Source organism: Callorhinus ursinus, unplaced genomic scaffold, assembly GCF_003265705.2.
Source record: "Callorhinus ursinus isolate GAN/ISIS: 27379988/994484 unplaced genomic scaffold, GSC_fseal_2.0 scaffold26, whole genome shotgun sequence".
Classification (NCBI taxonomy): Eukaryota; Metazoa; Chordata; class Mammalia; order Carnivora; family Otariidae; genus Callorhinus; species Callorhinus ursinus.
The window spans coordinates 11,779,000-11,839,947 of record NW_027397088.1 but is presented as its reverse complement, the minus strand read 5'-3'; the positions used below and the strand labels follow the sequence as shown (position 1 = coordinate 11,839,947).

The window sequence follows — 60,948 nt, the reverse complement described above, 5'->3', positions numbered from 1 at the left end:
CCACATATATCCTAGAATGAGTCCCCAGTTCTGATTCCTTTTCTATGGCTGTATTTAGTGACACCACTCAGAACTGCTTCACCTCTAAAATTCTAATCTCCACCCCAAACTTCCTTCTATCCATTACACAATGTCACCTCATTTTATCTTCAAGCTCTACCCCTTCCTATTCACCCAATTTATCAGTGTCTTACTGATCAGACTTCTCTTATAGCCCAGCCCAAATCCCACAGCCAATCTCCAGCAATCTCTAATGGCCTTGTCCTTTAGCCTTTAGACACTCCTACCATCCGAAGCCTGATCCTGGCACGATCCACTCTTCCCCACTCTACATTCTTGGCAGCTGAGCACTGCCGGAGAAAAATGAAAAACTTGGGCTCCTAGCCACTGCAATTAATGATTTCCCATCTCAAACTGGTTTTCAAAGGCATTCCTCAATCTTTTCACTTGGCTTTGGTCAGTGTCATCACTTAGTCTTCCGGATGGTTACTACTAACAAAAATGTGAGACATGACTATGGTAAACAGAGTATCAGAACAATCTCAAGGGTGTTGGATAAAGTATGAGAAGAAAACCAAAGGCCACACATGGTCAAAGCAATTTAGCTCCAATGCTGTATGTCCTTTGGGTTCTAAGTCAATTATTTTTATGGCACTGGGAATACTATTGCTGTCTTCTTATAGATCCTTAGAGTTTGAAAAGTGTGGTGAAGGGTGGACCACTGGTAAAAATGACTGCTTTCAACTCCCCTCTTGCCCCAGGTACCTGTCATACTTACTATACGTCATCAATGACACAAACCAAAGTTTTGTTTTCATTTTAATTTATTCTTTGCAGTTTAAAGTGAAAGTTAAAACATCACACAAACCACAGAAGCTTTAGGTATAGTATTGACCAGTTTTAAAACAAAAACAGTGAATGATCATTTACACACATTCCTTAAGTCTAAATTTACATTTTGTTATATAAAGGTACTATTACCGCACACAAGTCTAATTCCTTATAAACCTATTTGTCAAGCAGCAGGATGACAATGCATCATAGCACAGCACAGAATGTTTCCATTAAGAAACCACAGCAGCAGTATTTGGTGAATGGTTATGCACAGAACTAACCTGGAGGGTAATGTTAAACTCTGGTCATAAGATAGCACACATTAACAAATGGAAAATGTAACTTTTATTAATTTAAGATAAATGTTATTCTTTATGCTTTAAAAGCTACAGGATACTTTAAAAGCAGACCATACAAGTTGCTTTAATTCTAGACTCAGTAACAAAATACTATTCCATTAGTTGCTTGAAAGTCTATAACCTTTGAGTACTGCTCATTGGCTTTTTAAAGTCAACTTCAAATATAAAAGCACTTGAAGTTTACCAGTCAAAAACCTAAAGTTACACTGGCTACATGTTACATTAAAACACACCTTGTAAGAAAGACAGACTTTAAAAAATACTGCATTGTTGACTTAAAATAATTTCAAAATAGGTTGCTCCTAAAAATAAAAATGCACCACTTTAAAATCTTTCAACACATTTTGGTTTAAAATAACATTTTGTGAAATCATTAATATGGTTCACCCACCTCCCGGCAAATATATTCCCACCTTTCAGCAAAGTAACAACTGGAAGTGGTTTTTAAACCTAGTATCATCTAAAGAAATGGGTCAGCACATATGTGAATTAGCTATTCACCAGAAACAATGTATTTAAGGTTTCCACCATGAAAACAACACTACAAAATCCATTGGATGAATTCTACTTTTAGCTTAACGAATATATTAAAAACCTCACTTAACAGTGCCACACTAATATTTAGCGGGTTTTTTTGGCGTTTAAATCAGAGCAATGCAAACCAGTACGTTTGATACAGGCAATTTTCACAAAAGTTTCAGAGGCAAAGAGATGCGGGAATGGTAAATTAGTAAGGAAATCAACAACCCTGCTAGAGTCCTCGATTTTAGAATTTATCCTCAAAAGATGGCATAGTTAATCGCCATCACTGTGAGCATTCAGACAAGACAAATAACTTGTATGTGCTCTTAAATGTTCAGCACCTTCTAAACTTCAAAATTAACCACAGGCGAGTCAGTCTCTGAGAAACTGAAAAGGTACTTGGGAAATTCTGAGTGCAGCTACAAAAGCACTAAAATAGGCAAAGTTACAGAAACATATACCACACAAATAATTCTGTGTTAATATTCTTCTTGCCTTTCTTAGTGGCCTTCGAAATATGTACTATGTTGAGTGTTAACTAGGGGCGGGGGGGGTGCCCAAGAGAAAAATACAAGTTTTAAACAAAGGAATTAGTTTGTAGAATTTTTATATTGGCACCAGTGATTTCTTTTTACTCTCCGAGGAGTTAAAACATGGTAGGGTGTAAGCGATTAACATGCTTTTGGATATATTTCCCAAATAAATAGAACATTTCCTTAAATTCTACTAAAAAAGACATTCTTGAAGCATAAATGTTAGTAAATAATACCAACACATACACCTTTCCATGGATTCTTTGTTGTATTGTGGATGTCCGCTGCAGGCTGTGTGGGGTTACAGAAGCCATCACTCCTTAATACTCAAACAGTATAGAAGCTCACTGGTTATTTAAGGTTTTTCAACAACTATTATTACCCAAACCTAAGGTATTCCCTAAAAAGCAGAATCCACAGCTCAAAGTTTTAGACTATGAAAGATCTAATTAAATATCCTCCCAGTACCAAGAAGGTTTTAGGCATTAATTTTTCTGACGACCGTTTTAATTTGATATCCAGCGAGTATGAAGCACTAAAATGAATGCTTGAAACTTCTGTCACTGTTCTGTTAATCCCTATAGGCACAGAATCACAGAAAAATGCATCCAGTATGGAAATGAAAGATTCTGCCCCACTCTCAGCTGCTGGTTAAAACTAAGCGCATGCTCTGTAAATTCCCTTTCGGTATATCCAAAGGACTAGGCATACCTCAGGAATGCAAGTGGACTGTTGACAAAACCATCAGCACGGAGTATGAGGTATCATAGTTACACACCGTCATAACACAGAGGTGATATCCTGGGATAACTAGTTTTTGAGAAAAAAGGGTAAACACAAAAAAAAAGGAACTTGGGATTCATAAAAGAAATTGGCTTTGCAATTCACTCTTGTACAGAGTGGGTAACACCAAAAAGGAAGGGTCTTTGAATCCATATCTCTTCCCTGGTGAACACTCAGTCCAAAGTTCAGTGAAGACAAACATGGGTACCTGGCAAGTTATTTTCCAGTGAAGCGGGCATTTTCACCCACTCTGTTTTATCCTCGGTACCCAGGACCTCTGAGGTCTTGTCACTGAATTGTCTGGGAAGAAGTACTTTCTGCACAGCACATGCCTTGAGTGTGAAGCCCCCCCATACAAAGGGAGAGACTAATCCTGCTCTTCTGAAGTAGAACTTCTTAGGCTAAGTCACTACTCTAAAATCTTGAATATGTTGCCAAAAAAAAAAAAAAGTATCTCATAGAGGATAACTATTTTATTTTTTTTTTTAAGATTTTATTTATTTGTCAGAGAGAGAGACAGAGCACAAGCAGGGAGAGAGGCAGGCAGAGGGAGAAGCAGGCTCCCCGCTGAGCAGGGAGCCCAATGTGGGACTCGATCCCAGGACCCTGGGATCATGACCTGAGCCGAAGGCAGCCGCTTAACCGACTGAGCCACCCAGGCATCCCGAAGATAACTATTTTAACAGCATTATAAGAGACAGGATTAAGTACCCCAATAAATAATTGCTACCTTACAAGGGAAAATAAATTTACAAACTACTTTTTATCTAAGATACTATCAATTGTAAGATGCACCATATATATAACTAAGAAAAAACACGGGCATTAAACTGACACAATGCTTTCATACTGCGTAGGATGTTTATATTTATTGAAACGGTTTTTTAGAGTGAAGCAGATGTTTAACACATCAATCTTGTGCATACCCAAAAGAAAGTGTATGAAGTTAACTGGTTAGGTTATAACTATCACCTCATATTCTGAGTCCAGCTCTTCTGAATCACTTCTCAAATCACAGCCATGGATGTCTGCTTTCATCCATGTAAGAGCACCCGTGGGGTCATCAAGCGCACTGGGGATACGGTGTTTCTTGAAAGAGTGCTCCACCACCATCTTCCGCTTAATGTCAGCCGAAATTCTGAGCAAAATGAGGTCTGCCACCTTAGAGATAACCCTGCTCGGTGCATGAACCGGTCACACCAGCCTCTGGTTGCTTTGAATTTTGTTTCTTCTATTCCCAGGGTTTTGACGATTTCTCCTGCCTTTGACCGCATTGCTTGGCGCATGACGGGCAACGCTTTCGCATGCATCTCGCTAACAAAACGTAGTACAGCTTCATCCACCTGTGGGTATCTTCCTTTCTTAGGCCCCGTAAAGCACTTTGTTGTTGCTTTACAAGAAAATATGGAATGGCGGTCACTCCTCCAGCGCCAGATATTTGCTTCACTAATTCCCGAACGTTCGCCCTGCTGCCCTGTTTCCATGCTTTTCTGCATACACAATCACTTTTCGTTTCAATGCTGAATCATAGTGCAATCTTTTTGAAGACATCTTTAAATGCCAATTACACCTGACACATTTGGTACCAACAATACAGTGACGAAGCTGTGACAAGCCATTAATAAGTTCCCACCGGCACAGGCTGGGGATAATTACATCACGACCCTCTCCTGGTTCATCACAGTAATCATGAGACACATCCCAATTCTGGACAAGGTAAAATGTGAAAACAAAAACAAAAATACAACATACATTACAGAATTAACAAAATATGGTTTTCTCAAGCCTGTCATGTTTACCAGATTCACACCAGTGCAAGAAAATAAGCCTGGGAGCCAGAGAGTTAAGTATGTAAGTAGAAAGCTAGTGAAGCAAAAGATTATCTTTAAGATGAAATCTGCAATGGTCTGATTTGGTTTTAATTCCCTTTATTTTCATATGGCTTACATATAAATCTTTTTCTTTTAATTGGACTTAACATCCAAGTAAAAATGTTCTTCGATTTTTTAGCAAACTGCAAAGCCAGGTCATTAAAGACAGAGGCTCCCCACTGCCTTTCGTCATTCACTAGTATGGGACTAGGGCTAGGGTCAGTGGCCTTCATCAGTAGGTGCCCTCCTTTGCCGAGCAGATCTGATCCTGTATGAAGATGATGAAGTGTCTTCTTCGGTTTCAGAGCCTGACGGCTCATGATCTCCCTCCTGAGATCCTGTGTCTCCCACCAGTTCCCGCAGAAACTTGAATTTCGATAAAAAAAGGTGCCATACAAAATACCAACCTAAAAAGGGAGAAACATGAGGAAAAACTATTACACACAATATTATCAATGGAGGACATGCTAGTTAATTGTGTATGTGTCGGGGGTATATTACAAAACAGTATGTATAGTATCAATATATATGTGATTATAAATATATATTTATGTAACAAACACTTATTAATCATTTACTACGGACAGGCACAAGAATAAACTCTGGCATTATATAAGGAAGGCAGAAAGTTTCTGCCTTCATGGAATTTAGAATCCAAGCGTGGTTTATCTACATTAAAATTATGATGACATTATGATATGTAAGTCAAAGTGTTTATTATATTAAAATCAAATTTCTGAGAGCACTTCACTGGGGAAAAAAGAAGATACTTTGCATGTCCTTGGGACAGTCATGTCTCAATGCTAATACTTACTAAAAGCAAGTCTCCTCTGATTGCAATGTGAAACCATTAAATGGCAGGGGTCAACTGCACTTCACTGAGAACTTTTGTCAGAGTGAAGCTATTCATAGTTTCCAGAAATAATACATTTTTAAAGAAAATTAATACATTCTCTTTAATTACATGATGAAAGAACAAAGCCAGACCACTACTATCTGAAGTTCAAGATTTTTAAAAATTGGTATATTTTCATGTCAAAGTCATTACAAAGTCTGAACTCTCAAGAATAAAAATGACTAACCATGTTTTGTTTTTTGCAAGGAGTTTGAAGTTCACTACATTTTAGACGCCCACGAATAAGGATCAATAAAATGAGTACACAGGATAAAACCTCTGAACCCATGACTAGTTGCTCTGAAATGTTAAGCACGTGTTAAAACAAACAAAAGTAACCACTATAACAAAGTTTTCCAGGCTAGTGTGCTTTACTGATGCCTTCTGCTCTAAACTCTCTAGTTTAGTAGAAAAGCAATGGACCATAGCATGTTCTGATGAGTAGCAGTTTATGAAGACAAAATCGAAGCAGCTTTTCTACCCCAGCATTACAGGATCAACATGAATGACCACTTAAGGAAGTTTCTAATTCTACTTGTTTCTTTCTTGCAGTCTCTGAAGCAAAAAGAGAAAAAAGATCAACATAAGCTCCTTGGTATTAAAAGACTAACTTCAGGGGTTTAACCCTATTTCTCAAGGGTTTGCTTTCCCTGAAGCCTGAGCGCTGAATGCTAACTGAACCAAGCCACAAATGTACTTTGGTCAACCAAAAGTGTGAGTAATGCACTTAACTTCATAAAATAGTATTTTCATAATATTCCAAATTAGCACACTCCCGTCTTCACCCACAATTCTCTGTAAAAGTGGGCACAGCGAATTAGCAGAAAGAACTCTGGGGGAGTCAGGAGCCCCAGTTCTGAGAGAAGAATCAGAAAGCTACTGTGGGAACTAAATGAGAAGGGCTCTACAGGGCTGGGGTGCCTGGCACTGAGTAAGCATTTGTAAGGTGTGGGGGTCCCTGGGCAGTGGGATCTGAGGTGCTTCTATTTTGTTAATTTTCTTTTAATTGAGATACAATTCACATTGCAGAAACTTTGCTTTTAAAGTATACAATTCAGTGTTTTTTAGTGTATTCACAAGGCCAGGAAACCATCAACATGATCAAAGCCCAGAACACTTGCATCAACCCCAAAAGAAACCCCATATCCATCCCCATTTCCTCCCCCCCGCCCCTGGCAACCAGTAATCAACCTTTCTGTCTCTACGGATTTGTCCATTCTGAGCATTTTATATCAATGAAATCACTATATGTAGTCTTGGGTCTGGCTTCTTCCACTGACCTATACTTTCAAGGTTCATCGTCCATGTTGTTACAGGTATCACTTCATTCCCTTTTTATCACGGAATAATATTCCGTTGCACCAATACACCACATCTGGTTTAACCATTCAACAGTGAATGGCCATTCGGGTAGCTTCTACTTTGGGGTTGGTATAAAACAGTTTCTGCTTTTTGGCTGCAATGACCATCTGTGTGTAAGTTTTTGTAGACATATTTTCATTTCTCCTGGGTCTATATCTAGGAGTACAACTGTTGGATGAGGTGGAAACTTTATGCTTAACCATTTATGAAACTGCTAAACTGTTTTCCAAAGCAGCTGCGCCACTTCACATCCCCACATTTGGAGCTGTATGAGGCTCCAAATTCTCTACATCCTCACCAAGACTTTTCATTGTCCACCTTTCCCATGACAGTCATCCTAGTGGGTGTAGCACTGTGGCTTTTATTTGCATCTCCCTCGTGATTAAAGATGTTGAGCATCTTTTCACATGTTTATTGGCCAACTTATATATCTTCTTTGGAGAAATTCCTTTGTCCATTTTTTAAATCACATCGTCTTTTTATTGAGTTGTAAGAATTCTTTATTATTCTTGATACTAGACTTTTATTAGATATATGATTTCCAAATATTTCCTTCTACTCTGGGTTGTTTTTTCATTGTCTTGATAATGTTATTTGAAGTACAAATGTTTTTAATTATGGTGAAGCCAAATTTATCATTTTTTTTCTGTAATGAAATCCAACTTACCGATTTTTTTCTTTGGTTGCTTGTACTTTGGGTGTCATATCGTATCTAGGGAACCACTGACTAATCCAAGGTCATGAAGATTTACGATTATGTATTCCTCTAAGGGTTTTAGTTGTAGCTCTTACATTTACATCTGATCTATTTTAGCTAATTTTGGTATGAGAGAGAGATTCAAATTCATTCTGCATGTGGATATCAAGTTGTTCCAAAACCATTTGTTGAAAAGGCTTCTCTTTCCCCATTAAATTGTCTTGATACCTTTGTCAAAAATCAAATGACCTGGGCACCTGGGTGGCTCAGTCAGTTAAGCATCTGCCTTTGGCTCAGGTCATGATCCTGAAGTCCCAGGATCAAGTCCCACATCGGTCTCCCTGCTCAGTGGGAAGTCTGCTTCTCCCTCTGCCCTTCACCCTGCTCATGCTCTTCCTCGTTTGTTTGCTCTCTTTAAACCTTTAAAAATCTTTAAGAAAAATAAAAATAAAAACAAAAACAGTTTTAAAAAAATAATAAAAGGACCATAAATTGATCTATAGTATCTCTATGCCAGTACCACACCATTTTGGTTACAGTAGCTTTGTATTAAGTTTTGAAATTGAGGGGCACCTGAGTGGGTCAGTTGGTTAACTGCCTCCCGCACAGGTCATGATCTCAGGGTCCTGGGATGGATTCCCAAGTCAGGATCCCTGCTCAGCAGGGAGTCTGCTTCTCCCTCTCCCTCTGCCCACCCCCCACTCCTGGTCTCTCTTGCACTCTCTCTCAAATCAATAAAATCTTTTAAAAAGTTTTAAAATTGAGAGTTAAAAGTCTACCATCTTTGTTCTTTTCAAGATCATTTTGACTGTTCTGAGTCCCTTGCATTTCCATGTAAATTTTAGAATTACACTGTTGATTTCTGCAAAAAAGGCAGTGAGAATTTTGATAGGGATTATGCTGAATCTGTCGATTAATGTGGGGACCCTACACAGTTTTTTTTTAATACTTCCCTGTACTTACAAGATTTTTCCACAATACACAAACATGACTCTGATAAATAAAAAAACCAGGAAAAACAAGTCAGAAACTAATAAGTAAATCATGAATATTCTATAAACTTACGTTTTAAATATGCCAATGCCACTAATTGGCCTAAATTATTAAAGCCAGTTGATTTCAACAAATACTAAAGAAAACCGTTAACTCTCAGGTTAGTTTTGATTATCAAAGTCTTGACCTCATAAAGAACAAAGACTCCAACAGTGGCTACAAGTGTAAAGTGACCATAAAGAAAAGTAGGGGAGTGCTCTTTTGACTAAAAAGAGACTATGGTGAAGGGCTGGCATGCTGGAGTCCCACCATAATTAGAGTGCCCCTGCGGTGATGGTTAAGAGAAAGCAAAGTCATCACAGATCGGTATTTCTGAAACAAATAATGCAATATATGTTAAGAAAAAAAAAAAGAAGAAGAAGATAGCAGGAGGGAAAGAATGAAGGGGAGTAAGTCGGAGGGGGAGACGAACCATGAGAGACGATGGACTCTGAAAAACAAACTGAGGGTTCTAGAGGGGAGGGGGTGGGGGGATGGGTTAGCCTGGTGATGGGTATTGAGGAGGGCACGTTCTGCGTGGAGCGCTGGGTGTTGTGCACAAACAATGAATCATGGAACACTACATCAAGAACTAATGATGTACTGTATGGTGATTAACATAACAATAAACAATTAAAAAAAAAGAGAGAGAGAGAAAGCAAAGTCTCCTAGCACAGAAATCTACACAGTAAGGAACTAAGGACAGCTGTGGCAGTCAGTTTGGGAAGGCACAAAAGCATTCAGCTAGATCACAAACTCTTTCTCAACTTTAATGAAACGAAGCCCCCTCTAAATTTTTTTAATCACTGCCAATAACCTATGCAAGGGATTCAATCTCAAATCAAAATTCAGAATGTGGTTGCCAATGCGGTGCTTGAGGTCAGAGCAGTAAGTTATGGCGACTACTACCTCCGTACACACAGCTGAACCACTCCATTTCCCACCTCTCCTTTGTATCCCCCAATCTGGGATAAGAAAACTTGAGAAGCGCGCTCATTTTCCCGATTTGGTCGGGGTGTTCAGATATGCAAGGGTCGGGAGTGGAAGGGGAGCATGTGGTCAGTGACACTGCTTCCCACGAAACATCGTAGACAAGTCCCCTGATGGAGATACAGAATTTGTCTGCTGGGCAGCCAAAAAGGAAAGGACATTCACCGTGCTGGTGTTTTATGGACTAGTGTAAGGACAGGGTGGGAACGCAAAGCTAAAAGATAAATAGTGTTGATAAGAACTGCAGTGGTATTTACTAAACTGAGGGAAGTTCAACAAGCTGTTCTCCAAGTAAAATGACTCAAGTTCTAACAGCTATATTTTTCAGAGACAGATGGCAGAAGGAAGTGGGGAAGGGAGTTTCCATATCACAGTACCTATGATTAGTAAGATCTCATGCTTCTACAGAGAGTATTATTAGTCTGAACAAAGGAGGATCCTAAAAACTTCGGGCAGTTTGATTTAAAAAAAAAATTATACACATGATCATTTATTTTCGAAAAAAAACCATTATTAAAACCCCAATGGGCATATACCAAGGAAAGCACGACATAGCAAAGAAGAAACTGAGAGAGGTACTACGACAGTGCCAGATAAAGCTGCTAAAGGACAGTTACTGTGTTAATTACACATGTTTTAAGTTTGGGACAGGTACTACAAGGAAATGCTTTGCCCATATCATTTAATGGCCGAACTGTCACTCAATTTAACTAAACTGTCCATTCACATACTTCTGGTAGCTGATTAATGGGGGCCCTGCTCTATTCATCTATAGTATTTTAGTTATACTGGTCTTATGATTAAAAACAAAGTAGAAAGTCATATACATAGTTCATCTCCTCTTCTTTTAATAAAGCAACTTTTAGGTCAAGTAACAGAAATCTTGACTTATCTTCACCAAAAAGTGGGAATTTATTGTTAGCTTATAGGAGAGTAAGCTTACAGAATGCAAGGGAAGAAGCAGGTTGCTGGAACAGAACTAGAAGGCTCTTGTGAATGGATGTCATTCTCACAGCATTATTTGTTTCTCTCTACACACTTGGCTTCACTTTCTTCTCAGCTTCCCTTGCACATAGCTGCTTCTTCCCTCTTCTATGGAAGACTTCTCGGTTCATAACCTCAAAACAAAACAAAACAAAACAAAACAAAACAAAAAACCCATCCTGGATTTCCATTCCCAACTTGGGTCTAGTGTCAGCCCCAGGACCAGGGTCAGTGTGCATGACCTGCGTCAGGTATGGCGAGCACGGCTGTCGGGCGACCCTGGAGAGCCAGAGTGTGGTCTGAGAGATTGCAGGGGGGTGGACAGGATAGCCTAGCGGGAATCCAGGAAAGCTGTCTCCTCCACTCTTTTTAGCAACAGAGTCCTGGAGGATGGTCTCCGCTAAGGAGTCACTCAGAAACAAAACATCCCTGAGCTAGGCAGGCAATTCTTTTGTTCGATAAAGTCTAACCAAAATCTCCAATCTTCTTGCCTTGATTCCTTCAAAACCAAAACACAGTGTAAACTTTAACTCTGGTGGGGGTGAGGTGAGATTAGATGAGGCTGGAGTCATATTCTCCCTTTTAAGGGAAAAGAACACAAGTCAGTGTAAGGCCAGTTCAAAAGCATTTATTATCCAATGGAATGACCCTAAAGATATATGATTACCACATTACAGCCATTCACAACAAAATCACTCCAACTGGCTACTCATCATACTCGGCTAGGAAGCTTTGAGAAATACAACCCTTGACTTCCCATATGACTAGACCAGCTCAGTTTGGACTCTGGGCCCTACTGACTAACTTCTACCAGGTATGTGTATGCATCTTTGTGGGGCAGTGGGATGAGAGGAAGAATAATCACTAAAAAAGCTACCTTTTACTGAAAAGGACTTATCCTGTACCCTGCATGCCTACAGCCAACAAGAACTCTCATGGAAGTAGAGCTCATACAATTCCTCCCACTGACAACAGATGTTAAGACACCAGAAACTGCTTACCTAACCTTGCTCTATGGGATGTGTGTCTCCCACCTTGTTCTGGGATTTAGTAAGAGAGAAATGGGAAAGAGGAAAGGAGAGAAGTGGGGGGAGAACTGTCCACACTGTATGTATACAGAATCAGAAATTTACACCGATTGCTGAAACCAGTACTGTAGTTTTTCATAGTTTAAAAGGCAAGTGTGTGCCTTGCTCCAGTCTCACGCTGGTAATTACACACTGTATGTCAGAAAAACTGGTGGGCAACAGCGGGTGTGTATTCTGGGATAAGTAAAGGAGCACTCACCTGTGTGTGCCAATAACTAAGCATTAGTTCAAAGGATGAATTTCATGAAACACACTGTACATTGTTTTTCTGTGCAAGATAAAGGTGCTGGCAGCAGAAGGGTGGTGATAGCAGATGAACCCGAGAGATGAACCAACACCATCAACACACCACAAACCCAAGGGACAGTTGTAATTATAGAGCTCTCAGTTTACAAAGTGCTTTTCTATTCAACAGCTCCTGTAATCCTCCCCATTGTCCTCTGAATTAATGAGACTAGGAATCATTATCCCCAATTTTTAGATAACAAAATAAAGGCTCAAAGTGACTCAACCATTGAAGAAGGCCAGCTAGGCAAGAGAGCAACAATTTTTAAAAGTGTATCAGATTTCTCAGATTTTCATCGTGAAAGTATGGCTAAAACCCAAAACACTGATTAGAGAATGAGAATTTGACTTCACTACCCAAGATCTCAGGTCAAAAGCCCAGCTACCGTATAATCACAAATGTTTGTCTCTGTGGAATCATTCCAACGGAGTTACATAATCCCACCTTCATGATGGCATCTAAGTGGTTAACTAATTGGCTCAATACCAATCTCAAGCTTTATAAAGCTCTTTTCCATTTTCAGTCCTCTTACTGATTTTTATTTTTCTCTGAAGGTAGCTAAGGCTCATTTCTAAGATAATATATCCAAGGCCACAGACAAGACTAAGTAAAAATAGAGCCATGCTCTTCCACTTCTTGCCACAATATTCCCTCTACGGCACACCCCTTTCGTAATGACACACTGGGCAACACTAGATGATAAGCCCCTGGAGATATCATTACTGAATCAACACCATCTTGAACCGTAATAGCTCCACATCCAAAACTTTTATCCAACAAACAGGACATTTTTTAAGTTGCCTTTTTAAAACCTCTCCTCTTATCTTTTCTATTTTCTTCTCTCTTTGGTGACAACACGCCCATAGATCCAAATATTACCTCTATGACAAATGATAAGCACATTTCCCCCCCATACTTCCCACCTTTCTTGAATCTCTGCTTAGTTAGCTTGAAGGCACCTTTAAAAAGTATATACATTCCACAGCTCCTCCTTCTGATTTTCATATTTCTGTAATGGGTATTATAACCTCTCCCCATGTCTCTGGTGAGAAATAGTTCCTTTTCAGCACATGGCCCCTCCTCTACTTTACCTCAGTGCTATATAGATTCTACCTCAGTAAGCCCTCTCCCATCTGTTTGCTTCTCTCCATTCCCAGTGTCATTCCCTAGCCTACATCAAATCCTTATTATCTGCCAACTGGATTATCAGCATAATGGCTGACAGCTCACATGCATGTTGGAGCCACACTGCTTGGCCATGAATCCTAACTCAACAACTTACTTGCAACTTGAGCCAGCTAACCTCTATGTGCCTCAGTTTCCTCTTGCATTAAATGGAGATAACAGTACCCACTCTCAAAGGGTGACACTGGTAATAAAAGGAATATACACAACATGCTAAAGAGAATAAGTGGCACATAATAAACACATAACAAACGTTACCCATTGTCACTGTCTCCTAGGTTCCAGTCCCTTCCTCTTGCGGGCAAATGCTACAGACACGAGGCTACTACCACTGTTACTAAGAATTTTAAGCATCACCAATACATAATTTTTACACCTTTCTACTACACTATCTCTTGAGTATAATGCTGTCTTGGGTGACTGCTTTAGCACTTCATGCTCACTTCCATTGCATTAATAACTAATTGTCTCTCATTCCCTCTAAGACACAAGTTTCTGAAGACAAGGAAATGTATGGTTTATCAATGTCTTCGACTTTGTTCCCTGTCTTGAACAGTACCTGGCACAGAGCAGACACTCAAATCAACCAATCCCCATGCTCAGCCCCTCAACACGCAGACAAAACTACCCATGAATTTAAGAGTATAATGACTTTCACCAATTAACCCATTTCAGAGCCCTGAAGATGCCTGCTACATAATGTAGTTATAAATGGAGAGAACTGCTTTAAGACACTGAACAACCTTATCAACCAAGGTGAGCTGACACATACAGTATGCTCTATTCAATAACTATAGAAGAATCATTCTTCTCAAGTGTAAACAGAACATTCACCAAAATACACCATTCATCAGTCTTATTAACTTCAAGGGTAAACCCTCTTAAATTCTACTATACAAAATATATTTTCTGACCATAACAAAATTAAACTAGAAACTGATGACAAAATGGTAACTGGGGGAAAAATTCAAATATTCAAAGTTTAAACAACATACTCCTAAATAATCCATTCCAAAGAGAAATCACAAGTGAAACTAAAAAATAGTTTGAACTGAATTACTTTTTTTTTTATTTGAATTCAAGTTAGTCAAGATATAGTGTAGTAGTATTGATTTCAGGAATAGAATTTAGCGATTCATTGCTTACATATACATATAATACCAAGTGCTCATCACAAGTGTCCTCATTAATGCCCATCACCTACTTATCCCGTTCCCCCCCCATCCACATCTCCCCCCGAATAATTTTTATAAATCAAAAGCAATACCCGGGACTTCTGGTGTAGCCACGGCACCTAACACTACAACCAACCCCTCGCAGCTGCTGCCGCTAGAGCTTATGGACAAATGTACAGGATCAAGAATTCACATTGTGATGAAGAGTGATAAAGAAATTGTTGGCACACTTTTGGGATTTGATGACTTTGTCCGTATGGTACTGGAGGATGTCACTGAGTTTGAAATCATACCAGAAGGAAGAAGGATCACTAAATTTGATCAAATTTTGCTAAATGGAAATAATATAACAATGCTGGTTCCTGGAGAAGGTCCTGAAGTATGAATGGATTTCCTTGACTTACTCTGTTTTGTCCTACAATAACAAAATAGGAAAAAATTTTTAACCTTTTAATGTTTGGATTCTGTAAAGCTAAGTTTCCCATTAAAGGGGAAATAGTTTGAAGATGCACTGTAAATGCTCATTTTTTTTAACTTAATCATTATTATCTTGGAAAAAGAACAGTTTGTTCTTCGAAGACTAAAATAAAAATGTTTTCAGTTAAAAAACAAAAAAGAAAAGCAATACCCACAAAGAAATTTATTAACTATTTTTTAAAAAAAAGGAAGGCCCAAAATCAACAGTCTAAGTTTCCACCATGAGAAACTAGAAAAGAAGTACAAATTAAACTCAAAATAAGTAGAAGAAAATAAAGATAAAAGCATAAAGCAATGAAATAGAATATGGATGAATAATAAAGGGGAAAAAAAAACAATGAAACCAAAGTTGATTCTTCAAAATGATCAATATAATGTATAAACCTCCTGCCAAACTGATCATGTGAAAAAAAAAGATACAAATAAGGAATGAAAGAGAAGACATCACCATAAATCCTACAGATATTAAAAGGATAATGAGAATATTATAAACTTTATTCTGGTAAATTACACAATTCAGATTAGAGTGCTTAAAAAGCACAAAATATGAAAGCTCACAAAAGAAATAGATAACTAAAACAGCCCAACATGTAGTAAAGAAACTGAATTTGTAGTTAAAACCTTCTCCACAAGAAAAGTCCTGGACCAGATTAATTCTAACACACATTTAAGAAAAAGTATATGAACTGTGACAGACACAGTTTGGTAACCTCAATGAGTCAAACCGTGTGTAAGTAACTCTTGTGTGACCCGTCCCCCTGAGAGTGTATGGAACCTGTGATCCACTTCCAACCAATAGAATTCAGCAAGGGTGATGGGACAGGTTATATGATAAAGGTAAAAGGATTTTGCAGATACAATTAAGGAATCCATCAGGTGATTCCGAGTTACTGAAAAGGGAAACTACCATAGGTGGACCCAACTCAAGTAAGTGTAAATCATTAAAAGAGAGACTGAGACGTCCTTGGTATCACAGAGATTCTCCTGCTGACTTAAAGCAGCAAGCCACTGTAAGTCCTACAGTCACAAGGAACTGAATTCCGCCCGCCGTCCTAAGAGGCGGGCTAAGACCCTGAATGCGCTGTGAGATGGAGAATAGAGGACCCAGCTAAAGCCATACCCAGACTCCTAACCTGCAGAAACTGTGAGCTAATAATTATATGTTGTCAGAAGTTGTTAAGTTTGTGGTAATTTGTTATGCAGCAATAGAAAACTAATACCCTAATTCTAAGCAAACTCTTCAAAGAAATAAAAAAGGAACACGTCCCAACTCACTTTTGATGAGGTCTTGCATGACCCTTATGACAAAACCAGATAAAAGCAATTAAGAAAGCTACTAATATTCCTCAAGAATGTAAATGGGAAAACCTCAAATATTTAGTAAATCAAATCCTGCGATATATAAAAACAATAACCCATCAATATATAAAAAGGGAATATCTGAGGTATGTGGGGTTGTTGTAACATTCAAAACTCAATGTAATACACCATATAAACAGACTTAAAAACGCCATGACTATCTCAATGCAGAAAAAGCATTTGAAAAGAAATCCAACATCCATTGCCAATTTTTTTAAATATTTCGTAGTAGGAATAGAAGGAACTTTTATTTTCTAGCCTGATACAGAATATCTACAAACTCAGCTAATATTAAACTGAACAGTGAAAGACAAGTGTTTCTCAAAAATCAAGGAGAAAGATCTGCTCTCATCCCTTTCTTTCAATGCTACACTGGAGGTACAATGAGGCAAAAACTTAAAAGACACATCCTGGAAGGAATAGGTAAAACAATCATTGGCAGTTAGTATGAACCTCTGGGTAGAAAATTCTATGGAATTTACAAAAAAATAAAGGTAGTAAGTGAATTTTGCAGTTCTGTAGAATACGCTGCCAATATACAAAAATCATCTGAATTTCTATATATCTGCAGCAAACATTAAATGAGTACCACGCACAATAGCATCAAAACTATGAAACCTTTACAGTTAAATTTGACAAAATTAGTGCAAGAACTGCATTATATACTGAAATACATAAAATGTTGTTGAGAGAAATTAAAGCCCCCCCCCAAAAGAATAAAGAGATACAATATGGTCCTGGATTGTTAACATTAAGATGTCTATTCTCTCCAAATCCAACAGATCTATTTTAACAAGCTGATTCTGAAGCTTATAAAGAAATGCAAAGGATCTAAAATAGTAAACATTTTTTGAAAAGAGTAACACTGCATAACCTACACAATTGGTGTCAATGGAACAGAATAGTCCAGAAATAAACCCATATATATATATTATATATATATATATGAGATCAATTGATTTTCAATGCCTTCAATAAATGATGCTAAAACTACCTTTATGTAAAAAAGAACCCCGGATCCTTAACTTAAACCAAACAAAAAATTACTTCAAAGAAAGTATTTATAAAACATGTATCTGATAAGAGACTGTACCGAAAATACATTAGAATTGTTACAACTTGATCATAAAAAGACAATGGAATTTCTTTTTTTTTTTTTTTAAAGATTTTATTTATTTATTTGAGAGAGAGAATGAGAGAGAAAGAAAGGTCAGAGGGAGAAGCGCAGGGAGCCCGATGTGGGACTCGATCCCGGGACTCCAGGATCATGACCTGAGCCGAAGGCAGTCGCTTAACCAACTGAGCCACCCAGGCGCCCAAGACAATGGAATTTCTTAAGTGGACAAAAAATTTAAACAGACACTTGACAACATGGCTGTTGGCATTGGAAAACATGTTTGGCAATTTCTTATAAAGTTACCCAAGAGAAATGAGAACATATATCCCCACCAAGACTTGTAAATGAATGCTAATAATAGTAGTAACACTTGTAATAGCCCAGGCTCCCTGCTCAGCCAGGAGACTGCTTCTCCCTCTCCCACTTTCCCTGCTTGTGTTCCCTCTCTCGCTGTGTTTCTGTCAAATAAATAAAATCTTAGAAAGGGGGGGCAGGGTGCCTGGGTGGCTCAGTTGTTAAGCATCTGCCTTCGGCTCAGGTCATGGTCCCAGGGTCCTGGGATCAAGTCCCTCATCGGGCTCCCTGCTCCGCGGGAAACCTGCTTCTCCCTCTTCCACTCCCCCTGCTTGTGTTCCCTCTCTCCCTGTGTCTCTCTGTCAAATAAATAAAAGCTTAAAAAAAAAAATACTTGTAAAAGCCGAAAACTGGAAACTCTAACAGTCATCAATAAGCAACTGGATTAACAAACTGTGGTATATCCATCCAGTGGAATATTATCCATCAATTAAAAAAATGAATCACTGATATATGCAACACAGATGGATTTCAAAAGCATTATGCTAAGTGAAAGAAGTCAAACACAAAAGATTTGCTGCATGATTCCATTTACATTAAATTCTAGAAAAGGTAAAATTATGGTTATGGGAAGCAGTGCAATTGTTGCAAGGGCTTGAGGACTTACTACAAAAGGCCATGAGAGAATCTTCTGGAGTGATCAAAATGTTCTGTATCTTGGTTGTGGTGGTGGTCACACCACTGCATACATTTGCTAAAACTCATCAAATTTTGTACTTTCCCTTCACACTTTTCTGTGATCATTTGGATATGTATATTATCCATGTTAAACTAAGGACAGTTTATAAACTATTTCTAAGACCAGATTTAATCTTTGAAAAACTATTTTCCACACATCAGTTAATTCCTATTTCTTCATTTGTACCTCAATGTGAACTAGATAAGCAGAAATGTATCGATCTTCAGTATTCCCAGATTCTGTTACTTGCATTTGTCTGGTGGCAAAAATTAAGAGATTGCACATACTGTTTAAGTCATACAGCTAGTAAGCGGCAGTGCTGTCGTCTTTAAAGCTAGATCCACCAGAGTCCTTGTGTGGCACAGCAGGAACCCAGGACTGGGCACCAGACAAGGCCTGCAAATTTCAGTCTGTCCATGGTCTGTTAAGCCAGGTTGAACTAGGGAGCACAACCAAGCCAACCACCAGAGAAGGGAGAATCTGCACACCAAGACAACTATTTCTCTCTCATGTAGGCCCACACTAATACTCTCCTATGACCTAAAAACTTCAATCTCAAATGCTCTTTAGATACAGGGGCAGGCAGAGCCAACAGAAGTGGCATCACCGTTGTTGGGTCAGGCTACAATAAGACCAATACCACTCCCAGCACCTACACACCAACCCTTAACACTAACCTACCTGGTTTCCTTTCTTCTAGCCTCCCACTCCTCACACTGTATCTAGGACAGCCTACAAAATTCTAAGTTCCTGCTAAAAACTCTTAGACAGCTCCTCTACTGCCTATCAGAAAGCATAAATTCTGCAGGAGATGCGTATAGAATGCCACAATCTGGGTGCTTCCTGCCTCCATCCATAACCTCATCTTAGTCAATTCTTCAAGGACTGAAAATTCATTCATTTGAATATTCATGGAGCACCTACTATGTTCCAAATACCATCCTCAGTGGGACATATCTGCCCTCCAAGGAAGAACTCTAGGCAAAAATAAAGCATTATAAGGGAAAAGGGAGCAGGTGTGTGGGAGACTCGTGTCTTACAGAGAGGTCTGTGAATCCTCAATGACAACTGGAATGACAGTGACTAAGTTGCCATTTACTGAGATGGAGAAGGCTCCAAGATCAAGAATGTGGCTTTACGTATGCTTATTATACTCATTCTTCAAGAGTGTTTATGACCCCATCTCCAGGCCCTCTTCCTCCCTGGAGGTCAGGGGGTGGAGCTGAAACTTCCCATTCTCTAATCCCGGTTAGTCTTTTTAGTGACTAGCCTTTGCCCTCAAATCACCTAGGGGCCCCACCCTGAGCAGAAATTCAGGAATGGTCCAAAAAGGCTTGCTATGAATAACAGAAGATGCTACTATCACTCTAATTGTACGGGTTTGGAAAACTTTTTGCCAGAAACCAGGGACAAAGATCAAATATAGTATTATGCTACTGAGATGAACTCAGTACTTGATGATTGCTCCTGGAGCCATGGGCAAAGAAAGTTTGTTTCTGTTTGAAAGAAAGGTAATTATATCATAAAGGCCATATACAAAAAGTCCACAGCAAGTATCATTCTCAATGGGGAAAAACAGCTTCTCCCCTAAGGTCAGCAACACGACAAGGACGTCCACTCTCACCACTGCTGTTCAACATAGTACTAGAAGTCGTAGCCTAAGCAATCAGACAACAAAAAGAAATAAAAGGCATCCGAATCAGCAAAGAAGTCAAACTCACTCTTCACAGATAACACGATACTCTATGTGGAAAACCCAAATTGCTAGAGCTCATACAGGAATTCAGAAAGTGGCAGGATACAAAATTGAGGAGTCGATCCCATTTACAACTGCACCCAAAACCGTAAGATACCTAGGAATAAGCCTAACCAAAGAGGCAAATGATCTGTACTCAGAAAACTATAGAACACTCATGAAAGAAACTGAGGAAGACACAAAGAAATGGAAAAACATTTCATGTTCATGGACTGGAAAAACAAATATTGTTAAAAGTTCTATGCTACCCAGAGCAATCTACACATTCAATGCAATCCCCATCAAAATACCCATCAACTTTTTTCAGAGCTGGAACAAATAATCCTTAAATTTGTATGGAACCAGAAAAGAACATGAATAGCCAAATGAATGTTGAAAAGAAAACCAAAGCTGGTGGCATCACAATTCCAGACGTCAAGCTCTATTACAAAGCTGTCATCATCAAGACAGTATGGTACTGGCACAAAACAGACACATAAATCAATGGAACACAACAGAGAGCCCAAAATTGGACCCTCAACTCTATGGTCAACTAATCTTCAACAAAGCAGGAAAGAATGTACAATGGAAAAAAGGCAGTCTCTTCAATAAATGGTGTTAGGAAAATTGGACAGCCACATGCAGAAGAATGAAACTGGACCATTCCCTTATAGCGTACACAAAAATGGACTCAAAATGGATGAAAGACCTAAATGTGAGACAGGAGTCCATCAAAATCGTAGAGAACACAGGCAGCACAACCTCTTCGACCTCAGCCGCAGCAGCTTCTTGCTAGACACGTCTCCAAAGTCAAGGGAAGCAAGGGCAAAATGAAGACTTAATCAAGATAAAAAGCTTTTGCACAGCAAAGGAAACAGTCAACAAAACTAAAAGGCAACCTATGGAATGGGAGAAGATATTCGCAATTGTCTTACCAGATGAAGGACTAGTATCCAAAATCTATGAAGAACCTCCCAAACAACACCCAAAGAATAAGTAATCCAATCAAGAAATGGGCAGAAGACATGAACAGGCATTTCTGCAAAGAAGACATCCAAATGGCCAACAGAAACAAGAAAAAGTGCTCAACATCCCTCAGCATCAGGGAAATCCAAATCAAAACCTCAATGAGATACCACCTCACACCAGTCAGAATGGCGAAAATTAACAAGTCAGGAAATGATAGATGTTGGCGGGGATGCGAAGAAAGGGGAACCAGAATGCAAGCTGGTGCAGCCACTCTGGAAAACAGTATGGACGTTCCTCAAAGTTGAAAACAGAGCAACCCTACAACCCAGCAACTGCACTACTGGGTATTTACCCCAAAGATACAAATGTAGTGATCCAAAGAGGCACCTGCATCCCAATGTATATAGCAACAATGTCCACAATATAGCCAAACTATGGAAAGAGCCCGGATGTCCATCAACAGATAAATGGATAAAGAAGATGTACATACACACACACACACACACACACACACACAATGGAATACTACTCAGCCATCAAAAAAAAAAAAAAGAAATTCTGCCATTTGCAACAATGTGGATGGAACCAGAGGGTATTATGCTAAGCGAAATGAGTCAATCAGAGAAAGACAATTATATGATCTCACTCCTATGTGGAATGTAAGAAACAAAACAGGATCATAGGGGAAGGGAGGAAAAAATAAAAAAGGATGAAATCAGGGAGGGAGACAAAACATAAGAAACTCCTAATCATAGAAAACAAACTGAGGGTTGCTGGAAGGGGGTTGGGAGGATGGGGTAACTGGGTGATGGACATTAAGGAGGTCACATGATGTAATGAGCACTGGGTATTATAGAGAGTGATGAGTCACTGACCTCTACCTCTGAAACTAATACACTGTATGTTAATTAGTTGAACTTAAATAAAAACAAAATAAAATGGGGGCGCCTGGATGGCTCAGTCAGTTAAGCGTCTGCCTTCGGCTCAGGTCATGATCCCAGGGTCCTGGGATCGAACCCCACATCGGGCTCCCTGCTCCCTGCTCCACGGGAAGCCTGCTTCTCCCTCTCCCACTCCCCCTGCTTGTATTCCCTCTCTTTCTGTGTCTCTCTCTGTCAAATAAATAAATAAATAAAATCTTTAAAAAAAAACTAAAAAATAAATAAATAAAATGATGGAAATTCATAAAAAAAAAAAAAGGAAAGGTAATTACCAGGGAATGAATACACACACCCAACTTGATGAATTTCACATAAAATACAGTATACCTACATCAGTAGTCCTTTTCTTAGATTCTTACAAATTTGTTGTTGGAAGTAATGACTGATTTGTATCCTCTTCCAGGATTTGTGATTTAGTGGTAGAACCAGGTTTTCCTTATCTTTGTATCTCAGAACCATGCTTAGAAGAGATGCTCAAATCTTTGGGGTATCAATGGGTATATGATATATGGCCCAATAACTGGGAATGAATAAGAAGGTAAAATAATGCCCAAGATTTTGTGCACAAACTAAAAACAAGGAGTTGTTTTAGGTAAAAGATTCTGAGCTCTATGAAACAAGAAAAAGGAGCAGAGTCATGTATGTGAAACTGGAGCTTGGAAGCGTAGGTTTTACTAAAGTTACCTTGTATGAGTGTCTTCCGCATTGGAGTATAAGGTCCTCAAGGACATGGATTATGCTTTGTTAATTTTTGGATACCCATGAGCACTGCCACAGCACCTGAACATGAGAGTTTGTTGAGTGTATTTTGAGTAATGTAAGAGTTATCCATCTTGAGACAACCTTGGTTTGTACCACACTTAAGACTTATTTGTAATTTGTAATAGGAACTGAATAATTTGTATTCAGGAATCTTTCTTCATTCTTCAAATATGAGGGCCTCCTACATGTTAGGCGCTACTCTAAAATCCAAGGATAGAGCAATGAACTAGACAAACAAGGTCCCTGTCTTCACGGAGCTTATACTCTAATGAGGGGGAAAAAAAACACATAAAATCGCTCATTTCAGAAAGGCCTAAGTGCTCAGAAAACCAAGGGTCAGTGAGATAAAGAGTAACTGGATGAGTTACCGAGGTGGACAGGGCAGTTGATGTGAAACCTGACTGAAGAAGAACTAGTCATGTGAACAGCCAGAGGAAGACTGAGGGCAAAGGCCCTGGGGAGAGTACAAGGTTGGCCTGTTGGCGGAACGATGAGGGTAGTGGGGAGGAGAACGGAGAGATGAGTGGAGGTGCAGGAGGGGCTATATCACTCAGATCCCTGTAGCCATAGTAAGGGATCTAGATTGTATTTCAAGGGAAATGGGAAGCCACCGGAGGATGGGTTTTAAGCAAGAAGTGACATTTTTAAAAGAGTGGTAAATGATCTAGCAGTGCAAAGGAAACAAAAATCTGGATGGCAGGAAAAAGGGATAGCAACTGGAGCCAAAATTCAATCTAGAACTATGGAAAAGATCTGGACTTGGGGGCGGGAAGAAGGAAGGATTGAGGAAGGAAGAAAAAAGGATCGGATGAAAGTCTATTTACAAAACTGTCATGCAGGCAGCCAAGCTTATAACACCCAAGCAGAAAACGAGAGGATTCTCCTCTGAAAAGATGGAATGCCCACAGAGAAGAGATCTCCAGATACTAACCATTGGGGTTTCTCCTAGGGAAGAGGCCAACTTGCTGCCAGAACTGACCCTGAGAATTTAGTACCATCTTTTACTTCCTCACCCTTAAATATGAATACAGAACAGAGCACTGGCCATTTGTAAAAATCTTCAATCACAAAGAGTCCAAAGCAAACAAACCATAAAAAAATACATGGAAGAAACAAAGGCAATTGCGCAGGGAGAAGAAAAACACCTTACTAAAAACTACAGCTGACCCTTATTAAACAACACAGGTTTGAACTCTGTGGGTCCATTTATAGACAAAATTTTTTAATAAATATATAGTACAGTACTATAAATATATTTTCTCTTATGACTTTCTTAATAACATTTTCTTTTCCAGTTTATTGCAAGAATACAGTATATGATAATATACAAGATATGTGTTAACTATGTTCTCAATAAGGCTTCCAGTCAACAGGAGACTATTAGTAGTTTTTAAGGCGTCAAAAGTTACCCACAGATTCTCAACTGTGCAGGGGTTGGTGTCCCAACCCCCATGTTGTTGAAGGGTCAACTGTATAACCAATATGCTTATAGAGATAACATATTACATAATGCAAAACAGATGCTGGCAAAGCAATCAGAAAAGAAAGTTCTGAAATTAAAAACATAAGAGAAGATAAAACCCAAAACATATGCCAGAAGGGAGAGGAGAAATGACAGAAAATAGGAGATAAACAGGTAATACTAGGAAAATCAGCCCATGAGGTCCAACATCCAACTAACAGTTTTTTTTTTTTAATTGAAAGGGCCCAGGAAAACAGAAGGAAGAGAAATATACCAAGGCATACCATTAAGACATTTCAGAATAACAATAATAGAAAAAACTACCAGAAAGCATCTAGAAAGAGAAATCAAGTTACTTACAAGGACAGAGAAACAGAAGGCATTAGATTTCTTAAAATCAGGCCTAGGAAGCCAGACTTCAGTGAGTTATAATTTTTAAATTCTGGATGAAAATTATCTACCACTTGAACAAATTATCAATCAAGTATAAAGGTAGATTTTTCTAGAAACTCTGACATCAATAAAAGACATTTTGACATCAGTGAAAGGCATTTTCAGGCAGGCATTAGCTCAAAAAATTATCTTTCATGTATTTTCCCTCAGAAAGCTACCTGAAAATGTGTTCCTGCAATACAAGATTATAAACTGAGCAAGATGATGACATGAGATCCAGAAAACAGGGTCTACAGCAGAGAAGAGTGAAGGGCAGGCCGAGCAGGAAGGAGAGCTCTGGGATTGGGAGGGGAAGTGGGGCCAGGGGATAACGGGCACATACAAAAAAGTAATACTAGGTAAATTAAAAAGGCAACTGTTAACTTCAAGAGAAATGAAGAACCACATAACAAAGTAGGTGTAGTCATGTTACACTATTTGACCAGCAGGGACTATTTACACAGTTAAAATATTAAATCCCGGGGCGCCTGGGCGGTTAACAGTCAGTTAAGCGGTCCAACTCGCAATTTCAGCTCAGGTCATGATCTCAGGGTTATGAGATGGAGCCTCAGATGGGGCTCCGCACTGGGCGTGGAACCTGCTTAAGATTCCCTCTTTCACTCTGTGGCAACCCCCTCCCCCCCCATTAAAAAAATATAAGTAAATAGTAAAACATACATCTTGACTCGCAAATGAATCAAAAGGTGTCATTACTAATGACATGCCAGTAAAGAACTGGGGACTCCACCATGGTTAACAAATAATGTCTAAAGATGCAAAATCAAGAACTAGCTATGAATAAATTATTTACGAATATGGAAGTAAATAACTAGGGGATTCAGTGGAGCCAAGGGCTGAAGGGAACTACTTTATGCCTTTAGAACTATCAATTTTTTTTAATAATTTTTTATTGTTATGTTAATCACCATACATTACATCATTAGTTTTTGATGTAGTGTTCCATGATTCATTGTTTGTGCATAACACCCAGTGCTCCACGCAGAATGTGCCCCCTTGAATACCCATCACCAGGCTGACCCATTCCCCCCACCCCCCTCCCCTCTAGAACCCTCAGTTTGTTTTTCAGAGTCCATCATCTCTCATGGTTCGTCTCCCCCTCCAACTTATTCCCCTTCATTCTTACCCTCCTGCTAGCTTCTTCTTCTTTTTCTTAACATATATTGCATTATTTGTTTCAGAAGTACAGATCCGTGATTCATCAGTCTTGTACAATTCACAGTGCTCACCATAGCACATACCCTCCCCAATGTTAGAACTATCAACTTTTGAAACTTTCTTTTATTAAAAACATTTGAGAAAACACACGGTCTTAATACAAGAGTGGATTACAAATGATGGGATTTTGGAATACAGGTGAGGTTCAGTGGGGTGAGGGCCAGAGCCAGAGCCGCCAGCCAAGAAAGAATTCCTGAGACGTCAATGGAGCAAAAAGGTCGTTTTACTAAAGTCCAGGGACAGGGCCTGAGGGCAGAAAGAGCTGCACAGGGGTAATCTATAGGGTTGGGGGAGGTAAGGAGAAAGGGAGGTTTTCAAAGAACTTTTTTTTTTTTAATTTTATTTATTTATTTGAGAGAGAATGAGAGATAGAGAGCACGAGAGGGGGGAGGGTCAGAGGGAGAAGCAGACTCCCCGCTGAGCAGGGAGCCCGATGTGGGACTCGATCCCGGGACTCCAGGATCATGACCTGAGCTGAAGGCAGTCGCTTAACCAACTGAGCCACCCAGGCGCCCTTCAAAGAACTTTCATATGCTAAAGAGGACCTACAAGATACCAAAGGCCTTGCCACTGTCAAGTTAAGCTTGTTTTCCCCTCTAGCATGGTATTAACATTAAGATCTTTGGGAGCTTCCTGAAAGAATGTCACACTTATCCCACCCAGGAGTGGGGGGGCAGGGAGGTTGCAGGGTGTCAGCTTATGCTTTGTCTTCAGCTAGCCTTCTGTTCCTTCATCATAAAGAAAAGAGGGGGTCAGCCCTGGGTGTTGTAATTACTAAATCACCAAATCCTACACCCGAAGCTAATATTACACTGCATCTTTTCTTAAAGACATAAAACTGAAGTCACCTCCAGATAGAGCTGGTATTTGTAAGGGAAGAGGGATGAGACGAAAGGAAAGGGCAAAACCAAAGATGACACCCACATCCTTGGCCGCTGGTAACATCTGAGACAGGAAGGGGGTAGGGGAGAAAACAGGTGAGAGAAATCAAGAGTTCTGTTTTAGGTGTATTGAGTTCGAGATGCTTTTTAGATCTCCAAGTGGGGCTATCAAGAAAAAATGGTTGATGCGTGAGTCCGGAGTGCAGGAGAAAAGTTGAGAGCTAGAGATGTCAATTTGAGTCATTAGTTACAGTTAATATTTAAATCTCTAGGGCTGGATAAGACACCATGCAGAGAAAACAGAAGGAAAGGGATTAGAAATATACATTTGTATTATAGTATGTCGTAGAAATATAGAAAATAACGGTATCTCATGGAGTAAGGGAAAGTACTAGTCCATAAAATTTTTATTTCAGAAACAGAAAGAGGACATACAGATGTATAAATAAACTGATGCATGTAATTTATATACTTTGAATGTACTGGGAATAATGTAAAATGTATTTCCTATCAAAGACTGTGATCCAAAAACATTTAATAGGAAATTCTAGTGGGGGGCGCCTGGGTGGCTCAGTCAGTTAAGGGTCTGACTCTTGGTTTTGGCTCAGGTCATCCTCTCAGGGTCATGGGATCCAGCCTCATGTCGGGCTCCATGCTCAGTGGAGTCTGCTTCTCTCCCTCTCCACCTGCCCCTCCCCTCACACTTTCTCCCTCTCTCCCTTTGTCTCAAACAAGTAACTAAATAAAAATGTTTTAAATAAATAAATAAATTCTAAGGGATGAGAAGCCAGGAAAAGATAAACAATTAGGCATATGGTAGGAAGGACACTGAAAATATAGTGTACAAAAGCCAAGAGAAATACTTCATAAAAGGAAAGCTTACCTGTATAGAATGAGTATGAGAGGTTAAATACAATTAAGACTAAGTGACCATGGACTTGGTAATATGGAGGCCATTTGTTACTGACCTCGACAAGGGCCACTTCAGTGAATGGTGAAAGTGGAAAACATTTTAGCATGGATGAGAGGCAAGAAAATACACACAACCAACACACACAAGAGAAAGAAAACCTCCCGAGGAACCTGAAATCTGAAAGTCGGCATTCACTGTGTCAAAGAGCCAGTCAGTTCTACAATAAAGTAGGTGATGAGTTTCTCAGGGCAGACTCATGTCACAGGTTTCTAATCTCCAACTTGACTGTATTTGGATAGGTCCTTTAAGAGTTAATTAAGGCTATAAGAATTCATAAGGGTGAGGCCCTAATCCAACACAACTCACACTCTTTTTAGAAAAGATTAGGGCACAGGCACACATAGAGGAAGACCAGATGAGGACCCAGGGAGAAGACAGCCATCTTCAAGCCCAGGAGAGAGACCTCATTAGAAATCAACCCTGCTGACACCTTGCTCTTAGACTTCTAGCCTCCAGAACTGTGGGGACAAAAATTTCTGTTGTCTAAATGTCTGTGGTATTTTGTCACAGCAACCTTGCGAACTAATACAATGCCCGAGATTCTCCAGTCTCAAGTCTAGCTGGATGCCTTCCCTTCTCTCCCCAAGCCCCAGGTCCATCCTACTCAAAACATGAAACTACTCCATCATTAGCTCTCCCAACAAAACAGTGCTTGAATTCCTTTCTTCATAAAGCTATTAGTTCTGGACCATTCCAATCAAAATAAGATGTTCTTTTACTTACCACACCTCACTTCTCATTCCAAAATATTTTCTGAAACCAAAGGCAAGGCATTTTTAGAAAAATGAGTAAAATCAAAGTAACTAGCTATTGGGAGATGAGAGAACAAGTAAGATGTAAGTAGCAATGGGGAATTTTGATGCTCCAAAGGCAAGTCTGGCAAATATTCTATGCAAGGTTTTGTATGGTCTATGTGCCACACACATCCCCACCTCCAAGCAGCTCGCATCTTGGGATTAGAAAGAAAGCATATGCTTTCCTCCTTCTTCGCACGCAAACAAATCACACAGATCTGGTTTTCCTTACTTCCAGAATCTTACATATCTACAATTAGTCCCAAATCCTGCCATCACAAGCAGGAAGTGGAGAAAGGCTTTTCAATTGTTTTGTCATCAGAAAAGAAAGGCTGTTAACTCTGGTTCCTTCCTATGGCAAGAAAATTAAAAATATACATACAAGTATGTAAATACAAATACATACAATAGAATACAAATGTAAATACAAATACAGATATATGCATTTGCAAAAGTGCACACTATCTTCTCCAAACACAGCTGATACTGAGTAGTACCATGAAATGAATAAGCCCTATAGCATTTATTTTTATTTCTGACAAATTACTGCATCTACCTGAACCATCCTTCAATATATCGGAATTATGAAAAATGAAACTCACTGACACCTGGTTCTCAATACTTCCTAAATTTTCACAATCGCTCAGCCACTTTGCTAAGGGACCTGTGGTTATCAGTTACTGTACATAAAGAAATCAAGAAGATCTAAAATTGCGCTACTATTACCCTGAGAAGAAAGTTTTACATCCTCCCATTCCGAGGAAGAAAAAACATCACAGCAAACAAAACAGCACCATCATCACAAAACTTGAGAGTTAGGTTACCTGACCCTGGAAGTTTAATATAGCCGGTGTTTTTGAAGTTCTGCCTAGCCTCAACATTTCTGTCTGGAATTCAGTTTAAGCCTGAACTCGAAGTAAACAATTTCCCGAGTGCTTCATACCCAACTCTGTCCCTACTCCTGATTAAATGAAGGTAGGGAAACCTCTCGTTATCATTAGGGTCAGAACCTCTGAAAAAGGAAAAGGAGTAACCAATCACTTCACCTTCGAATACAGGCCAAGGTTAAAATCTGGGCAGAGAGTGGTTAAGAATGGCAATCAAGAGCAGTCGGTGCGCACGAAGCACTATCTGGTTTACCCCCAAGTCAGGATGCCCAGCCCTGGATCCTCCTCCTTCCCTCTCCAGGATGCCGGCGGGCCTCTCCTGGGGCACGGGCACGTCTCCCCTGACTCAGTCCTTAGAGCTAGGTGGACAGCAGATGATTTTAAGACACTTGTCCATCCACGCCATTAAAAAAACAAAAAAAACCCAAAAAAACAAAAAACCACACAGACAAAACAAGTGAGCACCCCGAGTCGCGCCGGCGTGTGTACTCCCGTGTGGAACTGCCCCGCGGCGGATGCCCCACTCACCGCACACCATCAGCAGCAGCACGATCAGCAGCGTGGCCACGAACACCAGCAGGGTCAGCCCGACGCTGTGCCACATCTTGGGGGGAGGACGGCGGCCGGCCCCTGGCTGCGGAGCGGCGGGCGCGGGCGGGCCGGTGGCGCGTGCTGGGCTTCAGCGGCGGGCGCCGGGGGCAGCCGAGCGCCGGGGAACAAGAGCGGCGGGGGCCCCTCGGCAGCGCCCCCCCGGGGGCGGAGCGGGGCGGCGCGGGGGCGGTACCGCGGCCGGCCAGCCGGGCGGATCCTCCTTCGCTCCCCGGCCCGCGGAGCGCGCGGCTAGGCGCGACGCAGGGCGCCCCTACCCCCTCATCGCTCCGGGGAGCCGGGGACGCGGCGCCCTGAGACCCCGGCGGCAGCCGGATGTGCTTCCATGGCGGACGCCGCGCGCCCGTGGACAGAAGAGAGGGCGAGCACAGGGACGCGCGGCGGCCACACGGCCCTCGTCGCCGTCCGCCGGGGGGGATGGGGGTGGGATGTTGGGGGGTGGGGGGGGGTCCCTCGGCCCGCAGGGACAGCGGCTAACGTCTCCCGACAGCGGCCGAAGCAGCTTCTCGACCCCAGTCCCCTCCCCCAGCAGAAGCTCAGCGCCGAGCACGCCCACCGCTCTCCGCCTCCGCGGCGCGGGTCCGGCTGGGAGATGGAGTGCAGAGCCCAGTGAAGGCCATTGAAGGCTGCCCCGCAGGGACTACAATTCCCACAATGCACCGCCAACTCGGTCGCTTTGCTTCGCCCTCCCTCTGCTTTTGGTGTTTCTGGAGCCACAACCTCTGTCTTACCGACCGCGGGTTAGTATTGTCTGAACCCGCGTAGTTGGCCGCCTGTGCTGCATTGTGCGAAAGCGCCAGAGTGGTGGCAACCATTATCCCGCACATGAAATCGTTTTGTTCCACGATCGACGAAGCACGAAGAGGGAAGAAAGGGGAGGCAGCTGCCTGGAAAACTGGTTGCATGTGAACCTAGCCCTATTGCTGGGGGTACACATTGGGTACTTGGCCTTTTGAGGAAATACTCACGTCCGTGCCAAACAGGAGAGCCAGAGGCACGAAATCTCCCTTTTCCTCCTGTAACAGATGTTGGTCTGTGTTTTCGTGAGTAATGTATTTAAGAAATGGTTCGCGAAGGACTTAAGTACATCTGCTTAGCCCTTAATTCACCTGAGTTGTAAATTTAATTCAGGGACTTATTGAAACCAAGCGACACATGACCCCAAGCTGAAGATTTTGCCGCACTGTCTTCAACAAATCACTGTGAAACAAAACAATTTTAATAATCTCAAGTACTCTATCTCTACCTGCAATCAAAACTCTTCAATTCTGCCAGATTAGATTCATTCGTTAAAGATGTGCCCCCAGAAGAGAGGATAAATGTGTATGTAGCCCACTTTTAGACAGTACCATAAATAGCCTTCCCGTTCTTCTGTGACTCTGTTGCGCCCCGCAGTACCTTTCTATTCTTCTACAAATTCCTTTCCTCTGTTTTCTGTCTCCAAAAACAAGTCAACAAAATCTGAGCAGAAATCTCTTGATTTAATAACTGTATCTTGGCCATAACCCAGCTGCCCCACTGTCAATTTTATTCCCTAAGCACAGTATTATGAGCAAATACTGCATATGAAAATACATTAAGGGATAATGACTTTGCAGAAGATTTAATACAAGGCTCCTATTAAGAGAATGAATCCAGTGCAATTATGATTTGTTGATCAAAAAAAATCAATCAAAAATAAAAAAATTATTTTGCATAAATAAAACACATTTTATTAAAGCCCAATTGAATAGTTGAAAATAACACAAGAACTGGACGAATTTATTTTAAAGCTTTTTATCTTCCCTTCCACTCCCATGTATTGAATATATAATAGATGCTAGACACTATTCTAAAAGCTGGGGATACAGCAGGGAATGAGACAAAGGTGTTTATGCTCAAAATGCTTATATCGGAAGATACGATAAGCATAAATAGGGAAATCTCCAACCGCTAATTCCTATAATGAAAACAAGCAGGAGAGCGTGATAAAGATAGGGGTGTTATTTTAGATTGGGGGGGATCAGAGAAGGCCTATCTGACTAAGTGATATTTAATCTGAGACCTGAAGGGTACAGCCATGGAAATACCTAGAGAAAGAGAGTACCAGGGAACAGGAGCAGCTAGAACAAAAGGCACAAGGAGCAAACAAACAGCCATTCAGCTACGCCTTGGTAGTATTTCCCAACATTTCGAATCACTAGGGAGATTTAAAAATTACAAATGGCCAGACCAAATGACTCAGAATCTCTAGAGGTAATCCCAAGCACAGTACTTTTTAAAAGCTCCCAAATGATTCTAATGTGCACCCATGGTTAACCACTACTAAAGCAGTGGTTCTCGTTGAATGGTCTCTGGACCAGCAGCATTAGGATCACCTGGGAACTTGTTGGAAATGCAAGTTCTCAGGACCTACCCCAGACCTACTGAATCTAAAACTCTGGGGTAATCTCAGAAAAAAAGAAAAGAGAAGGTGTATTGGATTAGGGTAGTAATCAATGGAGTAGTGACAAGTGGAAAGATTTAGGATATGTTCTGGAAGGAGAATCATATCAGGATTAGCTGATAGACTAGATGTGAAAACAGGTGAGGAAAAGAAATCAAAAATGACTCCCAGGTTTGTAGCCTGAGCTTCTAGGTGAATGGCTGTGCCCTATCTTGAAATGGGGAAGACGATGCAACCATCTCCCTGGAATACTTTATGAACTTCTCTCTTTACAAACGATCCTTAGCTGTCCAGGTGAAGGATGTGGTGACTGTGGTAAAGTCCCACAACCAAGAACCAAAGTCTTTTAACTCTCAAAAGTCCAAGGGCTTTTCCATCGAACCATGCTGCCTTATGTCTCATCATTTGCTGTATTAGCACAGATCATGTTTCCAAGGATAAATTCTGTAAGGATTTTCAAGGATAAGGTTTTGAAGTTACTCTTGAGCTATGGTTATTTCTGGAGTCTACTTACTGTTCTCATCCCTGTATAAAATGATCCACCCCCCTCCTTTCTGACCTCAAGCCTACTTATCCTTCAATGTCTGTCCAATTTCCTCCTCAGTAAGACCTCCTGATTTCTTCTTTACGGGTCTGTCCAGCTCCTCTAAGCCAGTGGTTCTCAGTCTTACCTGTACATGGGAAGCATTAAAAGCAGATTCTCAGGTTTCATGCCAGGCATATGAAAGGTGGGCAGGGGAATATAGAGGGTCTGTAACTGTTTAATACCCTCTAGGTTTCGATGAACAGTCAGCGTTGAGAAGCACTAGTGCAAACTATATTTAGAAATTAATTAGGTACCTATCATAATATTCCTTGGATTGTTTTATGTTGTTATTTAGTATTTCATGCATATATATTTTTTTTCAAAGATTTTATTTATTTATTTGAGAGAGAGAAAGAGAGAGCACATGAGAGGGGGGAGGGTCAGAGGGAGAAGCAGACTCCCTGCTGAGCAGGGAGCCCAATCCCAGGACTCCAGGATAATGACCTGAGCGGAAGGCAGTCGCTTAACCAGCTGAGCCACCCAGGTGCCCCTATTATTTAATATTTCATATGTATATTTCATATATATATTTCATACACACACACACACACACACACACACGCACACACACATATTCTGATTCTTAGAGGAGAACACTTACTCCTCCCCTGCTCTTTCTTTCCATAAGGGAGGAAACTCAATTGGTAACAGTATGTCTAGTCTCTCTGTGCTCCTTTATTCCCTGTGTCCTTGGTCTGGGGAGGAGTGACTTATCTAATTAGTGCATTTAGGAAAAATAAAGTGGGTTTGCTGAGCTTGTCTCCTCCCACATTCCTCTTGGGTGTGAGCTGCCTTAAGCCTCTTTACTGTGTAGGCTTTCAGCATAGGGAGGGCTCCCCCTCCCCCCAGTTCAGCATTGCCTCAACTTAGGGCTTAATTAGTAGGCCTGACTGGCTCTCACATTATTATATGTTCTCTGACCTAGTCTTTATTATTAATAAAGGTGACATTTGGCCTCCATATGTCTTACTCTTTTCTTTAATTTCTCAATTAGGCAACATGATTCATGGTTCCCTTTTAGCAATCCCAGACTGCTTTTAAGATAATTAAGGGAAGAGTCATGCATTCAGCATTTATGTAGTAACACATAGTAGGTGCTAGTCGGATATTGAGTGGTCCAAATACTTGATCTCTAAAGCCTGACAATAGGCCTGAATTTTACTCATTTGCTCTCTAAGTGTTGTGGGAAGAATTATGCTAAATGTGGGATGGATACAAAGTAACTAAGATAAGATTCCTGCCCTCAAGGAAAACCCAGTCCTAAGGTAAGTGTTTGGCAAATACTACTTTGTCCCAGGCACTGTGCTTGCCAGTAGCAATACAAAATAGATCAAATATGCTCCCTTACATAAAAGAACTCAAACTGGCTCAGCTTTTTTCAACACTGATCCTTCTGAGCCTCATAAAATCAACAGAATCATGATCAGTACCTTAAAAAATAGAATAAAATAAAATAGAACAGAAGATACCACTGTGTATTACAAGTACTAAGGGCAAGCACTACTCATGAAACTTGCTTCAGTTATCTATGTATATGGGTGTGCGTGTGTGAACTGAATTACAATGCAAAATATATTCTTACTGTAGGTCATAGTTTTTAAAAAAGTTGAAGACCTAGCATCTAGCAGAAGAAGGTAGACATGTATATAAGTGAATATATTGACTATTATTGTAGCTATAACAGGAATTTTACAGATGAGATCAAGGCTCAAGGAATCTAAAAATTTGGGAGGAGGTATGGGTAGAGCTGACATTCAAACCCAGGGCAGTTTGATTTAAAGGAAAATTTTGTTTCCATTGGACCACAAGATTGAGGATGACACCAGGCAAGTTCTTAGGAAAAGGGGAAGATATGTGAAAAGACATGAGCAAAGTCTTGAAGTCGAAATGCATTTTGTAAGTATATATGGGGGAGGGTCAGGGTCCTTAAGATTCCATGGAAAATATACAATTCCTTCCAGTTCTAATAAACTTGGAGTGGAGGTATAATATGGTAGTTGAGAACTCCTGTTCTATAATTAAACTCTGGATATAAAACCTGACTTGGTTGAATTAGTTCCACTGTCTAAAAGTTCAAACCACTACCACATTTGTAAACATTTATAAAATAGACATAACAACAGTCCCTTCTTTGGAGGGTTGTTTTGAGAAGTTAGTGAGATACTATAAAGAGCTTGCTTAGCATAGTACCCTGCACTTAGGAGGTCTTCAATAAATGTTAGCTATTAATTTTAGTAACCTAATGTATTCTAATATAATGGAAGGAACTGGATTACAGAATTGGTTTCATTCAATTCATTTTTACTTAATTTGGAAAACAGTCTGTGAGAGTTTCACCAGAGAAGCAGAACCACCATGTGCAATATGGAATAAGGGAATTACTCTAAGAATTAAAGGCAGTTGAGTAAGGTGAGTAGTGGACTGTCTATGCAGGCAGTTGCCTCCATGTCTAGTGTTGATCCTACAATCACTATACTGACAGATGAGAAGCAAAGTTGGATGGGAAAGAGGGCAAAGGGCAAACTAGGACCAACGAGCACAACTGTTACTCAGAAAGACTAACTAGAACTCACGCCTGCCGCTCCCTGCCTCCATCCTCAATGCCACAAGTTATGGTAAAGAGAAGCTGGTGCTCCTCATTATGGAACCAGACACACTCTCAGTCCAGGAGTTGGAGAGGAGAGAAAAGGAGATTTGCCAGGAGCTGGAGTGTCTTAGTGTCCAGGGGCTGCCAAGACAAAGTAGCACAAACTGGGTGGCTTAAACCCTCAGAAATGTATTCCCTCACAGCTCAGGAGGCTGGATGTCTGAAACCAAGGTGCTGGCAGGTCCACACTCCCTCTGAAGGCTCTAGGGGAGAATCCTCCCTCCCTTCCGGCAGTGGCTGGCCATCTGGGCTTTCCCCAGCTTGTAGCTGCATCACTGCAGTCTCTGCCTCTCTTTAACAAGGCTTTCTTCCTATGTTTCTGTCTCTCCCGTGTCTTCAGATGGTTTCTTATAAGGACACTAGTCATTGGATGTATGGCCTGATCTAGAAGAGCCTCATCTTAATATAACTGATTACATTTGCAAAGACCCTATTTCCAAATAAGGTCCCATTCTGAGATTCCAGGTGGACTTGAATTTGAGGAGGGGGAGGGGACACCACCATTCAGCTCAGCAGTCTAGGAACTGCAGTCGGATGTTGCTCCATGACAATAGGAGGGTTAGTGGCAGGTCAGAGCCAATGTGCCTGGCACCTTCTGCCAGCCATTAAAACATTTTTAAAAAATTGGCAGCTGCTTCATTTCTGCCTCCCAAATAGCATCCAAAATGTCTCTGTTGGCCAACACTGACCCAGAACCATACCGGAAAGGAAATTCTGGGAAATCCCAGCTTAGCTAAATTGACATAGTACAGAGTCAGAACTCAGTAAGTCATTGAGGACTTTTTTTTTTTTTTTTTTTTGGAACAGGGAAATACCGGAAATGTTTTAAAAACATTGATCTGGGACGCCTGGGTGGTTCAGTTGGTTAGGTGTCTGCCTTTGGCTCAGGTCATGATCCCAGAGCCCTGGGATGGAGTCCTGAATCAGGCTCCCTGCTCAGCGGGGAACCTGTGGTTCCCCCTGCTTGTGCGAAATCTCTCTCTCTGACAAATAAAGAAATAAAGTCTTAAAAAAAAAAATTGATCTGGGGGCACCTGGGTGGTTCAGCTGGTTAACATCTGACTCGGTTTCACCTCAGGTCACGATCTCTGGTCAGCTCTGCGCTCAATAGGGAGTCTATTTGAAGGTTTTCTCCCTCTGCCCCTCCCCCCACTTGTTCTCTTGCTCTCTCTCTCTCTCAAATAAACAAATAAATCTTTAAAAAAACATGGATCTGGCAGCAGAGGGGAGGAGAGATTGAGGGGAAGAGGGTTGAAGATGTTAAAAGATCGTTGGCATAATCTAGGAGTCTCTAAACTCTCTTTGATTGTGCTTTTAGTAATTATAGATGAGATAAATAGGGCCAACCCTCTGGCAGAATACAACTTAAAAATCTGAATTGAGAAAAACTCTAAATGTCAAAAGAACTAATAAGATAATGAATAACTGGCCTAAGATTGGAGAAGAGACAGACTTGGAAATCCAGAATCAAGCACTAGCATTTAGGGGCTCCTTTACCCAGAGATGCATCCAGAGGTCCTGAAGAGAATGCTGAGTAGCTCCGGCCACCACCCTGGGTGGGCAAAGCTGGAGTCCTGGGCTCAGGGCCCTGGAAGACTATCAGGCCCATGAGGCTGAGACACCAGAGAGTCACACTATAGGAGTAAGGGGGGAACCAAAAATAAACAGGCAGCCTGGATCAGCTTTGCCTGATCTGGGCTGACCCAGAAAAGTTCAAATCCTGAAATGGGATTAAGGAAATCCCCAAGGCCTGGCAGAAACAAATTAAGAAACTCAACATTCTTGGACTCAAATTATTTTTACAAATAACTTTTCAAACACAACTTCCAGCACATACTCAAGCTTTTTTCCTCCTTTTATTGCTTGCCATTCTTAGTTTAAAAAAAAAAAAAACTCCCCTTTAACACACGTGTATTTGCTTCCAAAGATGAGAGAGACAAAACAAAATATTTAAATTTTTAACATTTTATGTCTAATGGTTAGAAAACATTTTAATATCACGGTTTCATTTACAAGGACCGACGTAACATAGTACCACAAACTGGGTAGTTTAAAATGACAGAACAGTAGTCTCTCACAGTTCTGGAAGTCAGAAGTGCCAAATCAACACGTTGGTTGAGCTTGGCCCCCTCGGAAGCCTCTAGAGGAGAATCCTTCCTTGCCTCTTCCAGCCCCCAATGTGCATTAGCTTCAGGCAGCATAAATCTAATCTCTGCCAACTCTTCACAGGGCTGTTTTCCCTCTTGCCTCTGTCTTCTCTGGTAGGGACTCGTCATTAATTTAACTGAAGTTTATCTTCAACAACCCTATTTCCAAATAAAATCATTGTGAGGTACTAGAGGTGAGGATTTCAAATTATCTCTTTGTGGAACACAATTCAACCCATTAACAATCACCAAATAGTCCTCACTGCTATAAAAAATCTTTTGAAAATGGTTAATGCTTTGAGATACAGCAGCTCTATGATCTAAATTCACTTCATCTTACAATTAATTTTAATGTTTGTCATAATTGTAAAAGATGCTACCAAAAGATCCGGATATCCAAATGAAAGCAGAGCATCTCTGCCTGACTTTCTGAATTGTGATACACGTTTATCAACCCCATCCACGTAGTATAGAGATTTTCATAAATATTCGGTTAGCAAATTTCCATCTTTCCTATGTTCGTTGTTCTCGAACATTCATTGGAAGATGTTGCATTTTTATCATTTTTACAAATAAGTTAAAAATCCATGAGGACTCTTTGTTTGGAAAATTTTGGACAAGTGAAAAAAATTCTGGTTTCAAGTTTGTGTGTGACACAACTGTGTAGTTTTTGACAATTAAGTCATATAACGGTGGACATGTTTTCAAAATATCCTCTCCATAGCGTGCATTTCTTTTAAAAGTAACTACTTTCTCCTTTATTAAGATATCTTCTTTATCCTGAGGTAACAGATTAAATGTGGTTATTTTCCCAAACCGTCAACTACGTACTATGCCACAGAGAGCCACTCTATCATTTCATTGCAGAAAAGACCAGCAAACTTTGTATAGTTGGCTTCTGGGATGGAAACTGATCTACCATCCATATTCACCCACCTCCCAGTGTCACCCAGTGGCTCCTGCTGTAGGGGTTGCTGATCCACCGTTCACTTCAGGGATTGCCTCTCCCACACCCTTCCTGGGGTGGCCACATCCAGGGCCTGATCCACATAGGAACACAAAGATATGTCCATCTGAGCACAACTCAAGACAACTTGGAAGGGCCATTCTGGCTCCGGAGCTCCCATGAGGTCAGCCCCAGAGTCACTGGCCTGCAATGCAGCTCGACTTCTCCCTCTGATGTCTCCTGCCTCCCTTTTTCTGCCTTCTACTCTGGTTGAAACCAAGGCCACGGCCTTCATAATCATCCTACAGGCTGTGTCTCAGGGTTTCCTTCCCAGGATCCCAACCTGGACACCATCATTTAAGAGAAAAAAAGAATGCATAATACTTTGCAAAGAAAAAAACCAGAAAACTCCTGTGTGGTACAAAAGATTTGCTGGCCATTCTGGTGATGACATATTTTTAAAGTCTTATTTTTGCAAAATTAAGCCCATAGAAAACCACTCCTAGCAAGGAAACACCAATTCCACTGAGAGTGGAACCTCTAAAATGCCCTCAGGATACTGGCTGTTACTCTATCTGATGCGTGACCATATAGCATAAGGACAAGTCAGGCCCTCAGTGTCAATCCTTATAGTAAATATTAGGAAAGCTTACCTCTCTCTTTTTTTTAATATTTATTTATTTGAGTGAGAGAGAAAGAGAGAGAGAGTGAGGCAAGGAGGGGCAGAGGGAAAAGGAGAAAGAAACTCAAGCAGACTCCATGCTCAGTGTGGAGCCTGATGTGGGGCTCACTCTTACAACCATGAGATCATGACCTGAGCCAAAACCAAGAGTCGGACACCCAACCAACTGCGCCACCCAGGTGCCCCACTTACTCTCTTATTAAAATAAAGATATACACCTTCTTGTATTTTCTTGTTATGTTCTTAATGTATTATATTTCACATTCCACTCATCTGGGCAAAAAGCCGCAAGAACTGAACATAGGGTTCAGCAAAGGAAGGGCAGAAGGGGCCCACAATGAGGAGACAGGATCCATGAGTTGTCTGTACTGCCAAGGACACAGAAAGAGCCACTGGTAACTTCCAGATAGTTAGCCCAAGTAACTGAATGGAAGTCAGCACCCTGAACAGAAATCTTTGACTTGGGGAACCAGGTAACATTCGCCATGCTGGCTTTCAATCATGGTGGTGGGACCTCTGGATAAAGTCGTTCAGCAGGAAGATCTCCAGGGGCATCTGGAGGTTGTTCATGAGAGCAGTCAGGCCTTGTTGGAAATGTGAAAGCTTAAGGAGGAATGAAAGTCTGAGAAGATGACAAGATCAAAGCAGTGTTTTGAAAAGATTATGCCTCAAAAAGGGGCAGGGGAAGAAATCTTGGGAAAAAAAGAAAAAGAAAGAGAGAGAGATTAGGTCTGGCAGTGGAGTTAAGGATATGTTGGAAAGACCTTAGGTCTTATAGGGCTTCCAAGCATGTTACCCCCAAATAGGCCACTTTGGCATATTGATATTTTGAATTAAAGGCACATGAGAAACAGCATGTACAGGGGAGGCACTCTGATTTTCCTTTTTCCTCATGAAGCAGAAGAGAAAATTCCTATGGGAGAGGTGCCCTCCCTGTACCAGGAGGAAGGAAGCCATTCCTATCACCAGAGAGGAGAGTTGAGGTCAAGAGAAATCTGAACAAACAAACCTGGTTCAACGAACCCTGATCTTCTAGATACTTCTCCACCATCAACTGCCCTGGCCCCAAACCCTTTGTCTTGTCACATTTTCAGAACTGACTGCTCTTTGTCCACACTGTAAGCTTGGACCCTAAGTGCTCCTTGGGGTCTTGATTTTTCTCACAAAAGCTCCCATGTACATCACTAAACAAAATTTGTATGCTTTCCTCCTGTTAATTTGTCTTATGTCAGTTTAATCCTTAGGCCTATCTGGAGACCCTAAGAGAGCAGAGGAGAAATTTTCCCTCACCTACAAGCCTCAAGGCCGACCTCAAGGAGGCTGCAGAGGTACAGCTGTGGGCTAATGTAGTCCAAGGCCAGGGCATGGGGAGGGAAAGAAGATGGGTTCAAGAGATATCACTAAGAAGGGCAAACTGTATGAGTAAAAGCAGTGAGGAACGGGGGAGAGGAAAAGAGTTCAAATCTTCCCTCTAAACATTACTTGGAAAAATATCTTCATTTCAAATACACTGTCCCCTACTTTCATCCTAACCTCCTGGGAATCCACATAAGTATGGTTGAATTTTTAGAAGGGGGTGAAGTTATAGTTAGGCACTGAACACACACCAGTTTCTCTATGGCAACTAACACAACTAACTCTGGTAACAGATTTTTGTCTATGCAGATAGCAGCAAATTGTCACAAGCAAGAAGGTGCATATGGCTGATACTCATTTCCTTCCTTGGTCTAATCATTCTCATGACAAACAGAATATGTGGCTTTATAGATTATCAGATTAAAAGATTATATTGTCCCTGATTAGGTTAATTTGTTAGTTGTTTTCTTTTTTTAAGGAAAGCCTAAACAATTTAAAACTTTAAAAGAGAGCTATACTATTATTTTCACAATGTAATAGATTGAACATTTATAATGTTCAGTCTGTTTGGGCTGCAATAGCAAAAATTCCACAGACTGGGTGACTCAAACAACAAATATTTAGTTCTCACAGTTCTGGAGGCTCAGAAGTCCAAGACCCAGATACCAGCAGATTCAGTGTCTGGTGAGGGACAACTTTCTGGTTTATAGAAGTCCATCTTTTGGGGCGCCTGGGTGGCTCAGTCATTAAGCATCTGTCTTCTGCTCAGGTCATGGTCCCAGGGTCTTAGGATCGAGCCCCGCATCGGGCTCCCTGCTTGGCGGGAAGCCTGCTACTCCCTCTCCCACTCCCCCTGCTTGTGTTCCTGCTCTCGCTGTCTCTCTCTCTCTCTCTCTCTCTCTGTCAAATAAATAAATAAATAAAATCTTAAAAAATAAAAATAAAAAAACAAGTCTGTCTTTTCATTGAGTCCTCATATGGCAAAAAAAGAAAGAGAGCTCTCTGGGGTCCTTTTTACAAGGGCACTAATCCCATGAAGGCAACACCCTCATGATCTGATCACCTTCAAAAATCCTTCAGGATTTCAACATATGAATTTGGGGGGACATAAACATTTAGTCCACGACACACCATGCTTCTTTCCTTTGGCAGCTCAGCCTATCCTATTTCTAAAGTACCACAGCCATTTCTACCTACCAGAAAAATGGGCATTGACAGAGCGAGGCATTAATAAAAAAGAAACAAATTCCTAAATCATGTCATGTTTTCTTTGGTGATACATTGACTGGAGTTTGCATCCTTCAATTTGAACAATAAAGCCCGATTCTTGTGTTTCCAGAGAAATGTGACATTTTACCAGATCTCTCTTTTTTAATACACAAATTTTCATTTCTGGTAGAATCTTTTTTCCCCCAGGATAGATTTAGCATGTTAATCAGTTGAATAACTAAGTTATTGCAGGTCTCTTTGAATCAGGACTGGGGAGAATTGCCTTGGGTGATTACTGAAGACACGCTTATTGGACTTATCATGGCTCAAGTCACTATTTTCAAGCCACTGTTTAAAAAGTACTTGTCAAGGAGCACCTGGGTGGCTCATTCAGTTAAACATCTGCCTTTGGCTCAGGTCATGATCTCAGGGTCCTGGGATTGAGCCCCGTGTTGGGCTCCCTGCTCAGTGGGGAGTCTGCTTGACATTCTCCTTCTCTCTCTGCACCTCCCCCGCTCATGCTCTCTCTCTCTCTTTCAAATAAATAAATTAAATCTTTTAAAAAAAAAGTACCTGTTCACAGTACTTTTCTACCTTATTATGAAAATGTGAAATTAGATTCAAACTTTTTACATTATAACTTAAGCCTAACAGTAGCTGATAACGTTCCTGCTGTACTCGTCTACAATATTAACTCATTTAATCTTCACCTATATTCTTTTAGGTAGAAGCTATTATTAATCCCATTTTATAGATGAGAAGCGGAGGCAGGAGAGGTTAAATGCCTAGAGCAAAGTTACCTTGCTGATAAATGAGAGAGTCAAGATGCAGACCAGACCGTCAGCTCCAAGTCTATGCTCCTAACCATTCTACTATCCTGCCTGTGTGAGTGAGGGGTGCCTGGTTACAGGGGAAAAAACATTCTGGCTTGCCTCCATAAAGTTCTAAGAATCAGACATCAAAAAACCCTGAAAAACATCACAAGTCTTGTCTGCCATCCAGCCTACCCTGGAATCCCACGTCCAATATTCCATCACACACACTAAGAAAGAAAAACACATGAGTTAGGAACCTAAAGACAACACGGACTTAGGACCTTTCTTTGGTGAAGAGTCATCAAAAACACAAAGACAGAAAGAAAGCTGATAGTGTCCTCGAGTTCAAACTTCAAGTCACCACCCATTCATGAGTTGTGAGAAGCATTTTTTGAATGGATTGCAATAGAATAAACATATCAGAGTATGTTTTGTAAAGATACTGTTTTATTTATGAAATTTTAATTTTTATACAGAATCACAACTTAAAGACATATTTCTTACTGTGGATTGCAAACAAAAAACTTTGATATCTACTGATCTAGTCTATATTCCCTTTTCTGAGACTAGGAGCAAACCTTCACTTAACAATGGCTGTTCATCTGATCTTAAGAGCACTCTTAAAAATTCAGGCCTAGCACTTACCACTTAGTTTGGCAGTTTTTATTGCCTTAAGAATAACTCTAGATTTATATTTAAGACTGTTATTTTAACAGTTGAATCTTCTGCCTTGCAATGTTTTGTTTTGTTTTTACCTAAAACTCTATAGATTAAGCTATAAGTGATTTATAGTTGAGTACTTACAAATAGTAGAGTTTTTACAACAAAAAAATTGCCAAAGAACCGGAAAGGACTATCAGAAATCAGCCAGTTCCTTGCTATTCTAAGTGTGGTCCATAGACCACCAGAACTAGCATCAACAATCTCAGGTCCAACCGCAGACCTACTTAATCAGAATCTGCAAGATCCCCAGCTGATGTCATCCTTAAGCATCCCTACAAATCAGGACTTTTAGGTATTAACAGGAAGAATATTCATCAATTTAGATTTAATAGAGCTTTTCCCCAAATCAGAAAATGGGAAGAGAGAATAGTAGGCACAAGTTATATCTTGCCACATATTTATGATTTTACAAGATACATCTTGCCGTATATACATACATATATGTATGTATATATCTGTATATATATGTGTGATTTTAGCTTTATAGACAGGCACGATTATTTATGTCCTCATTTTCTGGGCACCTCACTCACTACTTACTTACCATCTCAACTTCTTGCCCACATGCTCTAATTTGCCTCCCTATTCATTCCCACCTCCTCTTCCTTTATCTACTTTCTACCCCTCTCAACCTAAGCAAAACATTAATTTTGCCCTTTCTGCTCTTAGGATTGCGTGTCTAAATGTATTTATGTGTGTAACTATATCCCTATGAGTGTGTATCTATAGTAGATTTAATAAAATTTATTAGGGAGTCTAATGAAATGTATAATGAAATTTCACTTTAAAATGCATTTATCGAGTTTAGCCCAATGATCCAGTAACTATGGGGAAGAAGTACAAAGATGAGGAGGATATCATTCCTATCATACTTTTTACAGTCTCGTGGAGAAAGAAGTGTGAAATGTGTTGTGTAGAAATGCAGATCCTATGTTATGGAAGTAGAAGCAGAATTCATTTTGAGGGACTCAGAGAAAAGTTCCCCCAAAGAGGTGGTTTTGCATTGGTGTTTTAAGAATGATTGGCATTTCAGGGTACCTGGCTGGCTCAGTCAGTAGAGCAGGTGGCTCTTGATCTCCGGGTCATGAGTTTGAACCCCAAGTTGGGTGTAAACATTACTTAAATAAACAAACTTTTAAAAATGATTGGCATTTCTATAGGTGGAGAAAGGAGAGGGGAGAAGAAGAATGTGCATTTCAAATGAGCGAGGTAGGTGTTCTCAAGGAACAATAAGCAATCATAGAACCTATGAAAGGGTGAGATTGGAAAAATAGACAGTGCCTAGTTGTGGAGAAGTCTAATGCATTGCTCAGCCACTAGGCTCAATTCTAGAGTCTAAGGGAAGCCATTCTTGTTATAGCCAATGTTATTCCTTCTCCAAAACCCAAGGGGAATAATTTCATTTTGAGACACAGAGCCGATGGTGTCCTGCCAGTAGCATCTACCCTACTCACCCCCAACCCCCATTCACCAGGCCCTAGCATTCTTAAGTCCAAGAGCAAAACTCCCTCCCTTGACCCGCAAGCCCTTGGTCTGACCCTGCCACCCGTCCCTCCCCTCACTGCCCTTGATCTCTTTACTGGAAACTTACTGTCTTTCACTACTACAACCAGCCAGGCTCCCTTTCTCAACATGGAGTATTACACCTGCTGCTTTCCGTTCCTGGAATGCTCCCCCACCTCCTGCCCACCCTGCTCTTCAGCTGGCTGGCATCTGCCCATCGACTTCTGTTCATTTCAACCCAATCACTGCTCCGTGACTTAGCGGGTGTAAGTTGGGTCCTCCTGCTGCTTAGTCACAGGAAACTGTATCCTTTGAAATCACATGTTACAGTCCATAATTAAACACTATCTATCTCTTCATTTGGTGAAAAATCAGCTCTGCAATAAGATTGTAAACTCTCAGAGGACAGATTTAACATCCGTTTAGCTGACAATGCAACTCTTGCTATTAGCACTGTGCCTGTCACAGAGCCTGTTGAATGAATAATTGAGAGTGACATAATTTGTAGGGGGATTTGGCAAATAACTCAGAAGACATTATGGAGAGATTGGAAGCTCATAAGCCCTATGTGAGCATGGGAGGCAGGGGTGTTGCCAGGGAGAGAGATATGGTATTACAAATGTCTAATTTTCACCAGGTATATTTTTACATTGTGAATGTGTAAATTATATACACATTAACGACTGCATGTCTCTCTGCATTTCCTTTGCTCCATCATCTGCAGAAGACACATACCATTGGTAGATGAATAGCTTATTAGAAGGGCATTTGTTTAAAGGAGAAACTTCTTTTAGTACAGAGTGTAAATAATATATTCTCCAGAGCCTCTATTTGAAAAGCACAAGTCAAAAAAGATCACCGAGGCAGGAATCACCCATAGTGATCAAAGGTGCACATAATTTCTTCAGTAGAGGGTGCTAAAATATAACTTTGGCACAGTGAAGCTTGCTTAGCAAAAGTTTGTTTAGTTGAGTAATAGATTTGCCTATTCTGTTCTGTCACATACAGCAAATATATCTGAAAAGGGCTAGTCTTATAGAATATGGGCCTAGGAGATCTTAAGAACCAAAGTTTAAAAGTTTTTTCAATATTAAATACAAGGTTAATTTCCTCCATGTTGTCTTGTCACTTGATAAAATGTTTAATGCTCCGGGGGAAAAAAAAATTTGTTGTAGGGTACCATATTATACATGTTATATAACATATAATACAATATATATTATATATATTATACCTTATGCAAGTTACCAGAAGGTTGGAAAATGAGCCTTTTTGGAAAGTTTGGCAAAATTATCATAAGTCCCTCAAATTTGTAGAGGGTGTTTTATCACATCCATCAACCCAAAAACTTTTTGAAGGTTATCTTACAGGTTATCTGGAGGCTCATTTGTTTAATCCCCAGAAGCTTTTAAGAAACCCTATGTATCAGTCAAGCAAGGCTGGATAACACTGCCGTAACAATCTCAGGGTCAGTGACTTCGACAGCAAAGGTTTATTTCTAGCTCATGCTTTGTGTCCATCATGTTGTTGTCCCGGGGCTCCGGCCACTGTTGTTATAAGGGGAATCAGGTTGATGGAGCAGCCATCACCTTGAAAGTCACCAGTCACCATGGCAGAGGGAAGGAAAAGCATGGGCAGTCATGCATTGGCTCTCAAAGCTTGTCTGGAGGTGGCACTTGTTATCTTTGCTCACATTTTCTTTTTAAAAAGATTTTATTTATTTATGTGACAGAGAGGGAGAGCGCGCACAAGCAGGGGGAGCAGCAGACAAAGAGAGAGGGAGAAGCAGGGAGCCCAATGTGGGACTCGATCCCAGGACCCTGGGGTCCTGACCTGAGCCGAAGGCAAACACTTAACTGACTGAGCCACCCAGACACCGCATTTGCTCACATTTTCTTAACTAAAGCAAATCACATGGCCGTGTCATCTAACGTAGAATTTGGGGGAAAGGATAGGTGCATAGGGGGAGGAAAACCAGAAATATTGGATAGATAGCCTTAGTCACTACCACATGCTACAAATGTTATAATAATAAAAGTCACTGGAAATAATTTAGCCACATTGACTTTGAAGTTCTTTGATCTTCCAAGTAAGGGATTGTAGGCAATGACGTTAACTTTCCTCCCTAATTATAGGAACTGCTAGCATGGATAATTAAAATACTTTGCTTTCGGCTTTTAAATTCATTGCCACATATGATTTGGAGGGGAGGAGTGGATAGTAGATTTACTTCTCTACTTAGGATTTGCTTTGATTAATATTAAAACCTATTTGTCTTTTCTGAGAACACACTCACCCCTGTAGGTGGGAGGAGATGAGAAGGGAAAAGGAAACAACCAGGCTTGGGGAAAAGGGTCCAGGGGCTGGAGGCTAACCGTTTGCAGTGGATGGGTCACAAAACAAATGAAAATTTGCTGCTTAGCTATCCCTTTTCACTTAACCTTCTAGAGCCAGAAAAACAGGTTTCTCTAATAAAGATGTAAAATGAAGTAGTCCTTCCAAGTGCTGGAATAAGGAGTTCTGTTCCCTAATGTAACAGACCTAAGGGAATCTTGGATGGATCTGCCACTAAGCAGAGGGTTTGACAGCCTCCCACTGTGACAGCCGTCACCCCTCACCAGGAACAATCCAGCGCTGTGATCAGGTTGTAATCAGAGAGGCACAAAACTAGCTCTCCCGGGAACCCAGGCTCTCCTTCCAAGGAGCTGGCAAGTTGCCTGACCTCAGCAAAAGCTGAAGGATGCTTTAGGTCAGAAGCAGGCTGAGAAGCTAAATGGCAGCCCAGGACACAAAGGCCACCGCCACTAGTAATCCTAACACAGTCCTGGGCTTTTTAAAACGGACCAGCAAGGGCGCCTGGGCGGCTCAGTTGGTTAAGAGACTGCCTTCTTCTGCTCAGGTCATGATCCTGGGGTCCTGGGATGGAGCCCGGCATTGGGCTCCTTGCTCATTGGGGGGTCTGCTTCTCCCTCTACTCCTCCCCCTGCTCATGCGCTCACACTCACTTTCTCTCTCACATGGGCTCTCTCTCAAATAAACAAATAAAATCTTAAAAAAGGGGACCAGCAAAGAGTTGATTAGCAGTTGATATGGATGATCAATGTGCCCTTCCTATCATCACCCTAACCTAGATCCTGCCTAGAAAGAGGGTGGAAGCAGGTGAGGAGTTAGCTCCCACCTACCTATGGTGCAAGTTGCTGAGTTGTCGGAAAAGCTGCAAGGAATGTTTTATGCATCTCCACCAAATCAACAGGGGGAAACAAAGGCCCCAAGTAAACGTCATTAGAATGCAGTATTATTCTTTAGTATTCATCATCTTTAGTTTCCAGCCACCTAAACTTTGTTTGCTAATATCCTACTCATCATTCAGGGGCACTGAAGCTCCCATGTTCTACAAAAGCTTTTTCGAATCTCCCAAGTTAGAATTCTTTTTCTCTCTCTGTTCTGCATCACTTCTCGCTGGTAGCTCCGTGATAGCACGTACCACAGGCCGCTTTTCATGGCGTCTGCTTGTGTCTGTCTTCTTCCGCCCCAGCCTCCGGATTGAGAGCATTGGCAAGGCAGTGATCAAACACAGTTTACCTGCTGATTCTGCCCAGCTCCCACCCAGTTCCATGAATACAGAAGGTACTCAGTACATGCCTGCTGATTTGGATAGACCACGTGGACATTTTACCATGGCGTTCAGTTTCTGTTAACCTAAGAAATATTTTGAACATCCACGGAAGTACCGGAATCAGAATGATATGGTATTAAGCCTCAGCAGTTTCTTATTAACTATGTGTTCCCAGGCAAATTACTTCATTTCTTTTTTTTTTTAAAGATTTTATTTATTCATTTGAGACAGAATGAGAGAGAGAGCACAGGAGAGGGGGGAGGGTCAGAGGGAGAAGCAGACTCCCCGCTGAGCGGGGAGCCCGATGCGGGACTCGATCCAGAGACTCCAGGATCATGACCTGAGCAGAAGGCAGTCGCTTAACCAACTGAGCCACCCAGGCGCCCAAATTACTTCATTTCTTGACCCCTCAGTGTTCTGTTTATAACATGGGGCTGAGCTAACTTGCTGGCTTAGTGTAAGGATTAAGTGGGATAATATATGCAAAGCACTTAGCACCATGCCTGGTTCATAACAAGGCTTCAAAAGGCAGCTGTTGTTAGTATGAATGTATTACCACAAGCTCTTCTAACTCCAAGCATAGGAATCATGAAACTCAAAAACTATACTGTTTAAAAACTGATGAGAATCACTATATTGTACACCTGAAACTAATAGAACACTGTATGTTAACTACACTGGAATTAAAAGAAAAACTAAAAAAAACCTAAAAAATTTTAAAAAATTAAAAATCTCATCAATCAAAACTAAATCAATAAAAAATAAAAACTGATGAGAGAGAACCTCTAGACCAAAAGAGAATTAAAAGGTATATCAATCAGTTGCAATGCAGGGCATCTATTATATAGATCCTAACTGAAACTACCTGAACACTGACTTTGTTGGTATTAGGGAATTATCATTAATTTTTTAAGATGTGGTAATGGTATTGCACTTATGGTCTTTAAAAAGAAGAATTCTTACCTTTTAGAGATCTGTCCTGATACAGTCACAGATTAAAACTTACAGTTTTGGGGATTGGCTTCAAAATAAACTAGGATCGGGGGGAGGGCGCCTGGGTGGCTTATTTGGTTAAGCGGCTGACTTGATTTTGGCTCAGGTCATGATTTCAGGGTCATGAGATAGGTCCCCTAAAGTGGGCTCCACCCTGGGTGCGGAGTTGGCTTGAGATTCTCTCTCCCTCTCCCTCTGCCCCTCCCCCTGGCTCTCGCTGGAAAAAAAAAAAAAAAAAAAGCTAGGATGGGTTTAGGGCAAGTCAGTGAGGGTTCAGATGAAATGCAATTGGCTATTGGTTGATAATTGTTGAAGCTGGGTAATTACGTGTTGTCCATTCTTTGAAATTTTGGAGTTTTCCATAAATATTCAGCTACTCCTTCCCATGGGTCAGTTTTCCCCTGGGAAGCAGTCTCTGGGGAGAAAATTCTCTGGGGAGTGTTCTTGGGATCTGAGTCTGTGAGGGTGTGAAGGAAGGAGCACCAGGCAGTGGGAGGAGGATTCATTCACTTGATCAAGGATAAATATTGGTCAATAGCAACAAACAAACAAAAAAACCCTTTTTATTCCATTTGAAGTACAGTACCTGCATCTTTCATATCCTTAACAAAGACGGCTTCATAGCAGGTGTTTTATTTTTGTATGTTTTTCTGGAAGTCATTTTTCTCTTGATCATTCTACTTACCAGTTATAGCCTGAGGAGGACATTTCTGTCATTCCATGGAACAGATGCAAGTAAGAGACACATGTACGCTTATACACTTCTTCGGGTTGATGTGTAGCTTTCTCCTGAAATCTTCCTTGAGAAGGAGCCAGAGGAAGTAAATAAAAGCACTGAAAACTCCTAAATAGTCACATTAATTAACACATTATCGCAACCAGTTTTGGTTTCTACTAAGGCTGAATGGCAGGCTTCTGATTTCAACTCACAAGGGAGTGTCATCTCACCAAAGCCCAGACACAATGCCCTGGCCCTCTGTGTGTGCATAACCCGCTAAAGGTGTGTGGCCAGAGAGCAGGGACTCGGTTTCAATGAAGGATAAAGATTAGTCCTTCCTCTCTTGTGCGGCAGTATACTTTAAAATTTGAATGGAGAAAAAAAATGCAAGTTTTTTTTTCAAGATTTTATTTATTTATTTGCCAGAGAGAGAGAGAGAGAGGGAGAGCACAAGCAAGGGGAGCTGCCGACAGAGGGAGAAGCAGGCTCCCTGCTGAGCAGGGAGCCCAATGCGGGAATCGATCCCAGGATTCTGGGATCATGACCGGAGCTGAAGGCAGACACTTAAACGACTGAGCCACCCAGGCGTCCTGCAAGTTTTTTTAACTGACTAAAAATGCTAGGTAGATCCTGAATATCTTGGTGAGTGTAACTAAAGAGGAGGTATAAACTATATTTAATGAAACTCTGTTAGTTGCATATACATAGGAAGATTATTATTGCTAGCTAGTCTATGCAATTTGCTAGTAGACACCCGATCATCATGAATTACTAGAAGGGAGGAGAACCGGTGCTATGTAATTTTAAGTTTTTCACTCTTATTAAGTAGTCCGTCAGCGGAGTGGGGAGCCGTTCTACCTGGGTGCAAGCAATAGGGGGGCGTACTGACAAGAATGAAAAAAAACATTTTTTAAGTGAACTAAACATCTTGACTTTTGTTACCACTATGTGAAAGTATTGGGAACCTGGGCAGGCAGGGATAAGATGGGTGGCTTTCCAGCCGTGTGGAGAATCAGCTGAGGTCACTCAAATGAATTTAGCAGGTAGCTGGGCTGGGATGGAAGGTCCCAGTTTCACTTACACGTCTGGTGCCTAGTGTTCCTCCATATGGCTTTTTCCTCTTCACATGGTATCTCATAATTCAGTAGTATGCTTGAGCTTCTTTACATCCAGATGGCTGGTATCTTCGAGCAAATACAGAAGTTGCCAGTCTTTTTAGAGGCGAGACTTTTAGAGGTGATCACTCCTGCCATATTCATTGGTTATAGCAAGTCATAAGATCAGCCCAAGTTTAAGGGGAGGGGAAATAGATTTTACCTCTTCATGTGTTTACAGGAAAAAAAAAGTAATTAATGACATTCATCTTTAGACACTTCTACCTCAGGCAAAATATTTAAAATCACACATAAATACAGAACAAACGAAAACATAGAATTCATTACCAGAAGACCTGTCCCACAAGAAAAGGTTAAGGAAATTCTACAGGCAAAGGAATATGATGCTTGACAGAAAGGTGGATTTACAAAAAGAAATAAAGATCTCCAGAAATGATTAAACTGAAAGTAAATTATAAAAGACATTTTGCTTTTAATTGCTCTAAAAGATAATTGATTATTTAACAATGAATCGTAGAATTGTCGCATATGTAGAAGAAAAGTCTATGCCAACAACAACACAAAAGATAGAAATGGGGAACTTACAATTTGGGAATTTCCAATGGGGCGTTGGAAGTATACTGTCATAATGTTCTTATACTATGTAAGAAGCAGTAGAGTATTATTTAAGGGTAGCCTGTGGTTATGAAAGATTAGGGCAAACTAAGTATTTCGAACATGTAATACTATGAACCAACTTGCTTAGCTGACACTGGGTGAAGCCAACATTCCACCTCAAAATGCAGAATGCACATTCTTTTCAAGTACAGGCAGAACATTTTCACCAAGATAGGCCATATCCTGGGCTAACTGAATAAATTCATATTCTGAAATGCTTCCATAAGTTTAAAAGAATTAAAAAACCACATGAAGTATATTTTCTAGCCGCAACAGAACTAAACTATAAATCCATAACAAAGAAATATCTGGAAAACCCCCAAATCTTTGGAAAAGAAAGATTACTAAATAATACATGGGTAAAAGAGGAAATCATAGGGGAAGCAGAAAATATTTTGAATTGGATAAAAATGAAGTCACAATAAATCAAAATGTATGGGGAGTGTAGCTAAAGCAATGCTTAGAGGAAAAGTTACACTATATATGCTGATATCAGAAAACAAGAGAGTCGTAAGTCAATAATCTAAGTTTCTACCTTAAGCAATTGGGAAAGAAAAGTAAATTAACTCAAAGCAAGAGAAGGAGGGAAATAATAAAGGAAAAGCAGAAATCACTGAAATGGAAAACAGAAAAACAATGGAAAAAATAGTGAAACCAAAAACTAATTCTTTGCCTGTTTTTTTATTTGTTATTTATTTATTTCTTGATATTATTTTTTATTTAAATTCAATTAACATATAGTGTATTATTAGTTTTAGAAGTAGAGTTCAGTGATTCATCAGTTCCATATAACCCCGAGTGCTTATCACATCAAGTGCCCTCCTTAATGCCCATCACCCAGTTACCCCATCCCTCCACCCCCCTACCCTCCAGCAACCCTCAGTTTGTTTCCTATGATTAAGAGTCTCTTATGATTTGTCTCCCTCTCCGATTTCGTCTTGTTTTATTTTTCCCTCTCTTCCCCTATGATCCTCCGTTTTGTTTCTTAAATTCCACTTTTGAGTGAGATCATATGATAATTGTCTTTCTCTAACTGACTTATTTCGCTTAGCATAATACCCTCTAGTTCCATCCATATTGTTGTAAATGGTAAGATTTTTTTTTTATGGCTGAGTAGTATTCCATTGTGTGTGTGTGTGTGTGTGTGTGTGTGTGTATATGTATATATATACATATACCACATTTTCTTTATCCATTCATCTGTTGATGGACAGCAGGGCTCTTTCCATAGTTCGGCTATTGTGGATATTGCTGCCATAAACATTGGGGAGCAGGTGCCCCTTTGGATCACTACATTTGTATCTTTGGGGTAAATACCCAGTAGTGCAATTGCTGGGTCATAGGGTAGTTCTATTTTCAACTTTGAGGAACCTCCATACTGTTTTCCAGAGTGGCTGCACCAGCTTGCATTCCCACCAACAGTGTAGGAGGGTTCCCCTTTCTCCGCATCCTCGCCAACATCTGTCGTTTCTTGACTTGTTAATTTTCAAAAGCTGGTTCTTTGAAAAGATCCATAAAGCTGATAAACCTCTAGCCAAAATGACCATGGATATGAGAGGACTCAAATTACCAATATTAAGAATGAAACAGGGAACATCACTGACGACCCTGCGAACATCTAAGGGATGAGAAGGGAACATGATCACGTACAACATTATGCTTATAGACTTGACAATTTAGATAAAATGGACAAATATTCTGAGAGATGCAAATTACCAGAGCTCCCTCAAGAAGAAATAAATGACTGAATGGTCCTAGGTCTTAAAGAAATTGAATTCAAATTTGAAAATTTTCTAAGGAAGAAAACTTTGGGCTCAGATAGGTTCAATGTTATATACTACAAAATATTTTGAAGAAGAAATAGGACCAGTTCTACACAAACTCCTGCAGGAAACAGAAAAGGAGGGAGGGCCTCCCAACTTATTTAATCAAGCCACCTTCATTCTGATACCAAAACCAGACAAAGACATTAGAAGAAAACAACAGAATAATAAGTCTCAAAAACACAGATGTAAAAAAAATTCCTTAACCAAGTATTAGAAAATGGAATTCAGCAATGTAGAAGACCAACTGAGCTTTATCCAGGAAATGAAAAGTTAATTCAACATTCAGAAATTAGTCAAGGGGCGCCTGGGTGGCTCAGTTGTTTGAGCATCTGCCTTCGGCTCAGGTCATGATTAAGCCCGGCATCGGGCTCCCTGCTTGGCGGGAAGCCTGCTTCCCTCTCCCACTCCCCCTGCTGTGTTCCTTCTCTTGCTGTCTCTCACTCTCTGTCAAATAAATAAATAAAATCTTTTAAAAAAATTAGTCAGTAAAATTCACCATATCAACAGATATAAAGAAGAAAAAATACATGATTATCTCAATAAACATGGCAAAAAATCTTTACCAAATTCAACATCCATTTGTAATAATAATGTAAATTGATTCTCAGCAAACTAGGAAACTAGGGCATTTCCTCAACCTGATAAAGAACATCTACAAAAACTCCAACAACCATCATTATTCTTAATAGTGAAAGATGGAAAGCTTTATCCCTCATATCAGGTACAAAGAATGAATGTCTGCTGTCATACTCCTATTCAACATTATATTGGAGGTCCTAGTCTGTATAATAAATCAAGAAAAGGAAATAAAAGGAATATAGATGGGAAAGGAAGAAATATAACTGTCTTTATTCACAGATGACATGATCATATATGTAGAAAATCTCAAAGAATCTACAAAAAAGCCTCTAGAACTAATAAGTTTAGCAAGATACAATGTCAATGTACAAAAATCAGTGGTAATTCTCTGTACTAGCAACAATCATAAATTGAAATTTTAAGAAGTCATTTACAATAGCACCAGTAAACATTAAATACTTAGGTATAAATCTAATGAAATACTTGCAAGATGTGCTTAAAATTACAAGACAGTGAAGAAAGAAGTCAAAGAAGATCTAAATAAATGAAAAGAAATACTAGTTCATGATTGAAAAATTCAATATTATTAAGGTGTCAATTCTCCCCAAATTGATCTACAAAATTGACACAATCCCAATTGAACTTTCTGCAAGAATTTTGGTGTAAAGTTAATAAGCTGATTCTAACCATTTATATGGGAAAGCAAAGGTGCTGAAATAGCCAAAACAATTTTGAGAAAGAGAGTGGAAAACTTTCAAAACTTGATTTCAACACTTACCCTAAAGAAATGGTAATCAAGACAGTCTGGTATTGGTGAAAAGGTAGACACATAGATCAATAGAACAGAATAGAAAGTCCAGAAATTTACCCACACATATATGGTCAATTGATTTTTGACAAAGGAGCAAAGCAACTTGAAAGAAAAAAGGATGATCCTTTCAACAGAGGGTACTGGAATAATTGGGCATCCATATACAAGAGAAAAAGAAAGAAAGACAAAAAGAAGGAAGGAAGGAAGGAAGGAAGGAAGGAAGGAAGGAAGGAAGGAAGGAAGGAAAGAAAAAAAGAAAGAAAGAAAGAAAGAAAGAAAGAAAGAAAGAAAGAAAGAAAGAAAGAAAGAAAAAGAAAGAAGGAAGGAAGGAAGGAAGGAAGGAAAGAAAGAAAAAGAAAGAAAGAAAGAAAGAAAGAAAGAAAGAAAGAAAGAAAGAAAGAAAGAAAGAAAGGAAGGAAGGAAGGAAGGAAGGAAGGAAGGGAGGAAGGGAGGAAGGGAGGGAGGGAGGAAAAAGAAAGAAAAAGAAAGAGAGAAAGAAAGAAAGAAAAAGAAAAGAAACGAACTTTGACTTATCTCTTGCACGAAATAGAAAAAGTTACTGGAAATGAACCACATAAACCTAAATGTAAAACATAACACTAGAAAATTCCTAGAAGAAAATAAAGGGGGAAATGTTTGTGACCCTGGGAAGGCAAATATTTCTTATATACAACACCAAAAGCACAATTCATAAAAGAATAAAAACTTGGGATTCATCAAAATTAAGAATTTCTTCTCTTTGGAAGGCATTGTTGAAAAAAGAAAAAAGAAGCCATAGGCTAGAATGAAGTATTGTACTATACATATATGATAAAGGATTTATATCCAGAATATATGAAGAACTCTCAAAACTCATTAATAGCGAAACAGATAATACAGTAAAAAATGGGCAAAAGATTTGAAGAGACTTTTTACCAAAGAAGGCACTATGGTGGCAAATACTACACATGCAAAGTGCTCAGAAAAAACCATTGAATGGATGGATGAAGGAATGAATGAATGAGGCCTGGCTTTCCTGAAGGCATTTGCTACATGATTAACTATTTTTTTAAAAGATTTTATTTCATTTATTTATTTTAGAGAGAACGAGTGGGGGAGGGGTGGGGGAGAGGGAGAGGAAGAGGGAAAGAATCCCAAGCAGACTCTGTGCTGAGCAAGGAGCTAGGACATGGGGCTCAATCTCAAGACCCTGAGATCGTGACTGACTGAGTCACCCAGGTACCCCTTGATTAACTGTTTAGAATCATTTTGATGATTATTCTAGTAACTAGAACAAGTGAAGATTATTCTAGTATAAACATACATATTAAAGCCAGATTAAAAACAAGTTGTATCTTTTTCTCTGGACCCTTCTAGTAGGAAAAATAATTTTTAAAAACTTAGCTACATTAAGGTAATTTGGTCCATGTCCTAAGCTTTCTACAAATCTGGCTTAAAGCAGGAGTGGATGTAGACTATTCAAATAAGACTACAAAAATGACAAATCTCCATTAGAAAATTCCTCTCTCAATCAAGCTTTTGATAGATACTAGGTATCAGTGAGTCAAGATAATACTACTAGACAAACAGAGTGTAGATGTGTCCCAGAAGACGTGCCCCCCGACCACCATAACTTGGCCATAGTAGGAGTTTCTGCTTTGTTTCAAAGCTAACAGTTTATTTCCTCAGCTCTCCTCTGCAGAAAGTAGACAAAAATTAGAAGTTGCTATTACCTTCTTCCCACGAAGACTTTATTAGATATCCTTCAGAGGTCTCTGAAATTATGTACTTCTCCCTTGGTCTCTAGTATTTCACGTTTTACATTTTGACTTGCAATCTATCTTCTGGCAGAATAAAGGATCTTAACTTAGTCCCATTAAAACATTTTTTTTTCCTATTTGGTTTTTCTTTTTCCTGAAGTAAAGGCTATTGACCTGTTAACTCAGCCAGTTCCAAAAGATATCAGTTTGTTTTAAACTATTTGTTTAAGGACTTTTAACTATTTGTTTAAGGAATTCAAAAGGTGATCAGGCCTTTCTGTTTATTCCTATGCTCTGAGTAGTCATATGAGAGAGCATGCTAACGTCCCAGGAGATAGTCTGGCTAATGAATACAGCTTAGTTTGGATGATAAAACCATGTGTAGTCAGTGGTAGAAGTCCATTTAACAAGGTCCAAAGCTATGCAGGACTTGCTAGAGAGTTTGGAGGTGAGGGCGAGGGTTGGGGGGGCAGGATTAATCCTCTATGTGGTAAAAGAGGCCATCTTCCACGTATAGGGTCCTTAATGACTACTCTGTATCAAAGGTAAGAATATAGGGACTTTGGTTCCCTAGAAATGATAGAAATTGGTGTACCAGGAATTCTAACTATTGGCATACTGTCTTTTGAGGCTGTAGAGCTTAATGCAAAAGGGCAGATGAGCACAAATTCAATTGGACCCATCGCCATGCTTCATTCAATTTCCCTATGGGGCGGATGATTGGCACAGGTACACATGAACTGAAGTATGTATCTTTTTAAGGACCAAAAATAGAGAGAAATGCAAAAGAGGTAAATTTTTACCTATTTCATTGGTAAAATTTCTGGGCCACACACTTGCTAGCTAGCCTTATCTCATGCGCTAAAGTATGTAAGTTTCTTGGACCCCTATTCCTAGTTCACTGAATTGCAGCTGTTATTAGAACTCAACAGGCCACCTGGGCACTAGTTCAGGTAGGGTTTCTTCACTGCTTGCACAATGTTCAGGTTCCCCATCAGATAATGGGGAGATAATACTAGAACCTGTGAAACCCCAACTCCTAATGCAGCTGTCATATCACATACATATGTGACAGCTAGAACTATGTCTCCCGTTTTTTTTTTTAAAGATTTTACTTATTGATTTGAGAGAGAGAGACAGAGCAAGCACAAGCGAGTGAAGGGGCAGAGGGAGAAGCAGACTCCCTGCTGAGCAGGGAGCCCGATGTGGGGCTCCATCCCAGGACCCTGGAGATCATAACCTGAGCTGAAGGCAGATGCTTCACCCATTGGCCCACTCAGGCGCCCCCCCCCCTTTTTTTTTTGGTAAACTCTTCAGTGTTGGCATGGTACAGGCCTTGACAAAGTAAAGACCACATTTTTTTTTCAGGGTATTGCTTATATCAATGGTATAATTTGCTCAGGAGCTGCATTTCCATTAGCCAATAATAATAATATATTTTTCAAAGGCCTTTGGATCTAATGAGATTCTCATTAGAATGTCACAGAAACCCTAGGTGGCATGCAGTAACAAAAAAAAGGGAGGAGGGGCAGGTCTGCATTATATATTAATTGAATGCTTACTATGTGACCAAAGCTAAAAAGACAGTTGAAATGAACATTTTCAGGTAAATTCTGATCTAAGCTGAAGTATTTGTAGAACTAAAGTAATTAAAAATTACCTTTAACAGAACTAGTTACAATGCTGACCAATTATAATCAAGATTATTGTTAAGGGGTACCTGGGTGGCTCAGTTGGTTAAGCATCAGGTTGTTCATTTCGGCTCAGGTCATGAATTCGGGGTTGTGAGATTGAACCCCACATCAGGCTCCAAGCTGGGTGTGGAGCCTGCTTAAGATTCCCTCTCTCCCTCTAACCCTCCCACCTCTAAAAAAAGGTAATTGTCATATGTACTTTTCTATTCAACTAATTCAATGATGGAACCAAATAAGATTCAAAAAAATTCTTCATGACTCATTCTCCTGAATACTGACCTCTTCCCTTGGAAAGGATCAATCACATTAAAGTCTTCTGTTAATTTTTTTCCTTTTCAGAGCTTAGATAAATAAAGAAATCTGTGAAAGTCACTCTAGTTAAGATAGAACACGGTATATTTAAAAAAGCAAGTTGGGCAACAACAGTTAAGGTGTCTTTGTTGACACTGGCAGCTAGCCTGAGTATTTCCAAATGCTATTTATTCTTATCTTCACATTTAAATTTTGAGCCAACTCTGAGTTTTTACATGGGCAGTGAACCAGCTTTTCATTTCAAAGTTTTAATACATTTTGTCTTTCCCGTATGAACAGCCCCATAGGTAACCAAAGAATACATATGGCCAAATTTCTGGAAGTATTTCAGCAAATAAACGAAGAAGGAATGAGAGTTAGAATGTCACAATTTTGCAACCCCTAATGAATTACTAGATGTAGGCACTGAGCATCACCTGATGCCTAAGCATCACAAAAAGAGTGACAATTGGATGTCATGTGCCTCCTGATGGAAACACACAATCACCTCTGAAGTATTCTTGCCAAAAATTTCTAACCTGAGTCTGATCAAGCCTCTAGAGCTAGTTACAGTTAACAATTTACAAAAACACAGAGGTCAGAGCACATGTGAAACTGTACCCTGGGGGTGTGGTCAACAAAATCCAGACTGCAGGAAATGCTACAGTACAAATTGAAAGAGAATGAAAAGAGATGGAGGGGGAGAGTGGAGATTAAAGAAACATAAGAGATGTAGCAACCAATTGCTATGTTAAAAAAAGACAAATTTTGGAAATTTGTGTACTCTGTGTCCATAATTAATGCTGTTTATAAGTTATGGTTAATGTTTAAGGTATTACAATGGCTTTGTCACTTTTTGTGTTTTTTTTGTAAAGTAGGCTCTGTGCCCAACTCTTGACCCTGAGATCAAGACCTGAGCTGAGATCAAGAGTCAAGACACTTAACAGACTGAGCCGCCCCAGGGCCTCTTATGTGTGTTTTTTAAGAGATTTCTTCTCTAGTGATATATACCGACATATATACAGACAAACTACTATATATGGGATTTGCTTCAAAATAATAGAATGGAAAAAAAAACCCAAAATAATAGAACAGGGAAAAGTAGGTAGGGGTATTGATGAAACAAGATTGGTCATGGGTAGATGATTTTTAAAGACAGGTGATGGATGCATTGGAGTTCATTAATCTGTGTACTTTTTTAGATGTTTGGAATTTTCCATAATTAAAAAAAATTCTGTAAAGTTCATACTCTTTCAAACCACAGAAAGTGAGTTTCTCTGTCAAGTTTATAAGGATTCTTAAAGATAGGATTATTCAAAACAGCATAGTGTCACATGGTGTCATAGAAAAAATCCAACAGGCTTCAGGTTGTATTCTGGCTTCCCCATTTTCCAACTGCCTGACCATGTGACCCTAGGTACACCATTTCCCTTCTTTGGGCCCCGAGTTCCTCATCTGTACAATGGAGCTAGTCACAAATGAGCTACTGCTGTAAGTCATTCAGCATGGTTTATGTTAGATATCCAATGGTTACCTGCAAATACCATATTTGAGCTAAAAGAATGATGAGCTTATAAACTGAGGCTGCCTTCTATAGCTTCTGGATT

General features: G+C 40.2%; 1 protein-coding gene and 1 pseudogene across 1 annotated transcript; one reads left to right on the top strand and one right to left on the bottom strand.

Annotated features, from left to right (window-relative positions):
* Positions 1–806: 806 nt before the first annotated feature.
* Positions 807–30,786, bottom strand: SMIM13 (small integral membrane protein 13). The gene is made up of 2 exons (XM_025891035.2): positions 30,183–30,786; positions 807–5,309 (listed from the first exon to the last, which is right to left on the bottom strand). Exons 1-2 carry the CDS (start codon positions 30,256–30,258, stop codon positions 5,122–5,124), a joined length of 264 nt encoding a protein of 87 aa, XP_025746820.1. The 5' UTR covers positions 30,259–30,786; the 3' UTR covers positions 807–5,121.
* LOC112838119 (U6 snRNA-associated Sm-like protein LSm5 pseudogene) lies at positions 14,717–14,985 on the top strand (annotated as a pseudogene).
* Positions 30,787–60,948: the final 30,162 nt, after the last annotated feature.

Excerpts from the sequence above, each read along its gene's own strand:
- SMIM13 (XM_025891035.2), bottom strand. The coding sequence starts at position 30,258 with ATGTGGCACAGCGTCGGGCTGACCCTGCTGGTGTTCGTGGCCACGCTG. Across the intron at positions 5,310-30,182 it reads GCTGCTGCTGATGGTGTGCG|GTTGGTATTTTGTATGGCAC; the intron begins GTGAGTGGGGCA and ends CTCCCTTTTTAG.